A 72,089-nucleotide genomic window follows, 5' to 3' on the forward strand; every position below is an offset into this window, starting at 1 on the left:
ATGCGTACTAGTGGCCTGGTGCATGGATTCATGCACCAGTGGGATCCCTTGGCCTGGCCTGTGGGGATCAGGCCAAAATTGGCTCTCTGACATCCCCCGAGGGGTCTGGATTGCAAGAGGGCGCAGGCCAGGCTGAGGGACCCACCAGTGCACGAATCTGTGCACCAGGCCTCTAGTTAGATTATAAACTCCTTAAGAGCAGAGGCCTTGCCAGGTTTTCTTTTTCTTTTTAATTGAGTCATCTCCAGAGTCTAGAGCACAGATGCCTTGTTTAATTCACAGAAGAAATCACCTTGATGAGTATTTCTAGTGATAACTTTCACTGTTGTATACGAGTAATGTCAATGTTGGTTATCAAAAGGCTGTGGAGACTTCCCCTCTTAAGAGCCTCTAGTGCTGAGTTGTTCTATATGGTAGCCACCAGTGACATACACCTTCTACATTATAGGACATTTCCACCACCACGGGAAGTTCCATTAGACAGTGCCACTCTAGGCATTGGATTCAGTTGGATCAACTCCCTATATAGAAGAACAGACACGATGAACTGACTCCTCAGTTGCTTCCTAGTTCTAACAAGAGCTAGCCATAAGCTTGAGGCCTTGCATGGTTATCCTCCAAGACCAAGCTACCTTATTTACAATCCCCATCAGCTTAGTTTACTAGGCATGAAAAATGTGACTGACAGTGGGGAGCGAGCCTCTCACTGAGAAATATGAAAATCAGGAGGAACTCCTGCCACTCTATTCAAAGGGTTTCTTTTCACTTCAGCTACAAAAGCCCTGTGGAAAATGCTAGTCTTTTATTACCAGACTATTGTTTAATATTTATCCAGCATCAAAAACTATGCCGAGAGCATGATGAGCTGGAGCTCATGCTGGTCTCTGCCTTTTGGGACTCACCATTTAATTAGATGGATGGGGAAAAATACCCAAGTGTGGTTTCCAGTCACATTTGTGAATAATAAGCTGGATTGCTGCTTCTGGGAGAATGTCATGCTGACGGGAGGATGCAGCGTGTGGTGTCTCCTATTGTGTGGGCAATGAGTCCCCGCCACCTCTGCTCCAAGCTGCTACCAGGACTCCAACGCTGCTTGTAATACAACTGCCGCTGACTTGCACTCAATTTAGGCTCTGAACTCTTGCTGAGACCTTCTTGTCGTGGGACTGTACCACTCCCGATCCAGTTTTGCTTTCTTTTTGGTGGTCTTAATGCCTCCCCTACCCACCCTGGGAGGACTGGTGCAATCCAGATTTATTTTGCTCATTCCCCCTTGAGCTGGGGCATCTATCTCAGTGCATATACAGACACATTGTTTAATACCAGCTGGCCAACCCTGAGGAACACTGGCCACATCTTTGCCATGGGCTGAAGTGATGCTGCTGTAATCAGCAGGAACAGAGTCCATGGCTTACCAGGGGTGGGCAAACTTTTTGACTCGAGGGCCACAATGGGTTCTTAAACTGGACCGGAGGGCCGGAACAAAAGCATGGATGGAGTGTTTGTGTGAACTAATATAAATTCAAAGTAAAGGAGCGGATGGGAGAGCAAGAGAACCAGATAGAACAGTTGGATCCGGCCCGCGGGCCGTAGTTTGCCCAAGGCTGGCTTAGCCTGTAAGGCCCTGTGCCGGGTTATATCAGCCTTCTGGGAGGCTTCAAAATTTCTGTCCCTGCCTTTTCTCCAAAAAGAATCTAGCCAAAGTCATCCGTCCCCCCCACCCCCATTTTAACAGCTTTATTGAGATATGATGTACATACCATAGCAATCATCCATTTTCAGTGCAAAATTCAATAATCTTTTATTATATTCACAGAGCTATGCAACCATCACCACAATATGATTTTAGAGGGTTTCTACTCCAGAAAGAAATCTTAGTAATGCCATTAGCAGGCACTCCTCGTTCCCCTCCCCTGCCTTAGGAAACCACTAATCTACTACTTTCTGTCTCTACGGATTTGCCTATTCGACATTCTACTCAAATGGAATCATACAATGCATGTTCTTTTGTGCCTGGCTTCTTTCATTTAGCACGATGCTCCTGAGATTTACCCATGTATGAGTGCTGTGCTCCTTTTTGTCAGGAGGTGCTATTCCATTATGTGGATTTACCACATTGTGTGCATTTATTCATCCTCACACTGTTACACAAAAATCTAAATTACATCAAGGCCTTCATTAAGAACCTTATTGCTTTTTTATCTATTTGAATAAAGCTCATAAAATGATTTCCTTTCTAATATTTTCCACAAGTTTCTGCATCCTAAAAGATAAGGCCTCCCCTTAATACGTGTGCATAGTTGTACGTCTTTCAGAATCACTTAAAAGCAAATGCACCCATAGGTCTCCAGTGTTTGCAGTGGATAGAAATCATTTTCTTGGGAAATACTGTCAGGCCAGTTGCTACCAGGAATGATCACGGGTGATATAACTAAATACAGCTGGCCCTTGAACAACACAGGTTTGAATGGCACAGGTTCACTTATATGCAGATTTTTTTCAGTGAATATATAAGTGTACGATAACACTTTCTTTTCTTTGTAACACAGTATATAACACATACAACATACAAAGTATGTGTTAATTGAATGTTTACATTATCAGTAAGGCTGTCAGTAATTGTGTTTTTGGGAATCCAAAAGTTATATAGAGATTTTTGACTATATGGGTGGGTTGGCACCATAACTCCATGTTTTTCAAGGGCTGACTGTACTGTCAAGCTCAATAAATGACTCATTTGAGCTAAGGGCAATGGCAAAATCGGCAACAACATCTTTAGATTTACAGTGAGGGCATAAAATATGGCACCTTCCCTGTATGCAGCCATTTAAATATTTACCATGGGATGGGACATTTATATTTAATAGGCTGAGTGTTTCCCAAGCCTCTGCTTCCAGCACGAGCAGATGGAGGCTGCTTGGTTCCCTGTGTCGGCTCTTGTTTAAGTAGAGCTGGCACTCGTCATTCCAACTTCACAGGGGTCGTGCTCTGAAGCACCATGTGGAATCCTTGGGTGTCTCCAGAGACTCATTTCTACCTACATGATAGCCGCTATCTCTCAGATGCCCTCCACGTGGTGGTCTCTATTCTCCTCTGCCCCTCCTCTGCTGCCTAAGCTATTGGAATCCTTTCTTTCCAATTCCCACTCCCCATTTCTCCTCCGCCTCACTGATTTTATTTTCCAACCTATATTTTCAATTTGGCTTAAAAACATGTACCCATACTTACCTACACTCAGCTCTTCTTGGTGGCCCCCAAACTCCTACTTTCTCTCTTTTTCAATGTAATTGATTAATTGTAAATATTTGGGAGGTTATGCCATTTACTTCTAACACATTGCTCTAGAGTATTATCCACAATGTGTACTTCAAGAGCTGTGACATAATTTTTAATGCCATAAGACACAATCTATGAAACTATAAGTTCTTAACCAATTTCAGCTCACCTGTGGATTCTGACACAAATTTATTGTTGGTTTTTATTGTTATTAAGATAGATTGAAAGATAGAATTAACTGAATGGCAACTCTGCCAGATATTTTGCCAGGTGCTTGACACACATTTTCTCTTAAGCTTACAAAGCTGACATTGCTCCCCCCACATAATAGGCTCAGAGGCTGAGCAACTTTGCCCGGTTTACAGAGCTGGCAAACAGTGGATCTGGGGTTTCCCCTGGTCCCAAAAGCCATGTTATTCCACAGCTGCCTCCCCATGTTCGGGTGGCTCAATGTTTGGTTATGTCACTTCAGTGTCCAACACCTTTCATTCACAGCCACGAGAGTCACCCGGGTTCAGTCACACTGGCTACATCACATTCAACTTACAATTGAAGGTACACCTCACTGTGGGAGGAATGGTCATGGAATGGAAACCGTAAGAGGCTCAAAAAGAGGGGTTTCAGACATCAGGCTTCTGCTTCTGCAGCCCCGTCCTCAGCTGTGGAGAGCCCTTTCTGCACCATCTATCAGCTGGGCCTTCGTTCCCTGCAATGTCTGGAGTAGAAGCAGATAAACCCACTCTCCTCTTGGATGCCCCTGGGGCTCTGAAGATCCACACGGGATCCTCAACGTTTATGATGAAGGAATTCTACGTCCTTTGCCTGGGTGCTCTGTGAAGCCACTTGCATTCCCTGTGTCGGCTGTAAATAAACCAGCCAGGCAGGCAGCCTGCTGCCCAGTGGTGTGGCAGGTCTGAGAGCTGCAGCTACTCTTATCATTTCCCGAATTTATTGTCTTTTGTCTCTTTTGCCCTAAAGATCCTCAGGATCAGGCCCTCTGGTGACTGTCACATGCTCTGGTGCAACCAGGCTTACCTGAGTCCTGAAGACACACCTGATATGACATGATGTCACCACTGGGATTTACTATTTATCAAGGGCGCTCGCACACCTGGCACTCCTCAGGCAGTGTTCCCGGCCTCTCCGCCTCCCTTCCTTGCACAAAGAATAGGACCCCGAGGGACTTCACTTGCTCACAGATTCTGTGCTTGCTGACTTCCTTTACCTTGGAGCTCTGTACCTGCAAGTGCCTAGGGACTCTCTGGATGGCATCAGGCTTCTGACACTAACCATCACGATTATGGACATGACCTCAAGCACAGACCTCTCTCCACCCTGAATTAGCCTGAAGAGGTGCAAACCAGCAGGCCCTGGGGAGTGTCCCCAATGCTGGCTTTCTTTGCTGCGCCTGCCCCGGCATTTGCAGTCTAAGCTCAGGAGCCCAGCTCCTTGCTGTCTGTGAGAAGTCACACGTCCAGCGCAACCTCTGTACCCAGTGGCCTCACACTCTTGGGTTTTTCAAGCATCGTTTCTTCAAAGCTCCAGGCCAGCGTCACAGGGGTGTCTTTTAAAAGTTTGTTGGCCAACTTCGTGACACGCCACTGCAGCGACCTTGTGCCTGTGACTCCCGAGGTGAACCCTGCTCTCATCACCGTCTGGGCTGCAGGCTCCCGCCTTGCTTTCAGCACTTTCTTGCTTTTAACAGCTTGTTTAAGATCCTGGAACAAGCTGTCAGCCTCCGAGGAAGGATGGTGCTAGAAACAGTGTGGGAGCTAAAAATAAACACCTCTGCAGATAGGGACAGGCGTGCTGTATGGAGAGATTGTAGCCCCTCCAGACCCCACCGCTTTGAGGCCTAGTGGCTTCCTAGTGGCTTCCCACCGGCATGGCACAGCCTTGGAGGGGGGCACTCTGCCTTGCATGGTGCCAGGAACCATTTCTAAATGGCCCATGGGGGGCAGTGGCCGGCAGCGGCCATTGTTTGTAGAACAGGCATAAGCTGCCTAAATGGCCAGTTAGTCACCACCAAGGACAAGATCTCTGATTCTTAAGATAAGTGCCAGGTGTGACTTAAAAAATCAGACGGATTTGAAATTTGTATTTTGTATATTTATTTTTGCCTGTGCAGAACGAAGTGGCTTTAAATTCAGCAACGACAATTGTCTGCGGATACTAATAGGGTGATGAGGTAAACAGGGTGGTCTGCATGTTTTACCAGGTCCAAGTTTACAAACACAGCAGCTGTCATGACAGCACGCACATAAGCCCCCTCTGCTGCATGATGCGGTTCATTCGTTATTGCCGTGAGGGCGCATAACCCCCGGGCTGCCGTCGCCAGGCACACCTATGTCCTAGACGTCGTATCTGTTAGTTTGTTTCTAGAAAGAGTCTCAGAGTCGTTTTACAGGGAAATCAAGGTTTTGGAGCAGTAAGCCACCTGTCGCAGCCCAGTGGCAGAGTGATGCAGCCTGAAACAAAAGACTAACCACTTCTAGAAGGTCAGGTTTGTGCCAGGTGTGTGCTAAGGGCCACACCTATGTTATGATATAGCAAGAAGCCTTTTAGGCGTGGGCTTAGCCACCCTGGGAATTGTCAGCTCTGACCTCCTCCTTGTTGGTCAGTGCAGGAGGGGCACAGGGGTCAGGTGATCATCTGTCCATCAGCGCAGGGCCAGAGATCTGCTCAGGGTGGGGACTGGGTAAGGTCTCTGTGGCTTGACCAGGCCACACACTGGGCTATTTTGGGACACAGGTCATGGTTCACAGAACTCTGACAGGGGAACCATGTTAAGAATCCCAAGGGCTGATAAATAGATTCTGCTGTGGTTACAAAACGTTCCTTTCCAGCATAGATAGTCCTGAGTGCTGAGGGTCTAACCCGGGCGGGAAGGACGGCCACTAGCACCCACCCCGGGAAACACGGCTGGCTCGCTGCCTGTGCCTGGTTTCAGGCCTTCGCTGCAATTTCCCGGTGAAAACGGATGAACTCTGAGGTGCTTTCTATTCCGATTAAACACTCTCTCTGTGGTGCTGTCAAGATTGTAAAATACCTAATACAGCAGTTAATTATAATGGCATGAACTACTTTAACCTTTACAATTATCTGTGTTTTCAGAGGCTGACCCCTCCCAGCTCTCACTTAGAGGTTAGTCATGCTCAGAGCCAGTCGGGGATGGACCCATCAGCCATGAGACACGGGAAGACGAGGAGGTCAGACCAGAGGGAGCTCCAGAGCAGGCAAAGCACAGCCCACATGAACCATTCCTGCTTTCAGGACTGGCTGCAGCCACGAAATGCTTCTCCCGGGGTCAGCTCAGGCCTAAAGGGGAAATGGTTCTAGTAGAGGAACCTGTAGCATCAGAAAAACGTAGTTGCATTTCCGCTTCCCCATCACTGCCTTGCCCATGGAGGGAGGATACGGTAGCAGCAAGTAAAGCTACCACCAGGTGCTAAGGCTGAAGGACTCGCTGAACTTGAGTGGCTTAGACCTCAGGCGTCTATGAAGCTGGCCGCGGAATACCCACTTTACAGAAGAGGAACTGAGGCACAAAAGGGTGAAAAGGGCTTGTCTACAGTCATGCTAGTACGCTGTGAAGTGATGACCTTCCACAGCATATCTTCTTAACCAAAGCTCCAGGGAGGGAACGGACTAGTTTGCTCAATCCCTAAGGGTCCAACAGGAGTCTCTGAATAAGCCTTTCTCTGTACCTGCTCACCTGGAGAGGTTACTGCCTGCGGTAATGACCATGATAGCCTTTCTGTCCTTCCCTTTCTCTCCCAGTAACTACAAGGACAGAGCCTTAAAATAGCACCAGACCCTCTGCAAGCTGCCAGCAAAGGAGACAGACTCCCTCTGGAGCGGTAGGTTAAAGCCACCAGGGTGCTTCCCAAATAGGTCACTCGCTGCATTTGCTCTAATAAAGAGCTGTGATGAGATGCTAATGGCTATGGTCAGAGAGGGTACAGGGAGGGGGGTGGGGTCCCTGAAAGGTTTAAGTAGGAAAATAACAAGTGAAGAGTCTTCATTAGAAAGATGCCACCCAGTCTGGTTAATGAATGGCAATGAGGATGACAGAGACCATAGGCAAAATTTCTCCAGTGCTCCCTGAATGGCAAGCACCTTCATGCATGCTTTATACACATCACCTCATTGAATCCTCTCCAAAATGATTAGGCACTGATATTAGTATTCTTATCTTACAGGCAAAGAAGCTGAAGTACTATGTAGGGAACCTACTTGCCAAAAGCCACCTCCTGGCCCAGGTGGGGCTGAGAAGAGTGTGGTGTGCTGAGAAGTCTGACCGCTGGCTGGGGAGGGCAGGGAGGAGCAGCAGCCCTGGTGTATGGAGCTGGCCGATGTCCCAGGCATAAATACTCCTACTGTGACCAATTTCCAGCTCCAGAACAGCACTGTCAGGCCAAAGCTGTGCCCCCAAATGGAGGGAAAGGTAGAGGGCAGATATCACTGGGCCATTCCTGTAACAGATTTTCTACTAAATATAAACGGATAAATTCCTTTTATCCAGCTGATTTTATGAAAGGTTAGGTGCCAGCACCTTGCTGAGAGAGCCCACATCTCTAGTTAAAAGGCATAGAACCCCATCCCCTAGTGCCTGTGGGCTACTTTAGAACACCCAGCTGCTATGAAACAATAGACCAAATGAATTCTGCCAAGGCTGGCTACTTTAACCATTTTGTGAATCACTAGCCTAAGGCTCTTTCTTCTATTCTATCCTGCCTCTAAAAGCATTGGATACAAAAAGGTTGTCCGTTTTTATATGCCTCAGATAAACATATCACTAAGTAATGTAACTGGACATTGTGAGGTGATGCTACTAACACTTTTTCCCAAAGTGTCAGGTTACAGAAACATTTTTTTTTTTCCAATACTAGTTGGGATGAAATACCCCTTAGCAATGACATTTTCTAACTTGGTCGGTACTTCACGTCACCTCCTAATGTTGTTCTTTGGGGCCATCTTGCCCTGCCGTCTAAAAGCAGCAGGAGAGCTAAAGTCACAGGATGGCGCATCAGTGGCTATGACACTTTTGCTCATCCCTCTGATGGGCAGCTGAGAACCTGGCATAACCCTCGTGCCATTTCCTTTGAGTGGCAGGGAGGTCGGTTACTGAATGAGCTGCACACCCTCAGTTACTCCTCGGTCACCTTATCTTGACCTATTTTCAGGAAGTATCTAGTTGACAACCAATTCAATTAATTGTAGGCCCTCATTCAATTAGAGCAGGGGCACTCAGCCTTCTGATACTTGAGGATTATATTTTCTTAAACACTGATTTAAAAATAATTAATCAGAAATGGCTTTAAATAACATTTAATCTTGGAAGACACTAGGGTACAGAGGTGCATTCCCAGGCTCTGGTGTCAGCTGATCTGGGTTTGAGTCCTGCCTCCTTTATTTAACATCCATGTAATCTAAACCAGCTTCTTAATCTCACTGGGTCTCACCTCTTGATCTGTAAACTGGGGATAAACACCCAGATCACTGGATCATTTTAAGGATTAAATGAGTGAGTATAATTAAGAGCCTAATAGGGTGCCTCCTGCCATGTGTTACTACTATTTATTAAAGTATGTAGGCAAGACATATTTACTTCTTTGCATGTTAAGATAATGTTGGTGGGCACAAGTGTTTGTAAACCTTAATATCTCCAGGATCCTCCAGGATTTGGGGATCACTGATTCAGAGTAGGTATCCACCATCACACCCTCCTCTTAACACACCCCTTCACACACACTTCTAGACATCTGTTGGCCTACCAAGGGACATTTATAGAGTTTCAAGTAGTATTTGGGTGGCTGGTTTTTTAAAGAGCATTTTTTAAAAATGTAAGAGAACCCCCCTCACCTCCCATGACAAGAAAATAAATATTTAAAGGCCTCGCCTGAATATATATAAATCAGAAGATCAAAGGTGTTTCTTATTAGATGTGAGATCTTCAGTTAGTGGTTGAAATGGAGAATTTGCATTTAAATGGAAAGATTAATGACTAATACAGAAAGCCCATATTTAATCACCATTTCCTTAACACAAATAATTTATATTTTTATACAGATCATTCACCAAAAGTCAGCAATAGAAAATGATAGGTGTAGTATTTTAGAAAACAATTTCTGTGCCACCAATCATGCATCTCAGTTATAAATACTTCTGAGGCTGCGGGTTTCACACCGTCACTTGAGCATGATCTAAATGTTGGTACAGTAATTTGGGTGTAAATATATTTGAGAATGTGTGCCTCTCCCCTCTGAGAAAGATCTTAAGCAGAAAGGAAAAAATCATCCAGGGACGACTGACTCTTCCAGCGACGGTCTGCTCATTCGCTTTCCCCTTACAGCTGGTTAAGCATGGTTTGCACCCCCACTCCAATTTTAGACAAGTGTTACAAAAACAATCTTACCCCTCTTCCGGAATAGTCAGTACTGAAAACACAAAGGGGATATATTTTCCTTCAAACTAAAATGTGAAGGAATGTTCTTTAAAAAACATGTTCTTTCTCCTATCCCCAGAACCCCTTTATTGGTATATTTCACGCCAATGGTGCAATGCACTTAGTGCTCCCAACTGGCAGGTCAGGAATCATCTTGCTTATTCTAAGCTGCTCTCCTTCAGAATTAAATACCACCACCACCATTTTTTCCATGAGCAGGGCACATCATATGCATACAAAGGATGCTTAATGGATCCGGACTTCTCTCCTAACACTTAACCGGAAGAATAGCAAAACTGGACACCTTTGTCCTGGGAAAGAGACCTGATGGAGGAGAATTACCCCGGACATTGAACCATATCTGCTCTCTGTCTGTGGTTTTAGGTTCAGTGTTGAGCAAATGTTGAAACTGGATTTACACTCGCTGGAGAATTGTAATGAAATGACAAATTTGCATTAAGTAATTTTTCTCAGGGGGAACCAGCCAATCAGAGAGGCTGCAATGCAGACACTACCAGGCAATCTAATGTTGCTTGCTGGTATTAAGACGTCCTCTGGGCCCCGAGCATTTATGGAGCTTTTTCAATTCTTTCCTTCTCTACCCTGCACCCACTTCATCTTTGTTTTTCTTCCTTACTACCACCCCTCCCCTCAGAAGAAGCAAGAGAAAATTACATTTAGTAAACAAGACAATGATAACTTATTGGAAGCAGGAATGACTAACATTAATCTTTTCTCATAAAGGTTCAACTTGATTCTGAAGTTTGGCCTAGTGTTTAAAATTAACATCACCCCTACCTACAAATTGGCACCTCTGGACTCTATTGATCTCTTCCAATTGCTGACCAGTAAAATTGGCACCACTTCCTTTGCCATTAAGAGGACAGGATGAAATGCATGGGGAAAATATAAGCACTTTACTCAGAAAAGCATGCCAACCAACAGCCATCCTATTGGGTTTAGAATTTTTAGCTTCCAGGACTCCTAATCTGTGCCAATGATGAATGTATCAGCAACGGTGGTTGGACTGTGTGGGTGGTGGAGTTTGGCCCCAAACCTGAGCAGTGTTAGACAAGTCTAGCTCAGAAAACTCTGCAGTACTAACTAGTACCAAGTTACCTCTGAATGGAAAACGTAGTCACGTTACACTCATTGTGTCTGAACTGAGCTGGCACCCAGTCAAAGTCAATTAAAGATGCATATAATGACTCTCATTTCTGAAAAATATGACTTTACTTGGTTGGGGAGAAAAAAAAAGTGTAAGAACTGGTGTGTAATAGGCCTTCCAGACTCAGCTGCACTGCCACAGTGATCCCTGGTGTGCAATAGAAAAAGATGTGGTCCAGTGGCTAATGGAACCAGAACAGCACAGAGAACACATGCACTTTAATTTATTGTCCCTCTGCTGCATTTGGATTCTTTTCCCAAAGACCTTTTAATTAGAGCGTTCTCAGGTGGGAATGTGTTCGCCTTTTCAATATCACACGAATAATAGGAAAAAGGCAAACACTAATCATCTTCCCCAAATTCAGCTCAGGCTTTCACCCGAGTTCATTTCATCTTCATCAGCAGTGCCATTTTCTGTCTCATATTTCAAAGAGCAATTGGAAAGCAGATATTTAATCAGAAAAGTTTGGGATTCATTTTTCGGACACCCAATCTGTCTTTGGAGGCTTTGAGATAGACAATATTGCTTTGACTACAAAAACAACTGAACTCTGTGTCCTTGAGAAATGCTGAAGCCCAGTGAATATTCATAGGCTTTAGAAGTAGCCTGGTCTGGTTCAAATCTCAGGTCTACCATTCATTAGATGGTTGATCTTGGATGGCTTCCCAGACTCTCCAGAGCCTCAGTTTTCTCATCTGAAAATGGAGATATCTCTCTAAACATCTATCTGTTAAAGCTGTTCTATGCATTGGTCCTAATGGAAGTGAAAAAAAAAAAAAAAAAAAAAAAACAACTTGAGCTAACTTGGGCAAAAGGAGGGTTTTTTTTTTTTATAAGAATAAAATTCAAGTCCCATAGAAATAGATTGTCTGGACTTGATTGTCTCACCCTGTGAAAGGGAGGACTATTGTAATTGAACTAGAAAAACCAGATTGTCTTGTCTCCCTTTGTGAAAACCAAGACCAGGAATGCAGCCAGATCTCAGGAAAGGTTGACTCGTGGCACAGATGTTGCCAGGCACTGACACAATGCTCTTGTCTCTGTTTCTCTCTGTCAACAGAGAACCTCCCTCTCCCTATAGGTTCCTTCATTTTGCTCCATGCTTTTCAGCAGAAGAAAACTTCACCAGAGTTCCTGAGTACAGCAGCTATATGTCTAGCCACATGAAGACAATCTCCTTGACTTCTGTTGATGTCAATTCCAAATTTAGAAGGAAGGGATTCTGATTGGCCCAGGTTGGGTAGGATGATACCCAAGCTTGGTTTAACTTGATGTGGTTGGAGCATATGGTTACACTTTACAGGAGGCTGCTCTTCAGAGCGAAGTCAGTTAACGGGGAACTGGTGACATGGAAAGCTACCCCAAAGGTATTCCCTCCAGGAGTAAGAATATATGTCGGGAATTAATACAGTGTCTGGTAGGGAGTAGGCATTGAGTAAAATATACCTTGAATGTCCCAGTCACTGAGAGCATTTTATGAAATGGATTAAAATTGACCTTTCAGTTTTCATGCACGCAAGTCCCTTGTTTCATGAATGGGATAATACAGTTGGTAATTTGAATGCCAGAATTTTCTTCACTGAGATGGCGACACTCATAAAGAAAGTTTTCCACAGCCAAACCTAGAGATTTACAGTGTGAACTTCTGCCACGCTCTCCAGACGAGGCACAGCAGGGCTGCTCTGCCAGTGCTGGAGAGAGGACCATGGCTCCTCATCATCATCCTGGGTGACAGTGGGGGGCTTCGCGACCTTTTCTGGGACCACACTGCACTTATCCCAGGAGACATCTTATTTCAGACACAAGATGCTTTTGAATTAGGGGGGCCCCAACTCTCATGCATGGGAAGGGGAATAAACAAAAACCCAGAATCAACACTACATTGCTTTCTAGTTGTATATTTGATTTTTAAACCTAGAATAATAAGCCTTCTGCTCTTTAATGAGTTGGTTTAGGATATGCTACAAATAGAGGCATTTCAGGATGGAGGGAGCTAATGGTCTGACTGACCAGTAAGGAATCCTAAGTGAGGTTGTATTTTCACAAACCTAAAGGCTCTTTCATAAACTGTACATTCCCAAGAATCACTAGACTGCTTCTCTGAAACCAAATAAGCAGCTCTGGGTTGAAGTCTAGGACTCTCTATCTGGGCATATTTCTTTGATCAACTATTGCTTCCAACCAGAGCAATAATGCATCTTCTCAGGAAGCGTTGCTCATGTGCCCCATTGAAAGTCCACTTTTGTTATGACTCCTCCTTCCTCCATTTAATTTTTCTTCCTCCTTCAGGCTCTTTCTAACTTCTGCCCTGTATTTCCACAAATACCCATTTTTCATAAGCAAGGAGCATGGAGAACATCCCTTTCTTCTTTGGCCTGGTTCTCTCCAAAATGCAGTAATATGCGTACAAGTCTATGTAGCAGAGTGTTGCCTTAAAAGTTTTAACTGAGGCACCAAGATGTGAGAAAGAACAGATCCCGAAGAGGTGCTGGAAGCCCAACGTTCAAAAGAAAGGCCTGGAGAGTGAGTCCCTCAATTGGTAAGACTATACGAGGCCTGGGTAGTCAGGAAATATAGAGAGGGTATTTTAGGAGAGAACAGTTGATGTGCTTTAAGTCCCCACCCTACTCCTCTTCCCTGGAGAAGGAATGAGGCTCAAGCCTGGGAGAAGGGCTTCAGTGGAGAGCCCTTCAGTGTCCTTCACAGTGAAGGGCCAGGACACTGGATCTGACTCCTGCCTGAGCAAGAGAGTTGGTGGCAGTTCATAAAGAAGACCGCACTGGTATTGGCCACCAGGCCCAGAGGATATCAAGGCACAAGCGTGGCAGAAAAAGGGAGGAATGAAAATCCTGCTATCCCCATCCCCAGAATACAGTTTTGAATGGAGTGACAAGTTGTCCACCCAGTACTGAAACACTTCAATAACTTAGGTCATCTGTGTACTTTTAAAGTGACCACAGAGCTTAGAGCAATCAGGAAATTCTGAGACTGGCTGAATTTAACCAGGAACATTGGAAAACCTCTGCCACTGAACAAATGTTAAGTGGATAGTGTAAGACAATCACAGGTGCTCCAGGCTCTATGTCCCAGGATCCTGCCTGCTCAACTCTCTGACTGCCTCTCCAGATATTCCCATGGCAATGAAAATTTAGGGAAGAATTCATAGGACATAAATAATGTTACCGAGTCATCTGGTAAACTGAGGAAACCATACCGAAATAAAGGTACTTCTTCTTTTGATTTCTTGGGACTTCTGACTCTACTCTAGGGGTTAAAAACAAAAGTTCCTGCAACAAAGGCAAACATTTGCAAAGTCAAGTAAGACTGACTGGCCTGTGGCTGTGAACTGCTTAGGTCTCTGAAAAATTCAAATCAAAGCATGTGACTCTCCCTGACTAAAAAGCTCCCATTGCTGTCCAATCCCTTCCAGTTAAAAGCCCTTTAACAAGGATTATAAGGCCCTGCTTGTAAACAAGGGCAAGAGCCACAGGTGGGCTTTTTAATTAGCAGGACCGTACAAGCCTGGCCCGTCTCTCTATCTCCCTCTCCTGCTGCACTGAGGCTCCAGTTTGACCGAATGTTCAATTGGCAACACAACACACCTTGTGCTCCCTAGCTGTGGGCCTTTGTACAGGGAGGTCCGTCATCCTTGAATGTCAACCACCCACCTAGCCTTGATCCAACTCAATGCAACTCAGCTCTCAGGCCTCAGTATAGAAACAGCTTCTTATAGAGATCCTTCATGGACATTCTGTGCCTCTGATGGGTACCTTCCACTGTGCTCAGACAGCCCAATGTGGCAGCTGTCACTCTCTGTACTGTGGTTGTTTCCCTCTTTGTGTTTCCCACAGACCATCAACCCAACAAAGGCAAGGACCTATCCCCAGGTCTTACTCCAGCACCTCCATGGATGTTCTGGAATGTCTGTCAAGACCAGAAAGGGCCCAGTTCAGAGCATCATTATATCAAGAGCACAGTTAAAGAATTTTGGAAGAAAAAATTTTAAAACAACAAAACGTCAGAAATTCAAGTGGCTAAAGGCACAGGTAAAGTAGCAGAGGTTTACCAATTCAGGTGAGGCCATGGTGTGAGATCCCAGGTATGAAAGGAAAGGCAGTATTGAGAGTGACCAGCTTCATCATCACATGGGAATTTACACTTTCAAATCCACATTTCTCCTCATGGCTCTAAGCAATCTTGCACCTGTCTGTCTGTCTGTCTCTAAATGTATAGTTTCTCATCTTTACTTATCCCCTACTGATCTGCTAATCTCTCTCTCTTCTCTGTAGTCTGCCCGCCCCCTAGCCTCTATCTAAATGGCACAAAGACACTCTACTCTCTCCAAGTTCACATGATACATGCCAGCAACACACAAAGACTGATGAGCAAATTCTAAATTTCAATTCCATACTCACAGAAAAAAAGAACGTGATTGGCCCTACTTGGAATAGATGGTCAAACATGTGCTGTAGGCAACCCAGCTCAATGGTGTCAAAGAAGAGAATTGTGTAAGAAGGGCAGACCCTCTAAAATGTGTACTATGGCTAGGTACCTCCTAAAGGTGTGTTGAATGGAATGGAAGTCAGCTAATTAGGATGCATAATTTATATTCAATTTTAAATTGCACTTTCTTCTTGAGGGCACCTAAATTTAAAAAACAGAATAATTATAATAGCATTTTCATAAATTAAGTAGTATTAGGCTTAACCCAAGTCACAGCTAAGTGCCCAGCACAGCAGGGATTTAATAAAGACTTGTTAACTATCTATAACTCTGTTGAATTTAATTTAGCTTGATTTAACATTTCTTATATTCAAAGTACTTGACAACAATTGCATTTCCTAATCTTTGCAGTCTTCCTGGGAACCTGAAATGCTATAATGCTATATTACCATTTGATAAATTAGAAGGTACTGTTGCCCAGAGAGACTAATTTACTTGGGAGAGGAGGAAATTGGTAGTTAAAGACACCATATCAGGTCCAGAGTTTGGCTTCTTCACCCTCGAGCTCTGATCTTATTCAAGATGCATAATCTCTTTGAGCTTCACTTTCCTATCTCTTAAACCTGGTACATTATAATTTACCATACCAAGTTTTATGAGGATTAATTGAGAACTGGGACATATAAAGTGCTCAACATTTTAGCTTTTAATATAACGTAATAGCTATTATTGCACAATATTTTACAAGATGTTAGGAAACATTTCCTTTACTAAAGAGGAGTTCCAGGGATGCCATGACACAATGGCTTAAGAGGCTGTCTGCCTGATAGCTCCAAGGAATTGGTACTTTCTGGTCATAGGTTGATCCTTTCCCTTGGGTTTAGGCCTGCTGGGTCCTCCTCTCTAAGGAACAGTCTAGGCTCTGGAATGCTGACTTGAAAGGCTGGAGGTCAGTTAAGAAGCCATACAAGCTGTCAAGGTAGAGTATGGGAGCACTGTGTGAGCACTTGGAACAGATCCAAATAAAGGCAGGGGAAAAGGGCCATCTAAAATGACACTGGAGTACCTGTAACATGGTGTGTACACTCCATGAGGCAGCAGCTGGGGTGGGAGTTGGGGGGGGGGCGGGGAGCTAAGGGCACCATGGTGGGAATGAGTCCATTATTTGCTACTGATCTTAACAGTGACAGGGAACCATTTATATGCTAGTTATTCTAAATTGGACCACAGGATCTTTGTTGTTGCATTCACATTATGTAAAATCCTTAACTTAGTTATTAACCATGTGTGCAAAGGCATCTTTAATCCAGCTGAATATCTTTTATTCATTCATCTATCACTTTATTTATGTCACCAACATTGTTGAGCAGACCCTGAAACCCAAATCATTCTAAAAAGATAAATGGCTAAGTGCACCATGTAGGCACAGTGTGGATCTTTTATGCAGCTTAAACTTCTCAGTGATTTGGGAAGTAAAAGGAGTAAAAATATATAGAAAAAACATGCAAAAACTACAGGAAAGTTGGCAGATACAACCCATGTCTCTTTTATCTGTGCCGTCATTGCTAAAATCTCTTGACGCAGCTACAGAGGATCAACATATGGCCAACGCATCAACCAAAGAAGTAGGTTCAGCTCATTAGGATCCTAGATCAGCCTTCAGGCAGGACGCTGAACCCACAGGTCAGTGGAAACAGGCAGGGGTTGATGTGAGTGCCCTTCAATATTGGACCTAATTGCTCCTGTCATTGAGATTGGCCACAAGGAAGGGAAGGTCAGTGGTGCACCTTTGACCTGGAGATTATACAAAAGCAGCCTCCCAAGTCAGACGAGAACAAATGTGTTCTACAGGGCCTACTGCTCACAAAACATTGCTGTTTTGGGAGACAATTTCAAAGCTGAAGTTCTCAAATCTGCCAGAGTTTACATAGCTAAATCCCAGAGGAGAGTTCATGGTCAAAGACATTCTTTATAGTGTAAAACCATTTTATAAGAGGATTAACAAGACTGGACACTGGCCTTGTGATTGCCTGTCCTGGAAGAAATGATAATTGAAGCAAAACACTGCTCTTCTAAAAGTTCTTTATTCATTCATCCAATCTCAGGCGCCTACCACATTAGGGACCACTAAGATGCTCTGAATTACTGCAATGCAAGGTAGTGCCCCTCCTCAAGCAGGAAAGAAGCAAATGGTCAGCAAGAATATAGCAGAGGAGATGTACTCAGTGTGTACTGTGTTGGAAGGCATTAGCTGTATTGTTGGGGTACGATGTGGACTGAGAGATTTTCTCTCAAAAATTTTGAGAGAATGGTAAACAAGATGCCTTTAAAATTAGGAATTGACAATATATTATGAGGGATCAATCTGTACTTTATCATTTTTTTCTATTCTGGAAGAAGGCCTTATAATTTTAGACCATCCTATTGGAACAAATTTCCAGTTACTACTCAATTCTTATTTTGCAGAACCACTGCCAGTAGCATCCTAGATGTTGTTAATCACAACACATACACACAAATTTGCCTCTGTGGGTATAGCACACAGCACCTTATCTGCAAGCACTCTGTGAAGCAGACCATATTCTTCCCCTCAATCCAGACCTCAATGACACACATTCTATATTCTAAATCCTCAGGAAATATTTTAAAAGATAAAACTTAGAAAAATAAATAAATCAGCCCCAGTTTGCTTCATAGAAAGAATGAAGACTTAGCAGTTTGCACAATGGTGTTTCTTTTACATGGTGAAAGGATTTGTCATTCTCTGTTCAATTAATGATGGAACATTTAAAACACACTGCCAATAAAACAGTGTTGTATACTAGTGGGAAAGGAAATGAGACAAAAAATATGCCTGTCCCATTATTCATTTGTATCGATCTGGATGAACAACCCTATGCATCACAATTTGACAAAAGGTTAAATATTAACAGAGGAATCATTAATCTAACAACACAAATTAACACAACAATAGCTCTCCTGATTGGCTTTATGTATACCATGGGGCTCTAGACGGACTGAGGACCAAGTCAGAATAGTGTTTAGTTCCTCTCTTTACAGATCTAACAACAAACTGGACTGAATAATATGATAAACAGTAAGAAGTTGTTAATTGCAGATGAGGTGTAAGATAAAGGGCTCTTGCTATGAATTGTCTGACATATTAATTTCAGAGGCCTCTTACAAATGAAAACATGAAACATCTTGCATAGAGCTTGGCACACATTTTTCAAATAATTTAAAAAGTATTTTAGGTACTATAGTTTTTTGAGAGGGAATAAATTTTTCAATGAATTTTATTAGTTCTATCAATTTTATTCCATATATGTCTCTTCTATTAACTTTATTTTATTTTTATAAAAGTAATTTATTTTGTGTGTCCTTCTAACCTTCCTTTCCAACATCCTTTAATTCATGAATCCATCCATATACCCAACCATGCATTCATCTGTGTACCCTACCATGCATTCATCTATGTAACCAATCATGCATTCATTTATACATTCAACCATGCAGCCATCCATACACTTTAATGTACATCTGTCCATATACCAAACCATGCATCTGTCTATGCTTCCATTCATGCATGAGCTCATGCACCCCCTATTTGTTTATCTATCCGTTTACCTTCTGGGAGCATAAGTTTTAAGTGAAAGTTGTGTTGGATTTTAGAGAGATGGAGAGGCTGAAGCCTAAAGATGTTGAGAGACTTATCCAAGTCACTCAGTCTAAAATTAAAGCATTTGATTAAATCTTTTAGGCATTCCCATTATTTTCCTTACTTATAGCTTATAAATAAATGAACCATTCAGATTATGAGTATTTAGAGAAGATCACAAGATTTTAACAAATTACTAAATAAATCAAGTTCTAAGAATTGAAAGACAGAGAGTCAGAATTTCAAATAATATAAGTGAGACCTGACCACTATAAAAATTAGTCTTAAAGTTTATAGAAGAAAACATGATCATTTTCTGTAAAAATCTTTCATTGAGATAGCTAAACTCATTTGTCTGAAGAGAGATGACATCTCACCTTTACTAAGTCATACAAAACAGCTCTAATCAATTCCAAAGACATGTCACTGTGCAAATTTATTACATTTTTTTCAATGATCCTATGGATCTTATTTTATATTGTCTTTAAAACCATTGCCCATATCAACCAAAATTGGATACTCCACACATAAAAACACAAATACACAGACCAATATTCAGAAGAGGAGATTAGATTATCATAAAATAGATAATCAAATTTAAAGGGCCATTTCTAACCTAGATTTGGCTTTGCATTTTTGTAGCACTATTTTCATTTTATTCACCAAATACAGACTTCTTGTGAAGTTAGTTGTCTCTCATTCATCATTTAAACAGCTCCTAAAATCCCCTTCCTCCACAGTCTTCTAAGGGAGAGTGGATGGTTTTCTCAGGCATCATCTTTCCTGTGTCTGAAACATACCTATGATTAATTTCTTTTTTCTGTATTCATAAACATGCATGGACCTTCAATGTGAAAGCCCTCCATATACCTGGGCAGGGGTCCAAGTTCATTTAGATCAGTTCCATAGGACTCCAAAGCCTCCAGAATAAGGACTACATCAACAACATGTAGATGACGGGAAAACACAGAATTCTGGTACATCTGTAATGCAGCAAAAGTTACCACCTTTATTATTAAACTAGAGGTCTGATGCACGAAATTTGTGCAAGGGGCTCGGCCCTTGCAGCTGTGGCGGCTTGCCTCAGCCCTCACAGCCCCAGCTTCATCTGGAAGAACATCCGGCTGTCCGGTCTAATTAGCATATCATGCTTTTATTATTATAGAGAACAAATAAAGAAACTGAGATTGTGTGAGCAATAGATGCACAAGGAATCACAAACCACTACAAAGAAGATTTAAAATTTTTTGAGGCATTTCAGAGGAGAAAACCAGTTCAATTTTCAAGCCCTGTGTATTGGAGGGGAAAGTTTTGTCAGAATCTAGGTGTGCTAGTAGATACTTTTCCATCTCTAATTTATAGAGGCCTATTTTTGCTTGCCTTTTTATGCTATGCAGCCCTGGACAACTTCAAAGATTGATGAAATCTGAGAGTGGTATTAGATTTAACACCATTCCAATATGGGCTTTAAGCTGAGTGAGAATGAGTCAGACAGGAAAGGAAATAGAAAGGTAGGGAAAGATTCTACAGATGAAACTCTTGGCCTTATAGCAAACTGGATGATGATGATGATGATGATGATGATGATGATGATGATGATGATGATGATGATTTCCTACAGAAATTTCTGGGGTGGTCCATGATGCTCTAAGATCATGCTGCTTCCCTGGTGGCATCCAAATAAAGATATCATGAGGTGAAATGGATTGTAAATGTATGTGCCATCCAAACAGAATGAGAAATTCCCTAAAATCAGTGCTATTTAACAGACTGCTCCCTGTTTATCATTCCTGGAACATTAGGGCTGTGCTAAGGAGAGAACTCAGTTACACTGGGCCAGCATCTCAGCAGTTATTTTCCTCAAGAAGCTGAGCTGCATAGTACTAGCGACCAGTAATAGAATACTGACAACGGTTTAATGATTTTTCACTTCGCCTTCAGGGGCATCATCAAACTCTTCTTGTCCTGATTTTTTCAGGAACCAGCCTTTTAAGTAAGCAGCTAAACAAAATTCTTCATACAATAAGAGAGGCAAAATAAGATTGAAAGTGATAAAATGTTGAGAAGCAGAGGTTGGCAATCCTCAAAACAGCATAAGAGTTAAACATTATGACATCTCTAGTGAGCCAAAAATTAAGGTTCAGTATAAATTCTATCTGTTAGGCTGATGACTCAATGCCAATACCATTTGGTTAAAACTAAAGTAGTAATTCCCACACCATTCTTGATAGCTTTATGCCTGGACAGTAACAAAAGACATATTAACACTAATAGCCTTTATAAGTTCCTAAATGATAGCATTAAGTTTACAATGTAGGATTCTTAATTGACATTTGAAATATAATTTTAAAGCTAATTTAAAATTATGGGCTGTGGGGTTCATAGGCCTGGGTTAGCACATTGACTCAGCCATATATTAGTTAATCATCTTGTACAATTTATTTAACCTGTCAGTCAACTATAAAATGGGGATAACTGTTGCTATTTTACAGTCATTGTGAAGATTAGAGATAATAAATATATGTAAGGTTCCTATTACAGTCCCAGTCACATGTTAGACCTTCCATAAATAATAGTTATTCCTATCATTGTCTGAATCTTCGAATCTTTCCTAAATTTTCTTATAATGAAACCAAGATTTTTAAATAACTTCAGAAGTTTTAAATTAATTCTTAATTTTTCTAGTATTGTTCTAATATGCAAGCAAGATGAGAAAGGTCTTCTAGTTGAGATGTTCTCCACCCTGTACCCATTTATTGTCCTTATTATGTATCCATGGAAGAACCTGTGAGATTTGACATATGGAGCTTCCCCCGATCTGGGTTTTGTTTGTTACACACTCAGGGGCAATTAAACATGTTCCTCTGTCCTGAGTATTTCTCCCAAATTGATAGTCAAACCCAGAGACTTGATCAAATCAGTTTGATCCCTTTAGCAAGACTAATGGTGGTAGTGTGTTGTTTCACCTGGAGACATATCTTGTTCTATTCGTGTGTGTGTGTGTGTGTGTGTGTGTGTGTGTGTTTGTGTGTGATGCTAGTAGTCATTAATGCTCAAAGCCGGAATATCTTATTAATTTATGTTAATTAATTCAAACTTTGGGCTACAAGTTTGAATTAATTCAAACTTTGGGCTACAAGAATTTTACTTAATTTTCCCGGATTACATCTGTGTGTATCCATACCTCTGTTTCAGAATAAGAATACACCACACCAATTATTATCTGAAAATAAAATGTCCTCTAATTTCTCCTGATTTTGGTTGCATCATCAGATCATGTAGTCACTACTCATCATAATCTTCCCATTTTTACTCATAGATGTACAAATTGTAATACATTTAATGTCAATTGCCAGTTTATCCTGATGTCTCTAGTTATTTTGGTGATCAGAAGCTGATTCTCTAGCAGAACCCTTTTTTTAAAACCTCATGGAACCATATTCCTTGAGTCTTACATGTGGTAATTATCTGTGCCCTTTATATGGAAAGATCCTTTTAAGTAGACACTATGCCTTCCTCATGTCTTCTTTCTTCATTTTCTTCTGGACTAAAGTGCTGCTGTCAAAAAGCCTGATGAAATCTTATATTCCTTTTCTTTCCCTTGTAAGTCATGTGTTTCTTTTGCCTAGATGCCCAAAGGATTTTTTTCTTTTCCATTTTTTAAATTCCAGAGATTCTACTGAAATTTATCTTGCTGCTAGTAGATATTGAAAAGTGTGCCTTTTCAATATGTACTTTCAATTTTGTTTAAATTGTAGAACATTTTTCTTAATTACATGTTTTAATATTTGCTCTGGTCCCTTGCTTCAGTTTCCTTTTTCAGGAATTCTGATTATTCGTATACTTGATCTTTGCCTATCATAAATATTTATCAATTTCATTTGAATCCTTATTTCTTCATTTCTTTTTGATTTTTAAAAGTTCACTCTGTTTCATCTTCTATTTTTCTTAAGGCATCATTTATTATGTTTAGTTACTGTTTTGTTCTTCCTGGTTTGGCCAGTCTTTCTAAAGTCATTCTTTTTTCTTTTTCTAATTCTTCCTTGAGCTCTGCCATCTAATTTGCATTTTTCTAATTTTTATTTTTATTTTTTTCACATCTTGTGTGTAATTTTCTTAATGTCTTTTAGATTGTTTTCAAATAGAATGTCATAATTTTGATTTATGTTTTGAGCATTTATTCCTGGCATCCTTTCATCCTCTACATAAGGATATATTTTACTACTTATCTCTCTTTTTTCTTATAATAACTTCACATCAGATTTAACCTAGATACTTTATTTTGCTCATTTCTGTGTGAAATTAGTTTCCATGAAGTTTTAGAAGGAAGCTTGATTCGGGGAAGATTTTTTTTAAATTTAATTCCACAGGTACTTTTAACCACTACTGAATATAGTATTAAAATATGGTGGCCTGATTTTTTGAGATTCCTGTCTCTGTTCCTTGCTCACATGTGTGTCTGGACCTTCCCCTTCTTTTGTGTCTACCGATCCTGTCCTGTTTAATTTTGATTCCACTCCAGAAAGTGTGTCCTTGGTGCAGAGCCCTGACTCACAGCACAGTGGGCCCTGTGTGGAGAGTTCATACAGCCAAGGCCTCTCCAGCACCTTCACATGCACACTTTCCTGCTGTTAGGGATGCAGCAAAACCCCTCCCAGTGTAGCTGCCACGCTACAGCTGGCCTGCCACGCATGCCAACTAGCATACACTTTGCAGGCTGTTTGTTTTGTTCTCAGGTCTGTCAGCTCCCACTGCTCTTTCATCTACTTCCTCCCACACAGACTCCAACACCTGCTTGTCTTCTGAGGGTTGTGGTGAACCCTGTCACCTCCTTCCTTTCAAAGCCATGAATTTTTGTTTTGCTAACTAGATTCTCTGATTTTATGTGAAGATTTGCTGCCACTGCCCATCTTCCCCAAGTCTCCTGATTCAATAGTTTTAACAAGCAGAAATGATTATTTAATTTGACTTACCATAAAGTGTGTTTTGAAAGGAAGAGAGCAAATCTGAAGGAGTGAATCTGGGTTTTTGCCAGGACACTTTGTGTTTTCAGGAGGGCCAAGCTAGTCTGAGTTTTAATGTTATCAAAATGATTACATTGGGAGACCCCAGGTGTGGAAGCAGTAAAAAAAAGAAAAAAAAATGTTTTTGATTATGCAGTGATATTTGCAGTTGATCCCCTAGGCCAGTGGTCGGCAAACTCAGTCAACAGAGCCAAATATCAACAGTACAAAGATTGAAATTTCTTTTGAGAGCCAAATTTTTTAAACTTAAACTTCTTCTAACGCCACTTCTTCAAAATAGACTCGCCCAGGCCGTGGTATTTTGTGGAAGAGCCACACTCAAGGGGCCAAAGAGCCGCAAGTGGCTCGCGAGCCGCTGTTTGCCGACCACGGCCCTAGGCCTCTCTGTTGTCTTGATTTTATTTTCCAACTTAAACCTCAGTGGATGGTATGTTTGACACACTCAGAATGTTGAGTCTGGTCCCTGGTGATCTGATTCGAACTGAACCACAGCCAGGGAATCACCAAACCAGGGCACATCTGTTGGCAGTGTTTGTGTTCTGGGCACTCTACTGATGTTTACAACTAGGAGTATCTACAACTCTTCCTGTAACTCTGCATTAACTTACAAAGCACAGGTACAGTGAGTTACTTTATGGGAGAAAACAGTAATTTAGGAGAAAATAAATTCCACCAGATATTTCAGTCAGTCCTATTGTAGTACAAGACTAGGCGAACATGTGAAGGGCGGTCCAAAGATAAAAGCATGTTACTTCCTTCAAAGTAACAATTTATTAATTCAAGCTATTATTCTCAGGACTCCCAAATGAAAGATTTACAATACCTAGAGCAGTTAGTATTGACTAACTAAGATACCATCCATTTTCAACAGCTCTATGTGGCCAAATAGCATGAGTCCTCCCAGCAGATCTTCGGGCTGAACATCAGCTTCCAGGATTCACCATCTTTCCTGTCTCACCTGAGAGCTCTCACACCCTTGCACTGTCAGGGTGAAGGCACACGGCTTCTCCTTGCATGGACATGATTGCCAGTCCTGCCTGCCCTCCAGCCACCTTTCCATGCTGTCCCACAAGGAACAGAGTTTTGTTGGTGCCAAACAAAAGCAAACCCAAATTTTCCTGCCTTATTAAAAAAAAATTCAGTCATGTTAACAACTAAATCCCGATACTTTGGGATGATGATTTTTATTGTTATGGTCAGGTGCTTAAGTCTCCTTGGAGAGAGTTAAAGGTTGAAAAGATACACATATATGGAGAGAGATGGAGACAGAGAGAGAGCCATGTAGATACTGACATCTATGCCTAGGTCCTTACCTACAGCTCACATTCTCATGACCGAGCCTCACAGTTCATCTGGAGTTGTATCCAAAGTTCCCGAAGAGAGAAAATAATTCTAAAGCCCTTCTATTTGGGGGCCAGTTCCTATGAGAGATCTTTGGACATAAAGCACCCGGAGGACTCCTCTCTTTCCCAACCACCCTGTGAGGTCAGAGCACAGCGTGCTGGAAGATTTTGGAATTTAAGTGATCAAACCAGGTCAAATATGAGAGGACAAAGCCCAGCCAAACAGGTTTCTGTCCGCCTGTTAATTGCTAGATAATCCGACGTGAGCTCATTTAGACCTTTAAACAAGACCCTGCAAGCTTCCTCGTTTCACCTTCTACAAAAGTCACGGAAGCCACATTCACCTGCTCCCGCATCTACTTTGCTGCCACTCCTTTCCTCCCGAGGAGGGAAGGGGGCATGCCAAGGCACCAGGATGGAGAGGTCACTTAATTTTCATTTGTAAAGCCAAATCTCCTGTGCCCTCCATAATTACCAATCAACTGCATATAAACAGCAGAATTAAGCCCCGTTATTCTCATTTGCCACAAAATTAGAGGAATTAATTAAAAATGGGGAAAGTGCTGATGTCTGCCAAATCACTACTTCCAGTAGATGGAAACAAAAGCAGGAATACGTACAGGCCCGGATAAAAACCTTCGCAGTGAAGTGCTACACCCAGAAACACAGCGCAGTGATACACGGGAAAGGTTTGTGTAGGTAGAACGAGTCTGAAAGCACGGATGTGGTCCTCTGGACAAGGACAAACACACTTCCTCTCCTCGACCCGGGTCTGGCATCTAACACTGGGGTGGCTTCTGTTGGGGGTGTGGTACTGGGAAGCAGTGGTCTGTGATCAGTTTGAGTTTGAACAAAAACCCAGAAGAGAAGGCAAACTTAAGATGAGCTTTCAAATCTAGATTTGCCTGAGGGATTCCATTCATGTAACTGTTGCTAATGAGCTCAGCTCACCCCCAGAAGTCACGGGGCTGGAGCATCAGTACTTCTACATGAGAGGTCAAGCTGTGTGTAGCACCAAATCCCTGAAACAAACGAGAAGCAGAAGGGCATGCGTGGAAGGGTGGGAGTAGGACTCACAGACTTTGCTACTGGGCTCAACAATGCACCGATGTTAGAGAAGTTTAGAAATTAGGAGGCTGAGAATGGTTAAGTAGTTTCATAAACTGGAAAAGACAGATTCAAAAATAAAAGTGTTCTTCGAGGATTGCCTAAGAGTCCTTTGCAATTATCTTCATTATGAAACAATGAAATATATACTATTCCTGAAGTAAACCCACCAAAATGATACCCCTTCCCACTGCTGGGCTGCAGTAAGAAGGCCTCCTTATCTTCCTTAATGAGATTTTTATTGCGCGTGTAAATTTGCCGTGTGATGAATTTTTGTCTTGGGAACCCTGAGTCATGTTACCTTGAGCTGCTCCCGGTAAGCATGCAAGCCTTCACCCAATTTTTGCTCTGGAAATGGCTCCTTCTGGCAAAGGGAACACCATTGGAACTCAGTTTAATTTGCTGCCTCCTGTAAAGATGCCATTATTCTGCTAGTTCTTTGATGGAGTTACATTTACAAAGGGAACGGATAGCAATAACCTTTTGGGGTTGTGGTTAGTCAGTATTAGTTAATTCCTGAGCATCAGTGAGAGAAAATTAAGACAGGGACAGATCTGGGTGCAGAGCAGAGGAGAGGTGAGTGTCCACCAGAGGACAGGTGAGTGTCCATCAGAGCAGAAACGTTACCTATATCGTAGGCTTGGAGTGGGAGCTCAGCGGCCCAGGTCAGCAACACGCTTCTCACCTGGAACCTCACAGCGGAGAGCAGGTGCAAGCGACATGGTCCACCATGGACTAACCACGGGGTGGGTTTTCTAGGACAGATGTTCACTCCCACACCAGCTGCTCTTGGTGACTCAACATGTGTCTGAGCCATTCATGTTTCCTGGGCCTCAGTGGAACCAGGAAATAAGTAAATAATAATGAGTACAAAATGATAAGTTCAAAAGGCTTGGCAAAATTCTAGCTCAAAGCAGACTTACTGTTCCTTAGATAAACGGAGAGGCTCTGAGCTTGAGCTGGGTGGCCTGGAGGTGCACGTGACAAATAGGACAGGGTTGGGAAGGAGGCTCTTGCCACCAGTGCCTGGTGCCAGCCTCACCGTGTGCAGAGCTGCAGGGTCCTAACAGGCACGAGACACTCTTCATGGACTTACTCAGAGACAGCTGTCTTCTCCAGACAAATCTTTTCTAGGCCTGAAAATAAGCCCTTCTGACCCAAATCCACCCTGTATGCCAATGAGATGCTTTTTTGTTGTTGTTGTTAATCCTCACCAGGGCATATTTTTCCATTGATTTTTAGGGAGAGCAGAAGAGAGAGGGAAAGACCAAGAGAAACATCGATGTGAGAGAAACACATTGATTGGTTGCCTCCAACCAGGGCCAGGGCCGAGGAGCCTGCAATCAAGGTACCTGCACTTGACCGGAATCAAACCCGGGACCCTTTGGTCCACAGGCCGACACTCTATCCACTGACCCTAGGGCCCCAATGAGATGCTTTGGAAATCCATGTGCCAGTCAAAGTCTGATGGTGCACAGGGAACTGAAGCACACACCTAACCAGTCCCTTCTTGTCCAAACACGGTCCCAGATGTGTCAGTAAATGAAGAGGACGAGTGGTGAGGAAAAGTGGAGCACAAAGAAAGAAGACAAAGGAGAGCGGGGGTGGGGAGGGGAGAGAACCAGGGAGTCCTCAGTGAAGGCGGCAGGATGTCACCCCTCAGCCCTGCCCAGGGCTGGCTCCCCACGGAGAGCAGGTGCCCTTTGCCCCTGAGACAGAAGAGAGAGGCGCACAGACAGGATAGCTGCGGAGATGAGCATGGCACATGCCATTCAGAAGTATGGAGTTATCCTGGGATATCGAGTGTGTCCCACACACCAATCTGGACTAACCAACTGGGGCCATATTTTTGGTTAAGCAGCGTGTTTGGAAGCTAAGAGGCAAACTCCACCTCAAAAAATCCCGCAGAGGCAGAGAACAGAGCACGGGGAAAATGTTCTTACAAGTGAAGCCTCAGGCTAATGAAAAAGCTGCGTGAAACCAAGGAAAACAGGCAACCACTCAGGCAATTAAGATCTGAGGGCCATTAAGATGGCTGATGTAAGAGTGCCTGTTCTGGAGCTCAGTGTTGCCTGTAAGCTGTGTGACTTTAGTAGCATCACTAAACCTCTCTGGGCCTCATTTCCCTCATCAGTGGTGATTAAAGACAGCTCCCACCCAGCAATGCTGTAGCAGGGTTTTTAAAGATTCTCTTAGACTAAGACATGGCACACAGAAAGAGCTGAATACATGGAAGCTGGTATTGTTGATATGCCATTATTATTATTATTATTATTATTAATTATTAATTATTATTATTATTACTACAAAATCTGTCCTGTGTTGCCTTTGCCTCCATCAACTAACCAGAACATGGGGAATTAGTAGAAGAATTACCTCCTAAGCAAAAGGGGTGGGTTGCCTGTTTTTATTTGAGAGGGTGAGTTTTGCTGGGAGTTTACTGTCTGCTGACGCTGGTTTCCTCTGAGACAGGGAGCGCAGCTATAACACATTCCAAGATCTGTCAGCGGAGTCGCTGTGTGGTTCCTGCCTCATGTTGTTGCTTTATGGATTAAACAAGATAATGCATGTAAAAATCTTAGCCTGTAGTGGCATTTTAATAAATAGTAGCCATTATTTCTGTTATTCCCATTATCAATGTCATTACAGCTATAATATTACCATATAACCGAGGGTGGAATGATTCTATTTAAAATCTTACAATCAAATGCAGGTGAAGGACTCAGATGTAGCCTTCCTATTTTCCAAAACGGGGTTAAATCTATTTTGATGTTTTTCTTTCTTTTTGGAGGGAGGGGTAAGAGGGAGGAGATAAATGTAAAAATGTTTTATAAATTCTACTGTATATTTCACCTTGTGTGTGTAAATTTTTAAAAAAAGTTAAAGCTTTCCAAACCTATGCCTCAAATGTATTTTGCTACATTTTATGTTCCGAATGTTAAGGGTATTTATTATCCCTGGTTCTGGGCAGTGAAAACTGCCTGTTGAGAACCTAACTGGAACACAGGAGAAATTGCGCCATCTGCTGGCCTCTTTGGAGAACTGCTTAGGGGAAGCTGCCCACAGCCAAGCAGCAATGGGGCCGAGAGTCGTCGGTCCAATGGTTTGAGATCCAAAGGGCATGTAGGGCTCAGTCATCATCGAGAGCCTCTGACCAGTCACTACTTAAGTCTCACTGCTGTGCTGCTGGGCACGTGGCAGCTGGTCCTGGCCCATCTCTCAGGACAGCACCTGCCTCTGCCATTCCCGAAGCAGATGATGTGTCAGCAGGGGGCACGCCTGATGTACTAATCTTGCTGCTCTTGGCATTTGCCCCATTCCTGGCCTGTGGCTCATCAGAGCCTGATGCTTCCTGGCCTTGGCTGGGGCTCAGGCTACTGCAGGCTTCTGGCCTTCTCTGCTGTTTTCCCAAGGGCCTCAGTCACCTGCCAGGCAAGCTGAGCATCACGGCCAGTGCCCCACCTTCGAGCTGGGTGGAGACAGATGCTGACCAGCCCAAAGCTCGCTGCTATTACTATAAGAAGCTAGGTCATACCCTCCTCCACAGGGAAGCTCTGGCCACGTCCCCATTTAAACAAATCTTTACAGTCAGACAGATGGCCTCACACAGAATAGAAGGCTCCCAGCACCAGGACAGAGGGCCCTATAGGAGACTGTTCCTGAGCCAAATGCACAAAAACATGAATGTAAAGAAGCTGATCTGTATTGAGCACCTACTATATGCCAGGTATTGTCATATGTGCACTCACATATTATTGTATTTCATCCTCACAACAACTCTGTGAGGAAGACACTATTATTGCCCTTAATTGAGGTGAGGAAATGGAGGCACAGAAAGGTCAAGCAGCTTGCACAGGACTCACAGCTTCTGATGGTGGCACTGGGGTTCAAACCCAGGTTGCCTGGCTCCAGAACTCATACTTCTGTTCTGTAGGTTTGCTTTCAATATTTAACTAACACTGAAAGACCAGATGAGGTAGTCGGATGGAGAGGTCGGGGCTTGATGGAGCCTCAGGTCAGTAGCAGGGGAGGCCCAGATGACAGAGACTCAGCTTCAGAGATGGTGGACCAGTGGCGGCTGGAGTAAAGGAAGAGGCATTCTGGAAAGTGGGAAGATGTCAGAACCAGGGAGAATGAAAGGTAAGTCACTGCAATACAGTGAAGAACATGAACAAGAGAAAGAACAATAGGAAAACAAAGATGTGGAGAGAGAAGACAGAGTTATTCACACTCAAAAAATCTGGAAGCCCTAACTGGTTTGGCTCAGTGGATAGAGCGTTGGCCTGTGGACTGAAGGGTCCCAGGTTCGATTCTGATCAAGGGCATGTACCTTGGTTGCGGGAATATCCCCAGTAGGGGTTGTGCAGGAGGCAGCTGATCGATGTTTCGCTCTCATCGCTCTCATCGATGTTTCTAACTCTCTATACCTCTCCCTTCCTCTCTGTAAAAAAATCAATAAAAAGTATATTTAAAAAAATATGGAAACCAAATAAGCTTAGCGCCACCTTGGGCCCCAGCAGACAAGAGTTGCTGAGCAAATGCATGAGGAGAATCATGTAGGTTTAATTACCAGACAAGCGGTTGGCTTTGGTGTGAGCACTGCCCACGCTGGTATGGATGACTCACAGATATCGATCCATACCTCTGGGCAGGACTGTCACTCACTCCCGGGGTCTACTAGAGACTAGGTACTAGGGGTACTGGGGTGACCAGCACTACATGTGCCCCACTCTCAGGGAGTTTGCATTCTAGTGGGATAGACAGAACACAATCAGGTAAATTAAATAAGATAGTTACACATCAGAAAATGTGCTCTAACCGAAATAAACAGGACACGGCGCTGAGGAACCGTGGAGAAGACAGAGATCTATTGGCCACAGAGAAGGGTCAGGGGCAGTTGGCCAGGCCCCTCATTCCAAAGGGCCTCACATATCCAGTGCTGATGGCTCCTCCGGATGAGGATCCTGGGAAGGCACAGAGTGGAACTGACAGGGCTGGCGGATGATCTCATCCTACAACTCTCGCCGATTGCTGTGCCAGGACTCACCTCCAAACCACAGGACTCATTACACCACATGCTCTTTTTACAAAACAAATTGGCCATCATCTTGTGAAGAAGTGAATTTGAGTTTCATTGTATTTGACATTGTTATGCATAAATAATATAATTTTAAATATTTTAAATATTCTGAAATCTGGGCACTTGATTTGTTGTTTCACTGGGGGAGAGGGAGGAGGGAGTGTTGGCTGGGAGCCTCAAAGAACAGGCGTGCCCAGCATCCCATGCTGAACAAAGGCCCAGGATGGGGGCATGACTGATGCTGAGACTTCGGGCAGCAGGGAGGGAGGAAGAGCATCGCCAGCTGTATAATGAAGCTGTTGCACATCTGGAGGACAAAAGCACCTCTCCAGGACTTAGGATAAAAGGAAAATTTAAATAGCATTAGGGAATAAAAGATCCTGGTAAGTTCTGGTAGGGAGGCTTAGCGTTAAGTCCCACATACTGATTCTAATTTAGCCAAAAGTGGGGAGAACAAAGGCCTCCTATCTGGCTTGATGCCACCCTGAAGCCTGGTTCCTTGAGGCTCACCCAGAGAAATGCTCAAATGAGTCACTGAATTATAAGATGCTCAGTCAACCAGCAGATTGTACATCTCAGATTCACCCTGGGTCTGAAAATAGGCGTTAAAACGGCAATAACCTGGAAAAAAAATACAAGCTGAGGCAGAATTTCAACTGACAACCTTAATGACATGCCTTGTAGCGATAGGTGGTGGCTGGTGGCTGACCAGGGGCCCAGCCCTCTGTGTACTGTTGGCTGCACAAGACAATCAACTTTCTTGCTGAGCATGGAGTTGAGGATGTGAAACGTTTCATTTTGTCCATTTCAGCTGGACCTAGAGGACAAGAAACCCAGGATTGACCTCTGAGAGAAGGTCCTGTTTGGGCCAGAGGCAAAGCAAAGCAACACTAGGTCCATTGGGGCAGTCCTGCCTGTGACTAGGAAAGGTATCGGTGTGCTGAGAAAATAATATTAGAGCAAATTTCCTTTCTTTACCTCCTCTCCCCCACCACAGAGGAGGCGCTGAACTTCTACCAATCTCTGTTCAATTTCTCACCGTGTTAAAAAATGTCTCCCTGGTTAAAACCTTGCTCACACTCTCTATCTCTTCCCCCTGGTTGAGATTCCCAAGGGAAGCATTCTGTCAGTCTCCTTTCCAGGTGCTTAGCCCATTGTCTAAAACATCACTGGCCCCACTAAGTATTTGTAAAATGACTGAATTGCTAGATTATCACAATCTCTATCTACTCCCACAGAATTCCCTCTGGAAGTTATTAAAAGACTGGTTTCTCTGAGCTCAACCAACAGCCACTGGGAATCAACCATCACTGAATAATTCATTTCTTTTACTACCTTATATCTGCTGGGGGATTCCTAGGTGTCAGGCACCGTGTAAGGTTTTCCAGATCCAGCAGTGAATCAAACAGGCATGATCCTGGCTCACAGGGAGCTGAGAGTGGACAAGACCAGGGCCCACAGACTTTCTCTAAAGAGCCAGCGAGGAAACACCTGGGCGTGGCAGGCCACACGTGGTCTCTGTAGCACAGTTTTCTTTACCTATTTTTTTTCCAGTCCTTAAAACTTATAAAAAGTATTCTGATCTCAAAGGTCTTTCAAAATAGGTCCTACATTTAGCCCATTTTCCATAGTTTGCCAACCCGTGTGAGGCACAGGCCAAAGGGGCCTTGATAATGACTCAAGCACAGATGTGAGGAGCAGCAGCAGAGGGAGGGAGGCGGGCTGCCCTGGGGATGGTTTTGGATAGAAGGTCTCTGGGGAGAAGAAACATCTCAAGTGTAACCTGATGGAGGAGGCAGGCGAAACATAGGCTGAGATTGGGGAGCGCCAGGTGGGACAGGAGAACCTTCAGTACAGTGGCCACAGGTAACAGCTTTGGGCGGCAGGGCTGGTGGCATCCTGACCACATGGACCTCAGGGAGCTTGGGTTTTGCTTTAGGTCTAGTGGGAGCCTTTCTGGGGTGGGAAGGGGAAGAGCTGGGCCCTGGGAGAACCATTCTGGCTGCGGTGCAGGAGTGAGAGGACAGGTGGGGGCCTGGCAACTGGATCCTCATGCTAGAGGTAGAATTGTCTCCCCTCCACCAAAAATATGGTGAAGTTCTAACTCAAGTACTTTAGAATATTCTGGGGGTGCGGGGGGTGGGGATGGGTGTGGATCTGAGTGTGAGTGTGAGCTGGGGATAGACCAAGATTTTGGTTTGGGGAACAAGGTTGAGAAGGCAGGATGATGTGAGATGTGAGGGTCTCCATGAATTCCAAGCAAAAGAAAGCAGACAAGGGTCTGATGAGCAGATGTAGAGATATGGGGAGTGGGGAGCAGGAGCATGTGGCTTAAAAAAGCAGCTTCCTAGTTTCCCCTGGTGAGCACAGCTCGGCTGTGATCTGGCTGGAGGAGGGCGCCTTTCACAGCGAGGTGTTAGCTCTGGGTCCCTTCTTCAGAGGAATCACACCAGGGGAGAAATAAAAAGGTTGAGTGTTATTTTAATTGAATTTGTTTTCAATTTATTTTCAGCTGTCAGGGAAAAACCTTTTACACTCACATCATTTGATTCCCCTTTACTTCGTGTCCATTATCCTCATAATGAGCTTTTAACGCATTAATGCAGCCATTTGCCAAATGATGATTCACGTTGGACAAATCAATAAATAGCAAAAGCATAAAAATACACCAAACTAAGACACTGAACCAGAATATAAATGGAAAATGTGGGCTCTCACTTCCCTAAGCATGAACTGTGTTCTGACACTCCACCCCAGGGTATCGGGCGAGGGTCACAGAAATTCCAGCTTTCCACACTTCACTTCCTGAGTGTCCTGGAGCACCAGAGCTAAGCTCTGGAGCAAGCGGGAAGCTCCTCTGCCTGCCACTGGCGTTGAGCCTCAGTCTTTCCACCCGCATTCCTCTCCAGCCATGTGCTGTTTGAACAATCACCTTTTCTAAATGTTTATGAGGAAAAGGGAAAAATCAATATGTAAGATCCTACGGATAGCTTTTTAAGGTTCAAAGGAAGCCAAGAGGAATGAGAACTTTTGCCGTCTACACCGCCAGTTCATGCATCTAGCGTGTACCTAAACGCCATCCATCCATGGCCTGTTTTGTAGTGCCACCTTGGGCTTATAGAAAGTAAAACAGTTTTCAATTTGTAACATTGGAATTCCTTTTGAGGGCTTTGCGTGTTTCTTGATTCCAACATAAAGGAGAATTTTCTCTAGCCCCCACCCCACAATGGTGGCAGAGAGAGGAACATGCCTTGGTACTCAATGAATGAAGATTGAGTTAATGCAGACGTTCTCCCTTGCCATCTGTGCCAGGATCTTAACCTAAAACAATTGGGAAGCTCATAATAATCTAGTGTGGGAGTTTCCCAACTGTCTTCCAAGGAACTCGGGTCCTCTGAAATGTAATCAAACATACCAAGAAAAATAATCTTTGGTTAAGGAACTGAGGAATCCTTGTATACTCAATTACTCTCTCAGATACTCCAAAGCACTAGCCTTCCAGGCTCTGAGAAGTCCTGCAGCACATTTTGTTTAGCTTGGTATTCCCCATACTTGTTAGACTACGAAAACTTTAAAAGTGATGAAAAATATTGAAATTAAAATACCAATTCATGCTGAGGAATACAAGGACAATACTTAACTTAAAAATCATTTTAGGAAAACTCACCATATTACAGCCTGAACTGGGTTTTCGTATTTTGACAAATGTTTTTACAATCCATGAAATACCTACCACTGTCCTAAACAAATTGGGTCACCATTGCCTCTTTCTATCTCCCGCGTGGAGCATGAGGTTCTTTAGGGCAAACTTTGGGCATTAGTCACCCATAATGTACTCAATAACTGGTGGTGGTGAAAGAAAAGAAGTTATTCAGGACTCATTTCACTACAAACAACACAAACCGAGTAGATCAAACTAGCTTAAGAAATGGGTATTTATCGAAAGTACATTAAAGGAAGCTTATAGCTCCGGTCATGCTAAACAGCCAGGTCTCAGGAAGGCAAAAATCGGAAATTAGGGGAGAATTTCAGGCACTCAATTATCTTCTGGCTCCTGGCCCTCCTTGTCTGGGTGGTTCTTATTTCTTTTCCTTTTCGCATGTTGCTTTTGTTTTCCCAAATGTCCAATCCTCATAGCTTTACAACTAGAAAAGATAGGTGGCTATCCCCTTAGAAAAAGCCAAGGAAGAATTCTTATTGGCTTGACCCCTGCCCTGGGTCTACCCTGATTGGTTCAACCAATCTTGTGCCCACTTCTGAGTCTGGGTCCTGTGATGAGCAGCCCTTATTAGAACCACGACGCTAATTCAATCATAATTCTAATGATTGAAATGGCTCCCTAGAGAGAAAGAGGAGCTGGGTTCTGATGAAGGGGAAGGTATGGGGGCTCACATGCATGTCCACTGCAAATGGAAAGAGAGGATTGCTGGTTCTGGGGAAAAACCATATCCAATTCACCCCTTTCCTCATGCTCTTTGAAATCAGCCAAATGGCAGATATGTTGTTGAGGAAAAAGCATGCCGGTCAGCTGGGGTGCTGCCCTTGCACTCTTCATGTAACCTGGGTCTGCTTCTCTAAGGAGGAAAGCACACAGGCTCACTGCTGTAGCAGGTCCATTACCTTGTTGCACCTACTCTGTTCATTTTTATAAGGGGGGAGAAACTATGTTATCACAGAAGAAATGAGCTTTCTTGTTTCTTGAGAAATTCTCATACCTGGACATTTATCAACTTCCCCCTTGTGATACCCTATTCTAAATGATGTATTAATCATGTTTTGATTATACAAATCAATTAAAGATGTAAGGGTTGGGTTAATTTAATTAGATCTTTGGTAGGACTTCATATTTATTTAGACTTACTGTGTTGACTTTTAATAACTCGCAAATAAGTGTCATAAAGGACATATTTTCTTAGCTATGCTTCTCATAAAATCTTTATCTATCTGCGTATATTCCTGCATAGTTCCATCCATCCGTCAATCAAGCTGTCTGCTGACTACCCACATACCTACCTACTGACCAAATCTTTTTATCTGGTAGCTTTGCCTAACTGGATTCATATAGTCCATACACATAAGGGACTGTGATCATTCAGAGTAAGGAGGTGGCCAGCACACCTCATGTGGGTGGACCTGGCTCAGTGTCCCCAAGCTGCCTTACATTAAGGACTGACCACAAGTGGGGACACTCTAGTGGAAGAAACAGACCCACAGATCAAGTGTGTATCAATGTGCCTGGGGAATGGTTCCCTAAGAATCACTGAAATAAAGTCCATTATCCAATCTGAGTTCCTCTGCCCGGAGAACCCACCACAACCATGGGACGCACTCAGCCACAAGGTCTGCAGGAAGCTTTGGCACCCCAGTTCTTTCCTCACCAACTCTGCTGATCCTCATTTCTTAACGTCTCTTCCAGCTCAGTTTCCTGAATGGGGTGGTGTTTGCAGCACAGAACAAGAAGGGAAAGGTTGGACTCTCTGATGAACAATCTCTTGAGGAAATATTTTTAACACTAAAACACTGTTCTCATGCACACAAGCTCCCCCATTGAACCCACCTGGACCCACAGAACCATGCATGTTCTTATTCAGCCCTGCCCCTTCCCCATCCTGCACCCCTAGCCAAGCTCTCCCAGAAGGCAGGGTGCTTTTCTGGGTTGTTTTTAAATATTATGTCTTGATGAAAATTTTATTTTTTATTTTTTTTGCACTCTCAGAACAGACATAACTATGACCCATATTTTACAATATATGTAGCTCATTCTATGAATACTTCAGTGATCAGGGAAGGCTTCTCAGAGGAGGTGACCTCAAGCTGAGGTTCAAAAAGTAAAGAGGAGTTAGTCATGTAAATAGGGGCCAACAAGAAGGCAGAGGCATAAAGATGACTGGTGGCTGAGTGGCGTAGGTGGGAGGTTGGGCTTCCAAGCAGAAAGACAGTCTGATTAAAACAATAAAACAAACAAAAAACCAGAAGGAGAAATTGGCCGAGAGTAACCAGAAGGGTTCCAGTAGGAACACATTTCTAGGAGGACTTTGTAGGCCACATTAAGTCTGCTCTCGCAGCAAACTTTACAATAGTTCCCAAAGGGGGTTGCTCCTCTGGCTGCATATGGAGAATGGATGGGGGAAGAGAAGACAAGGATAAAGCAGCCACCTTGGCAGCCTGCACAAGGGCAGAAGCTTCGAGGACGGGGAGGTGTTAGGCTTGGGAAGTAGACACGCAGCCTTTGGTGACTGGTAGGAGGAAGGAGACAAGGATGACCCCAGGTTCCTTAAATAGAACGATGTCATTCACTGAGGTGATGGCACGGGAAGAAGAAGCAACCTAGAGAAAGACCATGTACTTGGGGAAGGTGAGTCCACACATGTGTGTGAGGGATGTTGCCCGCACACCATATCGAGTCAGAGAGGATGGGCCAGATCATGCAATGGTGGCAGCCTGAACAAGCCCAATAACAAAGGTGGCTCACATGGCTGTCCGTCACCAGGGAGCCATGGCTCTGTCCCCCACTGTCCTCACTCAGAGGTTCAGGCCAACATGGCAGCCTCTGCCTAGAGTATCGCCCAACTCGTGGCAGAGCAAAAGAAAAAGCGAACCTTAAGCTGACTCAAGTGACACATTTCACTGTTACTCATTGCATTAACCCAAACCAGTCATGTGATTAGCAGAGTTAAATGGGACAGCGATGTACAAACCTCTCACTGGGCTGGTCACTGGGAGAGATGATGGGACAGTTATAGAATCTATGACACCCAGGAGAAGTGGCTAGAGACCCACTCCCAATACCAGCTAAGATGACAAAGCAACATAAAAACTAGCTTCTGTCATGCCAAGTTGGTGAAGCTTTTGAGGTGCCAGCATTTGGGGATGCTTGCTTCAAAGGGGCAAGTGAAAGTGTGAAAAGGACATGAAACACCCAGGTTCTGGCCTACATCTGTGCAGCCTAAGCAGGTCCATTGCATCTCTGCTTTGGCGCTTCCCTATCTGACAAATGAAGGCGTTAGCTATATGGGTTCAATCCAGTTCTAGGATATAATGGTTCTGACCTCTGCTTTACCCTTGAGATCTGAACATCTGATTATCAGGCTTTTTACCTTGTCAGCTTTGAGGACAAGGCGCTCTTTCATTGCCACATAGTCACACTGCAGTAATCAAGATTCAAGTGGGGGCCTCGGGCCTCTGTGGCTCTTGGGATGTACTTTCCTAATTTATCACTGCCTTGAAAGGTCTGCCTTTACTACCTGGTCCTGCCTGCTGCATCACTTAGGAACTAACCCATTGTGCTTGGCCTACTTCTTAACCCTGCCCTGTGGGAAGGACCTATAGTGCCTTGGCTATGGCTTGTTAGTTTGTGCACTCATGAGGAGCCAGAGGGTAGGCACTTGGACCCTACTCCACCAATCCTAATCTACCTTTATCTTGGCTGATTTAAGAGCCATGACTACCATTGTGGCCCCTTCTGCTCTAATTTCTCTCCCTTAATGCTCATCTAGTGAAAAATAATGCATTCCAATTTTCAGGTGCCTAGGATTGCCAATCCTTTCAAGATATAATCAGTTAAATATAAGAATTTTTTGTATCTAAGGCTGATGTCAACATTACTACACATCTATTACCCAAACTATATAATTAAAAATGAACGTATCAAAGACATTCACACATATCATCATCCTGATGCAGGAAAATTTGCAATAAAAAATTCAAGAAGGCATTGGGAAAGGAGATGGGGATGGCAGGTAGACTTCCCCCTAAGGATTACACTGAGTTAGCATAATGCAACCTGGTTTACTATTAATCTGTTTAATTAAGGAAATGGCATTACACTAGATTCATGGGGCCTGGGTTTATGGCCCAAATAAATGTAGAAGTACTTCCAACAGCAGCCACTCAAAGCCTATTCCAAAACTCCCCTCTGGTGGAAGGTGTCGTGAAGGGTTCCACACTCCCAAGCACTGGCATGAAGCTAAATAACTCAGTCTTGGCCCTTGTGATGGGAAGACTCTATGATGTCTCCAAATACCCCTGCCTGCTGGGGTTCAGCACTTGCGTTATCCCCTCCCACTGAGTCGTGGACAGGACTTGTTTCTAATAAAGAGTATGGCAAAGGTGATGGATGTTGCTTCCATAATTGTTACTTTGTACTGTAACTCCCATGTTGCTAGTAAACACTCTGTTGTCTGCATTGATGAAGTAAGCTCCACTGTTTTGAGCTGCTCTACAAAGAGAACCTCATGTCAAGGAACTGAGGGCAGCCTCTGGCTGGCAGCCAGCAAGGAACTGAGGCCAACTGTCCAACAGCGAGTGTAAACCCTGCCAACAGCCTGAATGAACTTAAAAGTGGACCTTTCCCCAGTGGAGCTTTCAGATGAGACTCCAGCCCTGGCTGACACCTTGATTGTAGCATGTGAGAGACTCAGTTAAGCCATGTCAGATGTCTGACCTATAGAAATTGTTTGATAAAGTTGTATTGTTTTAAGTTCATGGTAACTTGTGATGCATCAATGGATCTCATACTGGGTTTAGAAAACCTGAAAGTGTGCTGGAAAAAAAGAACAAACTTCTTGCACTTACCTATTAGATGCATTCCTGGAAGGGGGAGTACATTTGAAAACCTTAGGGAGAATATTTTACACTTTATATGCAAATTAGAGTCAAGTTCGAGGTGTGGGTAGGTATAAATGGTGTTTGCAGTTGCATGAAGTTCTGAGTGACAACTGGAAGTCTTGTAGGAACTGGGACTTTTTAGTGCATGAGACTGTTTGTGGTGTTCAGGACGTCTAGCATTCTTGACCTTCACTATATGGAGGTCACTTCACCCTGTAACAATCAACAACAGCCACATGGGTTTCCAACACTGTCTTGGGAGCAGTCAAACCCTGCTGGGAACCCTAAAGGAGCACCTTGTTCTGGGAGAAAACAAAGTTCTCCTCCATGAAAGGGTCTGAGCACAGGCAACTTGAATGACACAGGCAGGAGGCAGCTCATGTGAGGGGTGTGAGCAAGGATCACAAAAACCCAGTCCCCTTTCAGGAGTTCTAATCCCAAGAGTCACAGACTCCAGAGTCAGACAGACCTGTGCATGACCTGCCCTGATTCTCACTCACAGTGGGGATGCACAAGGGCTGCCCAAGCTTTAGATTCCTCATGTGCAGGAAGAGGGCTTCCACACTCCCATCACAGGCTTGTGGGAGATAGGTGTGCTACAGAGCCAAGCACCGTGCCCTACAGGGGAGTACCTGCTTCCATACATCTGCCTTTATTTCTCTGGCTCAAGGTTTTGTCTGAGGGGCTCAGAAATCGCATTCTCTTTTCAAACAGGCCCCCGTGGCTCCTGGACTCAGTGCTTGCCCAAACGGAGAAGGCCAACCTAACTGGATCTGATATCTGACTTGTTTGTGTCATGACAGGGTTCAAATGTCCCATGTCCAGTGTTTGGTCCTCCCATGATGTTAACAGAACTGACATCTCCTTTCCCCTTTTCTCTAGAGAGGCGGGCCAGGATAATAGTTACAAATATAAAGTCTGACTCTTAGGTTGAAATCCAACTCAATCACCTAATATCTCTTACTTGCAAATCTCCTGATTTCCAATCTTCAATTTCCTCTTTTGCAAAATGGGGATAACAGCATTCATCTCATAGGACTATTTTGAGAATAAAAAAGGTAATCCATGGAAATTCTTAGTACAGTATCTCAATACCTGGTTCATACTAAGAACTCAATAAGAAATGGCTGCCATTGCTATTCTTACTGCTATTATTGTCATCTCTATGTGGCCATTGCTATTGGCGGCCTACGGTGGACAGGCTGCAGAGTGTGGGGATTTCAAGGGTCAGCTCTGAAGTCTGTTTCTGGGTTTGCCACTCATTAGCTGTGTGCTCCTGGAGCCATTGTAACTGCCTGGTATGAATCCCTCCCCCCATCCCCAACTAACCTCCCTCCAAATTTGACATTTTTTGGACATTCCAGTTATTGGGAAATGTTGCTTTGATAGGTACCAAGTAACTGCTTTCACTCTTTGTTAAAGTAAGACTTTCTCACTAAGATAATTATGGAAAAATGAAAAAAAATATCTCTAAATATTTGAAGAGTAATCATAGAAATGTAAAGTGATGCTGATGTCTCTTATGTGAGGAGAGAGACAGCCTTGCTTTGAAAGTGAGTTGTATCCTGGCCTGCATTAGATGGGAGGCTTGATTTCAGTCCTTGCCTGAACTCATGGGCCATGCACAAGTCCAAGGAGACACTGTTCTAATCTGGATTATTTTCTTAGCCAGGCTCCTTATCTGGGAAATGCACACTCATCTTCCTTTTGGGAGTGAAAGCATTAATGATTAAGTTCGGGTAGAAATTTCTATTTTTTGGTAACATTTGCTGAAAATTAACATGGTTTTCTACTTGCAACATACAGTCTCTCCCCAGGATCTGCCTTCCTGGGGAAAACAGTTAATATTTTCAGCAGCTACTGAAAGGAAGAACCAAGCAGGTATAAAATGTGTGTGCTTCTGCATTCCTGTTTCCCTTTGAGCAAAAAGCACAGCACCAATTGGATGAAATAATAGCTATTCAGTTGGTCATTCCCTTATGACTGCAAGCCATTTGGAGCTCAGTCACGCTTATGAAAGCTGATATTGACTATGTGTAGAAATATCTGGAATGAGATGCTTCACCACTGACATCTTTCATTCATAATTACTGCAAAGTGTGTCTGCTGGGGCCTAGTCAATGACCAGTCAATATTCCCATTATAGCTGGAGCAGGGTGAGTGGCTAGGGCAGAAACACAGAGCAGATGTATACTCAACGGTTCCTGGGGCCCAGACATCAGAGTTGGCCCAGAGGGCCGTGGGACCCACTGATGTCCGTGGGATGGGTGGGCATGCGTGGATGCTTTTTGCATTCTACTCCATGGGGCTGGAAGTAAGTCTCTTCACAGTGGCAGGTGTGTGGGAACCCCTCTGTGAAGCGGGAACTTCTGTACAGAAGGAATGGTTCTTCTCTGAAGAGATGCGGTGCTGAGCTTACTGCAGTTACTTTTGGATGTTGGTGGCACTGCTCATCTCATCGAAGAACACATTTTAAGTGGCTACCCCCGGCTAGTAATCAATTCAAGTTAGAAAGTATGTGCAAGTACTACTCACCCCAAAGAAGATGTCCCAGCATTGGCCTTGGTGCTGAAATGCTGCTGTGTCATGGAGAGGCACTGATGATGGCGAATTATCACAAAATGGCTTATGGATGTCAGAGGACGGTCTGGCTTCCCATGGGCTGCTGGGATAGGATTCACTGGCATTAAATTCAATTTGGCAGTGTCAATTTTGACAGCATGAGCCCATTCTAAGCTTGAATTCTGAGTTGTCCACAAACCCTAAAAGCCAGCCAATGTCCAAGTATTGTATGCACTTGGCACACGCAACTGTGGGGAATTTTCTTTTAAATTACCATTTAAGACTCATCTACTCAAGTAACTAAAGGACCCCAGAGTTTGGGATTTAGGATATCACTCACTTCCAGTGTTACACAGAAAATCCTTTTAGAGCCCATTATTCTGGGCCATGATGACTGTAACTACCCGAGTCTAATTTAGGTAACTTTCCTGACACTCTAGTATATGAGCACAGAAACGAATATTAGTTTACTGCTAATTTAGGGTGCCAACCCTTAATTAGCAACATGCCTTGTTTGAAATAGATTATATTGAAAGCTCAGCAGACTTTTATCCAAAATAAAGCCACACGTATGCAGACGTGTACAATACACACCTTCATCTCTCCATCTAATACATTTTGGAAGTATGCTACCTGGATGTTTGCTTAAAACACACATTAATATTAAACTTAAATGGCACTATGATAGTGCAGCCTATCTAAAAAGCCCACAGACTTGCAGATGAACAGCTGGCTGAGTATATCCTCAGAAAAAGCCCACAATGCTTTTCAGGTTCAGCAAAACTTGGGGAGCTCCAAGTGGAAATGCATTTCTCTAACAATGGAGTCAAGAGTCTCCTATAAAACATATATTCTTTTATTTAATCCTCATGATGGCCTCTAAAAGTTATCTTCATTAATCCCTTCCATTGCTGAAGAATCTAGGGTTCAGAGAAGTCCATCCATCCATCCATCCATCCATCCATCCATCCATCCATCCATCCAACAATTATCTGAGTGCTTACTGTGGGGAAGCTCTCTGAGGGGAATGGAGATACAGTGGTGACAAAGCCACTGCCCTCAAGGAACTTACATCCTAGAGAGATTAAATAACTTGCCGAAAGTTATACACTTGAGCTGTGACGTGGCCAGAATCCCAAGTTATGGCTGCCTGATTCCTAAGCCTTGTTCTTAACCAATACATCATGCTGGCCTCTGTGACAGGGGATGATTTAGGAGGAGATAAAATTCTTGCTTAGCATTAAATGTTTGCTTTCTTCTAAAGAGACACTGGGTTTTACCATGGCACAGTCTAGCTCTTCAATTAAACCGGGCTCTCCTCTCTCTCTCCATCCTTCCCTCTTCTGCCACATCTCTCTCATTACTAAGGCCTTAAACATATGGAGGGGCAGGCAGCAGGTATTTCTTAATCCCAAACTATGGCAGACATTGCCTACTCGATATCTATCCTTTCATTACTACAGAACCACACCTTTGCTTGGGGCAGCAAATGTTTCTAAGGAAAAAAGACAGTTTCCTAGGCTTGCATGTTCCAATGATGCTCATGTGGCTGAATTCCAGCCAATGAGGTATAAGAGTGAGTCCACTGGATAGAGTTTCTAGAAAAGTTTTGTTTTCCTGATAAAAAAAGCAAGGGCCAGGTTCACCTGGTCCACATTTCTGCCCCTTCTCTTCTTTCTACTGGAGCACGGGAAAGACTCCTGAGGGGCAGGAGGATCTTGCCACTGTGCAGGTTAGCTTTTGTGCTCAGAGTGACAGAGCAGGGATGTGGAAGGAGGGCTTGCGGGTCGACTCCATCAGCCATTTGGACCATGTGGGGTCTCTCCTTGTACATGAGAAACCTACACTACAATTTGTTAAGCCATTGAAGTTGGGTCTTTGTACACGCAACTGACTACAATACCACTATCACATAAACACAACACATAGTATTTATTTTAAATTCAATGTTGAGCTATCACTACCTCCACACCACCGTTTATACAATTTAAAGCACTACAGCCAAGTTTTATTACATTGTGTCACTTAGTCCCCATAGGAAACCTATGAGGGAGGGATAACCGCTTCATTTATAGGTGCGGAAACTGAGTACAGCGCGGTTAGGCAAGTTGCCCAAGGTCATCAGACAGAATACAGTGACGCTTGTGTTCAGACCTGCTCTAAAGCCTAATCCTTAAGTAGCTGATCTGCTGGTGTGTATGGCTTTTTGGAACCACATAAAGTAACCATTGCTGGTCTTTGAAAAATACTATTGTATTGATGTTTAGTATAATAAAGATCCCCAGTCAAAAATTAAGATGAATCTGTATCTCTAATAACTTCAAACTCACTGTTTCAATAAAACATTCTTCACAATGTTTTTCAAGCCTAACAATTCCAATTCATTTTCCTTCTGCTTGTAACCTCAAATAGTATGACTGTGAAAACCAACCACCAAGCTCTGTGCATGTCCCAAACACACACAAAGTTTATCTGTCCAACATCCTCCCATCTGACCGTGGCATTCAGAGCTACTAAGTGCCTGGCCATGGAGCTCTCTCTCCCCTGAACTTATTTTGACCACATCAGGATGGAGACTGGAGTCAGAACACATCACAAAGGACAAGGATTTTAGAAGCATGAGCAAGTTCGTGGAAGGACATCAGTGTGGTTGTCAGATAAGAAAGACTCCGAGCAGATGCCACCCATGTATTCTTCCTACCTTTGCCCATCTCTCTGCCTAGATGTCTCTCTCATAGCAGCCAGTACATCCCCACATCCCCATATGCTCACACTCTATAGCTTTTTTCCCTCCTTCGCAGGCTAATCCTCTACAACCATTTTGGAATTTTTTTTCTTTGCAGCCATTTGACATTTAGTCAGAGATGATTTGATTATTTTTTTTTTACCTTGTTCAAGATTAAACCCATATTTTTACACACACTTCTTTAGGTGTGTCCCATTCAGTCTTCACGCTGTGCATGTTATGCCTGGTTCAGCTTCCAGGCCTTCTGCGGGTGCCTGGGTTACCTGCCTGGCACAAAGTCTCTTCTTCGTTTTTCTCATTAGGAAATGTGTTCATAGGGCCAGGTTTAAATGCTTAGCTATTCAAAGTACTGGAAGGATTTGTGGCACTTATTCCCCCTTACATACCCTCCTTAGATGTAGTTAGAAACTAAGTCAATATCACAGCATAAAGCAAAGCATGAGTCCAATGTATTTTTCTGATTATGATGGCTTTCACTCTTTTATTTGAAATATGTTTAAAGAATTATGCATATATACATACACACATATGTATGTATGTATATATGCATACATATATGTGTATGTATATATGCACACATATATGTGTATGTATATATGCATACAGAATTATGCATATATACATACATACATATGTATGTGTGTATGTATATATGCATATTATGTGTATCTATCTATCCATCAGGTTGTACTGGCACACCGAGCCCATATTCAAGCTGTCAATCTACCACCTGGACAACCCAGCACTGGGTCTCACATTCTTACACCGGGACATTTTACTTCATACATGAGGGAAAAGTTCATTTTCAAGTTCCTGGGTCCCAAAGAGAGAAAAACATAAAAGCTACAGGGAAAGAGACCTTTCCAGAGAGAAGTATACTGCTTAATAATATAAAGGGAATAGGTATTAGGTGCCTGAATATTGTTACACCCAACCAAGAAGCACCATTACTATTGGTTGTATGTGATAGCAATATATCACTTTCAATTCATGTTTGCTTCTTTGAAAACCCTGTCTATATTTTCTATTAAATTAGATGACAGAGCTATATAATTATCTTGCCCAATCCATACTCTATTAAGTACTTAAATACATGAATAATTAATTGATTGATGATATGCATGAAGAAACACACTTTCAACTTTCTAATTCCAAATATTAAGACCAAATTTGATTGTGAACAGTTTATATCCTATATCACCCATAATCAAAATAAATAATACTTTCTAACTAGATTTTTTTGTTGTTCTTTTAAGTTAGAAAATTATAGAAAACACAAAGAGTAGCATTCAACCATATTTCTGTGACTCAAAATTTATCATTTGAAATTGGATGCACCTCCTCTTTTGTATACATATTGTTAAAACAATTATGACAGTTAGATATTAAACACATTCCCTTTTAAAAGAAATATTAGAACATTACAGATAAAACTAATGGCTCTTTTCTACCATCCCCAATACTATTTCCACCCATCTTCTTTCAATTTCTTTCTCTCCTTCTGTCCCAAAGTACCAATTATAATTATTTTTGTATGTAGTCTTAAAGTCTTTTTGTTTAAAATATTTTTATTGATTTCAGACAGAGGAAGGAAGAGAGAGAAACATCAATGATGAGAATCATTGATTGGCCACCTCCTGCATGCCCTCTATTGGGGATTGAGCCCACAACCTGGGCATGAGCCCTGACCAGGAATCAAGCCCTGACCTGTAATTGAACCCTAACCTCTTGGTTCCTGGGTCAACGCTCAACCACTAAGCCATACTGGCCAGGCTTAAAGTCGTTTTAAAAATTCTTTTACATTTACCTTTGTGCATAGGAAGTAGACAGTGCTAAATTTTGCATTCTTCAAGTTCTGATTTTACTCAGGTAGAGAACTAGTTTTCAAGAAACTCCTCAGAGAAGCCATGTGATCATCTCAACAGTGCAGGAAGAGTATCTGATTCAATTCCATGTGTGTTATTTAATTTAAAAAAATCTTTTTGCAAACTAGGAAGAAAAATGATTTTCTTTACCCCGAAAAGAGGAATCAATAAAAATCCCAGAGTGAAAAGCATATTTGATGGTGAGACATTAGAATACCTTTCAAAGCTGAGGGCAAGCAGCTGTCACCAGGTCTGTTCAATAAAACTGAGTCAGTGACTCAAGAGCATCTATAGACACAGAACTAAGAAAACAGTTTACCAAGTTTTCTGGATCTAAGTTGGGTATATAAGAATTGTTTATGTTCTTTTGTGCTAGAAGGAATGAATTTAAAATGCTATTTTTAAAATGCCACTTCAAATGACAATCCAGACTATACCATGTCAAGAAGCAAATTAACCAAAAGTGTGTAATAAGTTTATGAAGGAAATTATAAAACATATATAAACTGCTCATATAAAAAAAGAATATGTAAAATATGACATAAATAGGAGACATGTATCCTCATCTTAATGAATGTGAAGAGAATAATAAAAGTAACCATTTTGCTCAAATTAATCTATAAATTCAGCTTCTGCTCTGGTAACACCAACTTCATCATTTTTACTTCCAAACCTAGGGTTGACAGTGACCTCTTACTATTGCCAATTTTGCATCACCATCCTATTTAGCTTCTCGGCTGTTCCATTATCTGTCCAGTCAATTATTTGCATTAAATTTCCTCTGTTAAAACACCCAGAGTGTTCCTAGCTGGACTCTGATTAAAACACCATTTCACACTCATTAGGTTGACACAAATTTAAATGTCTGACAATACCATGTGCTGACAAAGATATAGGGCAATGTAAACTTCCACACCCAACTGGTGGGAGTGTAAACAATAAGACCATTTGGGAAAGCAGGTGGCAATATTTAGTAAAATTGGAGATGGGTGCTGCCTGTGACTTAGCAAAACCACATCTAGGTATGCATACCCAACTGATAGTTCAAAAGAAAAAAAATAAAATAATACTCACTACAGCAATATTTATAATAGCAGAAATTTGTAAGACAATGTAAATATCTATTAATAGAAAAAATTATCATTGAAATATAGTATGCTAATAGAAATACTATTGAGTAGTTTAAAAGTATCAACTATAGCTGCCTGTATAAACATGGATAAATCTCAAAAAGCATAATGCTGAGTGAAAAATGTCAATTCTGTGTATTATTTAATGATAGATAAAAATGGAGTAAAATTACTAAAAACAAACAAACAGAGGAGTAATAAACACCAAATTCAGGATAAGTGTTCCCCCTGGAAGGAGGGATGGAAATGGGATTGAGTGGTCTGCATGTAAATTCAACATATCTACATTTTATTTCTTAAAAATATCTTATGCAACTTGGTAAAGGTCATATCTTATAAAGCCAGGTAAAAGGTACATCCATGTGTGCTATGTGATGCTACACATTCTTTTGTATCATCAAATAATTTCATTTAATTTAAAAAAAATAACCAATATTTCTAAAAATAAGTAGCCATTATTAATGTAGAAGAACCAATAATGGGTACCTAATAAGGACCCCCAAATTTATTTGTAGAAACTGTTGAGAACTGACAAGAGATTCTGTATGAAACTTACCTAAATTCATCCAAAAAGAAAGCTGTATTTTATACACACTCATCCCCATCCATCTTCAAAACAATACACTTTCTCCATGTTCATCATCATCAACCATGTCAGCCTGCAGAGACCTGCTCCTGAATGAATGCTGCTTCAAAACACTCTCAAGCATTTTCCCAAGCACTGTCTATCACTGCTGGCCTACCTATGTCCATTATAGTAAATCCATCTCCGTGATGTGCTGTTCGTCCGCCTCAGGGGAAGTTTCTAGCCTCAGCATTGACGCTGAGTTTCTCACTTGGTCTTGAGATCTAGCTGCTTGGCTCCATGTCACTTATTGCCCCCTCCCCCATATTGGTTATTAAAGCCACTAGTTTATGGGCCCAGGCTCAGTGGGTTTTCGCAGTTCTCATCACTCCATGTAATACGTGTCTAGCTTATGAATCTTGGACCAGCTGCATTTGAACTGCTTTATACCTTCAGGCATCCCAGGCTCTGACCTCTGAGCACTTGCACATGCTCTGTCTTGATGTAGAACACTCTCGCCCCAACGCTTACATTTCCTGCTGACTTCTTATTCCCTTCAACTCCAGCTTAATCCCCTCCTCCTGGAAAGCTGCTCAGATCCTAGAGCAGCCTTGGGCAAACTATGGCCCGCGGGCCGGATCCGGCTGTTCTATCCGGTTCTCTTGCTCTCCCCTCCGCTCCTTTACTTTGAATTTATATTAGTTCACACAAACACTCCATCCATGCTTTTGTTCCGGCCTTCCAGTCCAGTTTAAGAACCCATTGTGGCCCTCGAGTCAAAAAGTTTGCCCACCCCTGTCTAGAGACTGACATCCCCATACTCACCTGCTATTATATTCAGAACACAATATCATAATCACTCTCACCCACCCAATGTCAGCTTCATTCAGCCAGGCAAGTGGTATGTCATTCATCACACACTGTCAAGCACAAAGCCCAGGATATAGTAGATATTCAATAAATATTTCATGAATAAATGAAGGAAAATTAAGTCAGACTAATGGTCTACCCAGCAAGTGATTTCTTTTTTGGTGAGGGGTATAATTTGCATCCATGAAGTCAAACATCTCCCAGACGCTAAAGTTGCTTGGTAACTCACTGTTGGTCAAGCATGTCAAACTCAAAGGCTAACACAGGCCAAATAAACGAGGCATGTGGCCCATGGGCCGTGAGTTTGACATGCTTGCTATAGATCAATCTTCCCAGTATCTATCTAATTTTCTGCAGGACTTTCTCTTTAATACAAAAAATTAGCATTTCTGGGATAACACATTTCATAAGATTACATCATACTATGTAAAGTTTGAGTTCTTTCATTTGTGTTTAACATTCTCCTTTCAAGCATAATGTCTTTAAAGCTAAAATACTTGCCATGATAATTCTTTAGCTTCTTTCTTTCAGCTAAAAGTCATACAGAAAGCTTTTTTAAAAAATTTCCACAGCACAATGAAGGGAGAAATAATAGAGACCAAGGATGAAATACACAACTAAAGTGATAGCACTCACAGGGGGGCAACCAGACACAACTAGTTGGCACACACAGATTCTGGCATTTGTGTGTCAGTGATGACCACGGGTTACTGCCCGTTCTATGGCTAGGGATTTTGCCTTTGCTAACTCTAAAACAATGGGTAACTATGCATGCAGAAAAGGAAATTCTTATTAACACAGCTTGTTTGATAGTTGTTCTTATGCCAGTTTAAACTCTCTCTTTAGTTTGCTTCAGCAGCAGCAGCTGGGAGCAATACTTCTTTTGAATTATCATAAGATTTAATGGTATATTGTGATCCAAGGGAAGGCAGACTAGCTACAACAAGAGAAAAACAACAAACAAATATAAACCAGTTCTAATCTATTATAATTGCAGCAATTTAAACTTTGAATATTTTATAGAATATATATGTATTTGCACATTAAGTGTGTGTATAGATATATTTCATTTTTATAGGTTTCATATGTTATATATGATTGTACTCTCAATACCTGTATATCATATATTTCAGAGGTGAGTATATTTTGCAATGACTTTGTTAGAATACAAGCTTTTTTTTCCCCCCTGGGAAACTTTTCTTGACATTTTTTTATAATAAACTTGTTTTTAAATATTTTTAAGGAAACTTGTAAAAACACTTTTGCTTAGCTGAGGATAGAAAATCTTCAAGGGTTCAATGTTTTAATTCTCTAAAATGTTTAAAATTGTAAAAGTAAACCAAGTAGCATTTTCCTAAACAAGCATTAGGAGATTCTTTGACAATGCCCATCAGAGCATGCCTCCTAATCTGTTTCAGCATACTTATTCCTGATTTAAGCACTGTTAATCCTTACATCTTCCTTCCAAAGAGCTTTTAAATTATACTCTTAAGCGGGGCTTATTAGTCTGAATTTCAAGTGCATGAATTAATGTTTCTCTGTAAATGTCTCCTGTAAGTGCAGCTGCTCGGGCATGTGGCGAATGCTGGAGAGGGTGTGCTGAGCACTGGAGGCTGTGTTCTGCAAGTTAGACTTGAGCAGACTGTACCAGGCAAATAGCTCCAGTTGTCTTTTTTTTTTTTTTTCCCTGAAACCAATGCACTGATCTCAGAAAATAGTGTTCAGAGCAGGACTCTAGCTGGCTTCAGATACACCTTTGGGCAATGACAGCTACTGTACTTTGTAGACCTGAATGTTTAAAAACTGTAAACCACATCCCCTGTTTCCGAACACTGCTCCCACCCACCTTCCCAAAGACCACGCCCATCTTTTTTATCATAGAGAACAACAAGCCAGCATGTCTCATTTTCAAAAGCATGTTTCAATTAATGAATTTATGACCTGTTTCTGGGACTGTCTTACCCGTAATCCATTAACAGAAACTTGCAGACCTATTTTTTCTGAAGGTCTCAGGATTATTTTGAAATGTATGGCTTTTAAAAAGTCAGAAGTAGAATAATTAAGTTAGGGTCCCAAGTTATAAGTCAGACAGCTCTTTGATTCAAACACCTATTTTATATTTCCTCGGCAAGTTACATAAACTTTTGTGACTCAGTTTCCACATAAATAGGATGGTAATAATAACAGTACCTAGGATTAGTTGGAATAATTCAACTAATTATTTATATTTTATATAAAGTATGGGCTTAGCACAATGTCTGGCACACCCTGATACCTCAATAAAAGTTAGCTGTTACTGCTATTATCAATATTCATTTGGTATTATAGGAAATAAACTTTTCTTTTTCTCCAGTGTTGACTGAGCACAGTGAGGTAACAGAACTTGACACAGAGATAAACCACCAAATACCACTGTATGTTCACATAGAAGGCTTCGGTTAGCATTGATCTAGCCTGACCACCTTTTGAGCCTCCTGAGATTTTGCAAGAAAAATAAAGTCACAATATTTCATTAGTCAGATTTTTAGTTGCAAGGAAAACAGAACAAAACAAAAAATAGATTCCAGCTGATAGAAACAGAAGAGCAATTATTCTAAGTATCTTGGGAAACGCCTAGAGAATTGTGGACAAGGTCTGAAGAAGTCGGCTCAGAAAAACGGGAGGCGGGGCGAGCAGGATCCAGGCTCATACCATGCCTCAGGACCCTGGCAAGAACCCAGCGACCTGCACCTCTGGACTGCACGCCCGGATCATGTCACTGGCCCTGATTCAGGGGGACACCCCTTCTAATGCCACTGCCAGCGAGAATTCTGCTTCATTCATCATTTTTTGTGGCTCCAGTAAACTTCGTCACGGGTTCTACTCTTTTCTGGGGTACCAGACAACCAGAGAATGATGGTCAGAAATGCACAAGCTACTCAATGAAAAACTCCCATGATCAACAGCGACTGGCCAGCGGCACTTAGGAGCCATGGCCTTCCCTGATGACTTGAAAACTCCAGGGCACCAAAGTACCTCTTACCAAGAAATCGGAAGAAGTTAACAGTTTAAAAATAAGTTCTTAACTTGTTCTTTTGTTTTGTTTTGAAGGGAGAGAGGGATGTTTTAAAAAACAGTTTCATGCAAAACTCCAATGAAAAGTGTCTTGGAGTCTAATAGATATTTCACATTCATGGAAAAATGTCTTGCAGTCTAATAGGTATTTCCCTTTCCTGCCTTTATCATTATCCCCTATGAAGCCATATTTAACTATGCTTCCAAGAATACGCTGCTGATGCAGTGTGTACATTTTTTTCTTAATATGCCTATTTAGAGAGTGACAGGTGTCACCAGTTGCTACGCTGACTCTACAATTCCAACAACTGCACTGGCTTTCCTTATTGAAAATAATCAATGGCTTTGACAGAGAGAGGAGGGGATATCGTGGCATATTCTGATGCATCTTGACAGCATGTGTCAGAGTGGCTGTCCCTGTCAGTTTCTGCTCTTTGATATTTTTCTAACTAGAACCAGGGGAAAGTTCTCAGGGTTTTTAACACTGACAATCCCAAACATAAAGGGCAATGGGTACCTAGAACTTGCATGGTTTTTATTAACTGCTGCATTTTATATTTTAACCCTTCATTTGAACCTGGTATAGTATCCACAGATTTATAACACTTAGGAAGACTCATTTGGGTTTGCATGCATGCTTCCTTGGCAATGGAAAAGGCCTGGATTGACAACTAGCCACACTTTAGTCTTAGCTCTTTTTTATCATTCCAATTAATTTTAAAACTTTATTAGTAGACTAGAGGCCCAGTGCACAAAATTTGTGCAAGGTGGGGGGGGGTGGTTGTCCCTCAGCCAAGCCTGCACCCTCTCCAATCTGGGACATCCCTCTCACAATCCAGGACTGCTGCCTCCCAACTGCTCGCCGGCCTGCCTGCCTGATTGCCCCTAACCGCTTCTGCCTGCCAGCCTGATCACCCCCTAACCACTCCCCTGCCAGCCTGATTGATGCCTAACTGCTCCCCTGCCAGCCTGTTTGCCCCTAACTGCCCTCCCCTGCAGGCCTGGTCACAACTAACTGCCCTCCCCTGCAGGCCTGGTCACCCCCAACTGCTCTCCCCTGCAGGCCTGAGTCCCTCCCAACTGCCTTTCCCTGCAGGCCTGGTCGCCCCCAACTTCCCTCCTCTGCCAGCTTGGTCACCCCTAACTGCCCTCCCCTACAGGCTTGATCGCCCCCAACTGCCCTCCCTTGCAGGCCTGGTCCCTCCCACCTGCCCTCCCCTGCTGGCCATCTTGTGGTGGCCATCTTGTGTCCACATGGGGGCAGGATCTTTGACCACATGGGGGCAGCCATCTTGTGTGTTGGAGTGATGGTCAATCTGCATATTACTCTTTTATTAGATAGGATAGAGGCCTGGTGCACGGGTGGGGACCAGCTGGTTTGCCCTGAAGGGTGTCCCAGATCAGGGTGGGGGTGCCCTTGGGGCATGGGGCAGCCTGGGCAAGAGGCCTGTGGTGGTTTGCAGGCTGGCCATGCCCCCCGGTGACCAAATAGAGGCCCTGGTATCTGGGGTTTATTTATCTTCTACAATTGAAACTTTGTAGCCTGGAGCGGAGCCAAGCCTTCTGCTTGCTCTGTGGTGGCAGCCATTTCTGTTGGGATTTATGTATCTTCTATGATTGAAACTTTGTAGCCTTAAGCAGAGGCCTGAGCTGGCCAGGGTGTGCAGAAAGCTTGGCTTCCTCCATCACCCTAGCCTCCTGCTCTTTCCAGCTCCGTGGCTGCCGCCATTTCTGTTTGGATTTATGTATCTTCTATCACTGAAACTTTGTAGCCTTGATTGGAGGCGTAGGCCAGCAAGGGCAGGTGGAAAGCTTGGCTTCCTCCATTGCCGGGGAAACCCAAGCCTCCTTCCTGCTCTCTATGGCTGTAGCCATCTTGGTTGGGTTTTGCATATTTGCTCCTGATTGGCATGTGGGCTTGCCTTGTGGGCGTGGCTTGTGGGTGTAGCGGAGTGATGGTTAATTTGTGTATTACTCTTTTATTAGATAGGATAGCTAATTCTTACATACTAGAGGCCCAGTGCATGAATTCGTGTATGGGTGGGGTTCAGCTGGCCCACCCCTGATCAGGGTAGGAGGGCCGATCGGGGGTGGGACCAGTCAGGGGGAGAGGCTGTGGGCATCTGTCAGGCCAGCCCATCCCCTGGTCGAACGCCTGTCGAACTCCCGGTAGAGGGGACAATTTGCATATTACCCTTTTATTATATAGGATATTATGAAATATTAAAATTCTATGGCCATAATAAAGAGATAAAGGACATAGGGCATTTTCATTATAATTCATTAGGTGTACTGATAATTCCCATCATTGTGGCTGCTGCATCAATGCAAACATTCTTTATTAGAATCTGTTCTATAAAAGACTTCCTTTTATATAAAGGTGAGAGTCACACTGGCAACTTAAGCTGCTCTCTCTCTCCTCATAGCAGAAAATAATCTGTTGTGCTAAATAACTTGAAATACCACTTTGTTAACAGGTAATTAAAATGTGTAGCTAATGGGCCTCCTGAGACTTTAAGCTAAAGCTACATACTGTCACTTAAATGACTCCCTCGACTCACGCAGTTAGTTGCCAATCCAGGGGAAAGATCTCAAACATGGGTGCATGGGCAGGTAGAAGTCCAAGGACCATGATTATCCTCTGAGTGGGGTTAGCGTGGATCCCAGGTGAGACCCAGGGAACCTGAGCCATAGTAAGAACCCCTACTTCTCTGACTTGTGATGGTGCGTGCCAGTCTATCCAAAATACGAGATGAGGAGAAAGGAGGCTAAGACCATGGGCACTGCTTCCAGCCTTTGCAAGGGGTCTACTGCCCAGCGGGGTTGATGTAGGACCTCAGCTTCCTTGCTTAGCGCCTCCTGATAACTTGCCTGACATCTCAAAGAGTTTCTTAAAATATTCTTAAACCTCTGGCATTGCTTCCTGCCCTGGGCCTCATGAATAAAACATTTACCCAGTCAGCAGCTTTGGCAGAAAGGAAAAGCCAAGGGCCATCCATCAACATCAGGAGCTGAAGTACTAGAGACTGCAGATCCTTTCATAACGCCGCTGCTTTATGGTGTTAGTAAATAGTCAAATCTTGCCAGCCCCCGATTTTTCGGTGTTTTCTTTTCCAGTCTGGAGAGTGCTCCTTCTCTAGCCCGGTGATATACCACCACCACTACCACCACCACCACCACCACCACCACCACCACGGGGAATCAAGGAGTGGCATGATGACCCCAAGGGTTTTTGTGTTTTTCCATTTGTAATCTATATTTGTTTCCTAGGGCTATCCAAACAAAGTGCTATAAACTGAGTAGCTTGGACAACAGAAAAAAAGTGTGTTGTCTCGGTTCTAGAAGCTACAAGTCCTAGATCAAAGTACCAGCAGGGTTGGTTCCTGCTGAGGCTGTACAGGAGCATCTGATCCTGCCTCTCTCCCAGCTGCTGGCAGTTTGCTGGCAAACTCTGGGATTCCGTGGCTTGTAGAGGCATCCCCCAATTCCTGCCTTTACTTTCACAAGGCGCTCTCCTGTGTGCATGTCTGTGTGCAAATACCCCCTTCTTATTAGTCACCAGTCATATCAGGTTAGGCCATAATCAAGTGCATCCAGTACGGCCATAATCAAGTGCATCCACAATGACCTGGTTTCCAAATAAGGTAGCATTCTGAGGATGGAGGGCTAATGCAGGAAGTTTGGAAGGACACAATTCAACCTGTAACAATCTTTTCTACCTTTTTCAAGGTGCATTTCTTCTTCCTATTGGTTACATGAACATATCAACCCAACTACTCATAAATCACTAATAAGAATTTTTTTCCTTAAATAAGCCCAAAAAAGTCTGGAATCTATATGCAATCTGATTCATTTACCATAAGAATCAATTTAATATTATGCTATTTTGTGAGGTTAATGAGTAAAGCAATTTTGATAGGAAGTATAAAGTCAATGTTATTGGCATTTCATGAATAGGGTATTCTAAATCCCTTTAAATTGTGAATAAAGTAAAATGAAGTCAAATAAAAATGTATCATGTAACATTTCAAAATTTATATTTGAATAGATAGAAAATGTAATTTCTTCTGAGATTTCTATAGGAGAATTACTTAAAACTAAAAAAAGTTGCCAGGATTGGGATTGAAGTGAAAGGGAAACATTATTTTTTAAAATAGTCTTAGAACCCATAAAATTATTAATAATCCCAAATGTTTTTGCTAGCTACTAAAAATGTTAGTATCATATTTTCAGATTTTTTATGGACCAGATCCCCTGCAAATACTCAGGTACATATGAAAAGGGGATATATGCTCAGTGAACACAGAGAATCCATCTATAAGGGATAAAGTTGATTCATAGTGAAGACAGTTTCACTCATCACCTTTTCATTTTATATTGCCTCTGAAAATAAATTTCCTAGCTTATCTAGAATAAAACCACACTGCTTCTAGACTCATTCATGAGATTAGTCTCATTATATATGTGGATTTTGTCACATACCCACACAGTAAATATATGTGGTGAGTATATCACTATAGACTTGAGATGCAGTATCATGAGCTTCTATGTATAAACACAAAGACAATATAATTCAGTCCAGTAAAAAGGGTACCACATTGAAGGGAAGAAATTATTAGTGTCATATAGACACAACTGACCTCAGAGCTCACGTCTCCTGGGGCCATGCTGCCTCAGTCTATAGGTAGCCAGGAGTCACCACATTATTCACACCCTTCAATTCTCAGGCAATGAGCACCTCCCCTCACAAACATACATGCATACACATCCACACACATGTATACACACACACACACACACATATACACACACACACACAGAGCCACAGGTTTTCCTATAAACCATAACCAAATCCAAACAAATTGTTTTGAGGAGCCTTCCTTTCCATCACTTTTTCATTCCAATAAAGCTACCAGGAAAATAAAACCCTTTTATGACATACGTCCTTCCTATACCCGTCTGCCCTGGATCCTATTAATGAAACATGTTGAGAATTTGTATGATAGTTAATTCTGCCCTGAAGACATGTCAGATTGTCAACATGATGAAAGTCTCCTCAGGGTAACTGACACCCCGCCTCATCCCCAGTGCTGTCCCTGTGAGCCCTGAGGGGAAGCTTCCGCAACTGCTTTTGCTATATTACTTTAAGAATACTCATCTCCTTAAATTACATTTGTTTTTAGTTCTGCAAAACACCATTTCAAGTACATTTGACCACCACTCCCCTTTGATATAGACAATGGTATAAACCTAAACACAAATGTTGTGCTTGGCTATTAGAGATGTATAACACAAAGGAGAGTACATACTGTCTATTACTTGCAAAGATACTTTTTGCTTTTCTACACCCATACTTTGTAGTTAACTTCAAATTTGCATCTTGGAAGCGAACAAGACACTGACTAAGAATCATCTTTGCCGACTGCTCAGGGGTATTTCCTTGCTCTGCTGGGGTTTCATTCCCAGGTAAATTTTCTGATTAAGTGGGGAACTTGCTCAGAAGTCTTCAACATTGGGATATTTTATGTACTTGTTTTAATGCATTATTAATTTAATATCACACGATTTCCTCAGGAAGCAACACGGCAGCCCCAGCTCACAGAGTGTCCTACTGAAAAGAAAAAGGCTTCATTGCTTAAGCCCCATTTTCCGGATCACTCTTATTTTTGGTCTACAGGAGATGGTGCAGTAGGGATTTTGCTGAGTCTGGTTATTAGGCTAACTGCATATTGTTCCCCTTCTCCAAGAGCTGGGCCAGGATTTCAGAGATCACAGATGGTTGTAAATATGTGCCACTAGCCAGTGTGAGCTGTGGCCTGTTGTATGTGTCAGAGTGAAGGGGCTCTCCATGGCGAGTTCTCATGATTCTCAAAGGAAGCCTGTGAGGAGGTGTGAATCAGCCCTGCTTCACAGACACCCATGCCCTGAACTTGGAAGGTGTATTCAACCAAGCTGGGTACCCAAAGCTCTGCTCTGAGAACAGGAAGCTCCTCACAGACACCCACCTTCCTAGAGAGGCTTCAATAAAGTCTGAATTGGGAAGAAATTTTACAGATAAATAACCAACATTAGCACATAGCAGCCTCCACAGCTCATTGTTAGCTACAATCAAAGGATGTCGGGTCCCTGCACCAGAAGTATTTTCAATAAAAGCTAAGTGCTCTCTTCAGCTCCTCCCAGCTTCATCACGAGGCCAGAGGGAATAGGCCTACTGACCTAGTTGAGAAAATGTTATAATATGACTTGGAAAAGAGCCCAGATGCAAAGAAAGGAAAGCACCCTGATGAAGGTACCTGGGTAGTGACCAGGGTGAGGGAATGTCAGTCTGAGTCCCCACCACTCTGCCACTTTGCTCAAATCCGGTACATGCGGAGTGGCCACAGATAGCTTAGTTCCTTTCCTCCCCACTGGCTTTGCTGGTGCTGACTCTAATGCCCACTCTTGTTATGGCTTTCGCAGGCCTGGCTCCTTCTCATACATCAGATATCAGCTCCTTAAGGTCTTTCCTCCTGTCCTACCAAAGTGATTTATTTCTCCTATCACATATCTCAGAAATCCTGTTCTTAATCTCGATGTCATCCCATCCTCTGCTCGTCTTATTTACAATCTGCTTCTACACGGGGCAGAATGCCCCTGAGCTCAGGGACGGGTTCTTGCTTTCACTGGTACAGTGTCTAGCACATACTAGATGCCCAAGGAAAGTTGACTGAATGAATGTATTCCAGAGCAGCACTATCCCACAGAACTTTGTGGAATGATGGAGATGATCTATATTATGCTGTGTCCAATATGGTGCCCACTAGCCACATAATATTAGTAAGCATTTGAAGTGTGGTTAGTACGAATGAAGAGCCAAATTTTCAATTTCATTTAACATAATTTTAATTAAGTTTAAATATAAATAGCCACATGTAGCTGCTGGCTGCCATATTGGAGAGTGCTGTTTTAGGACAATTCCCTCGGTGCTCAGAAAGGCACACAATTATTCCCAAAGAGCTAATCTGACCCAAAGAGGAGGTGCTGCAAGAGCCTGAGTTTGGTGTTTTTGTGAGCTACTTGGCCATACCTATACAGCCTGGAAATTACTGTTTTAACCTGCATGATACTTTCCTTGGGCATGGAATATGGTATATGTTATAAAACCAGATAACTTGGACCAAATTTCTAAAAAAAACCACAAGTTAACATTTTTCTAATTCATTTTGTTGATGTTGTCTGCATATGCACAAAAGTCTTTAAAAGGAAAAAGCAGGCAATAACTCAAGCTAATTCCCCAGTATCTGTTTACCCCAAACAACAAATGAAGCAGAAGAGGTTCTTCTCATTGATTCAATGGGCCGTGGCCTTCGAGGGCTGAGGCTGCGGCTGTGGTTTCTGCGATAGGTTTATCTCCAGGGGCCTGACACAGTGGAGAAGGCACTTAGTAAAAATGTTTTGAATGCACAAATTAATCCCAGAGAGTATTCTGTTCAGTTACTTGGGTTTATTTCCTTCCTCGTTTGCTTTTCCCATTCATTGTACTTATTTTCTCAAGTGAAGAAATAAAAGGGCATATGGGGAAAGACAGGTTGTAGAATAAAAAGGGCCTTTATTCCCATATTCTCAAGTTTCTCAGATAGTGCCCCAAGTGATGGTTCAGTGTCAGGAGACTAGGGGAGCCACGGGGCCAGGCAAGGTTCAATTTCTCACCACGCGCAAACACCAGAGGATGGTTCGAGTGAGGGCCAGAGTAACTTTCACCATCTACCATGAATGGGCTGGCCCCCAAGGCTGGTTCTCAGAACAATACTACAGAAATGCCAAGGAAGGAAAAATAGAACAGGATGTAAAAAACCAAGTGTGTTCTTCATAAACCTGATCTGAATTCAGTTATGCTTGAGGTTTGCACTTCTCTCTCTCTCAAAATGCAGACCCCCGCCCCCCTCACTTCTATAGCAGAGAATCACACCCCTCTTCCCTTTAGGCTTCTGTGTACCAAATGGATCCAGGTACAGTTTTCTCCTCTAATTAGAAAGCGGCAGCTCTAGCAAGTAATTTCCACGAGAATTAGCAATCACCCTTTTCTTTATCCCTCTCTTTGCCCTTCCTCCTCCGCCTGCTCTCCCTCCCCTCCTTCTCCTTGCTCTCTTTCTGATATAGTGTATCACAGTCAGAATTTCCTCTTTTTGATCTATTAGAAAAATAGTCCCATTGTCTTAATATTGACAGCAGCTGGACTGCCCCTGGCCAGAAATCCTTTGTGTGAAATAAACCAACAAAAATTCTGTCCCTCCTCATTTCCCCACCGAAGCCTGTTGTTGCCTGCCTCTCAACTGGAAATCTAACCCACAGGCATTTACATCATGAGGTTTGTTTTCATAAGTTATAGCAAAAAGCAAAAATGAGCATGGTTCTCTGGCTACAGGGCAGATTTCCCAGTGCCTGATTTGTTAGGGATGACATTTCTGTTAATGCCCTTGTATTAAAACTGCATGCCCATATTTTAATTTCACCATAATATCACATCATGGCACTTAATAAGAGAGAGCCATCAAGAACTATTACCAAAAAGACATTATGAAACTTTATATGACTAAGTTGTATATTGACTTTGGGTGAGTGTTTCAAAATAGTTTCATGAAGTTTATGTCAAAGAAAGAAAGGGGTAAAAAGGAAGGGAAGAAGAAAGGGAGGGTGGGAGCAAGAGAGAAAGGGAGGGAGGGAGGAAGGAAAGAAAGAATGAAGGAAAAAGGAAATGGAATCTCAGACTGGGAACTCCTAAAAAGGAGAGAGTAATAAGATTTTTGTTCTGCATTTTGTAACTTAATATCCATTCCATTATGCCCTGTGTGGATCATTGTTTTCCTATAAATGGTTTTAATATGAAATGTATTGTTATACTGGGCCAGATATTATTATGTACCTACCAGCACAGTGAATGGCTATGCCTGAGAAGCATGTTTGGGAAAATAGATGTTAACACTGTGACTCCTTTTCTATGAAATGACAAACTTCCCTGAAGCACAAAGTAAAGTTTAAGCCAATCTCTTCGATATCCATGATGGGGTGTCAGAGAATGTGTGACAGCACATCTAGGGAAATATTAATTTCAGATGGAACTAGACAATAGTGAAAATCATACAGAAATCCTCTGTCTGCTTTTACGGCTAACCATAAACAGACGGCAAAGATCAAACACGCCAGCTTTAAGTCAGAGGTCAGACACCCATTTACAGGAAACAGTATGCATGAGAAACACATCTTCGTACTCTGATTTTAGAGAGGACAATCGGTGCATCCTAAGAAAATGCAGAGATCAACCGCTTGCCTTTTACAGGGGCAGGGCCTGACCCAGCACCATGGACAAGGCTTTCTCCTAGACTTGGCTAGGATTTTACAATAGGCATTACAAACCCTTCAGAAGCCTTTTGGTTAAAAAGATCGTTGGTTCTCTCTCTTCCCAATTCTCTGACCCAGCAAAAATTACTGTCAACTCTCTGCCCAGTGGAGGGATATTGACTCTCCTGTTACCATGGCAACACATTAGTTGTCAGGACTGTGTGTCTCTCACACACAGCGCCTAATCTGTTCCTCCTGTTTTTTGGGAGTTGACACTTTCTAAGCCTTAATTAGATTATTTGATGGGACCTGCATATTTTATTTTTATACTAAGTAGCTACTGAAAACAGAGTCATCCAGAGAACAGATCACAGCAGTAGGAGTCGTGTGCTGTCAGGCTGACCAGGAATGACAAAGAGCAGGAGTAAAGTGGGAGGCACGGGCTCCACTTGCAGCTCCTCAGATATTGAGGAAAATCAAAACAGTTTTGCCATCTGTCACAGAGCACAGTGTGACAATTACAGAGCTGTTTGCTTCGATGTTTGAGGAACATGCTGCCACTGTGATTAGATCACAATACTATTACCTAGTAACTAGAGGTTTGGATCAATGCCCTTTAATATTTTTCTTCTCAGAGAATCCCTGTCTTAACTTATTTTTCAGTGGGAATGTCTGCTAAGCAACTCACTCGGAGATAAATATTTCACACAGGTAAAGCACTTAGCATAGGAGTCGCAGCACAGCTGATGACTTAATTTCAGAGCTAATAACCAAAGAAAACAAGGGGAGAATTCATAAAGGATTACAGTCAATCTAGAGCAGCAGTTCTTCCAAGGGGTCCACAGAACCCCTGGATTGGGGGGAAGGGAGAGAGGTTTGGGTCAAAACTACTGTCCTGATAAACCTAAGACATTATTGCCTTTTTCACTCTTTTAACTTTAACACTGATGATGCAGAAGTAGTAGCATGAAACTGTTAAGTGGTTTACTACAAATCATGGCTCTCTCTCCCGTTCCCTTTCTCTCTCTCTCTCTTCCCCGCCGCTCCCTTGTTGTAGGAGAAGGAAGAAGAGGAGGCAATTACATTTTAAATTCTTTTTTTTTATTATTGATATTCTACAGAGAGGAAGGAAGAGGGATAGAGAGTTAGAAACATCGATGAGAGAGAAACATCAATCAGCTGCCTCCTGCACGCATCCCACATGCCCTTGACTGGAATTGAACCCGGGACCTTCAGTCCACAGGCGAATGCTCTATCCACAGAGCCAAACTGGCCAGGGCGTAGTTACATTTTAAAATGTCCTTGATAAGGGAGTTTTAAAAAAATTAACTCTTAAATCTTGGCCCTTAAGTACAGGTCTTATTAATCTTCTGTATGACAAAAAAGGAGACAATGCATAAAACACTTGTCATTGAAGTTTAATGGTTGTCTCAAGGAAAAGCTTCATGTGATTGAGCGGAGAGCCAAACTAACCACTTTTTTAATGGAGCACAGTTTTTACTTGAAAGAACAATGGACAAACAATGGTTTTAACACAGGGATTTGGCAGATATTTTTTCCAAATTAAAGGAAACTGTCATTTCAAAGAGAACAACCTATAGTATTTGTTGCCATTGACAAAATGTGAGCTTTCAAGCAAAAGTTAGATATATTTGATAAATTATACCGGTGAGCTTAAAATCTTGTCAATACATAAAGATTTTTCTGATGATATAGATATTAATGAATGTAATTTTTATACTGTACATTGAAATGTGTCAACATTTGGAAGGTGTGCACCAAAATTTTCCAAATAATCAATGCATGCATGATATTACAAAATCTTTCTTCGGTAAAAGGCCAATTCAAAATAAAAGAAAGGCCAATGGATTTTAATGTAACATTATAAAACATTAATTCATAAGGTTTCAGATTTCATACTGCAAATAGCCATGGGAAAACTACCACTTGTCAAGTTTGGATGTATTATCAAAGAATACTCTCAATGACCAAAAGAGGACATTAAAACAGTCCTTTCTTTTACAGCTACACATCTCTGTGAGACCAGATTTGTATTTACCCCTCAACCAAAATAAACATATCACAACAAATTGAATGCAGAAGCAGGTAAGAGAATTCATCTGTCTTCTGTTAACCATACTTTAAAAAGTTTGACAAAACTGTAAAACAATGCCACCCTTCTAGCTAATTTCTGTTTTGGAAAGTATTACTATTCATAAAGCTATTTTAGTTTTTACACAATGGGTTTATTATTGTTATTTTAGAAATAAACATATAAATTTAATTTTTACCTCTATTTTATAATCTAGTAAATACAAAAGCTGAGCCAAACCATTGGAGTCCTCAATAATTTATGTGTAAGGGATCCAAGATGACAAAATTTGAGACCACAACATAGAAGGCCAAGGGGAAATTGTTTAAGACACTGGGACCACAACAAAAGGACCTAGGACACACAGAAAGGTATGTTCTTAGAAATACATTTAATCCAGAAGACAACTAAACAAATGCTTCATGACCAGGCTCTAACTTCTTATCCAAGTACAGACAACAAAATCCCAGAGCAAGGAAAAGACAGCCCAAGCTTAGCCTCAGGACATAGTTCTATTTTTGGGGGGTAAAACAAGCTCCTCTCTCTTTTTTCATCTTACAAGTTTTTTGTCTTGTATGTCTTTCCACCCTACCCTAAACAAACAACAATTCATTCCAGATGTACACACAGGATTCTTGGGGATCACCAGAGAGTCTATAGCACCACATGTTTATAAAAACAGAAAGCAAGATCAGAGGTTACCGTTTCACCTTTTAAAAAGCACCATTCCCAATATCTATAATAAAAGATAACAGTAACATTCTGCTGCTGATATGTCTTATGCTATTTAAATAAAAATCACAAATTTTAATTCACTAATGCATGCCTAATAGATTAGAGAATGTGATACTGTGTTCCCAACAGAGATTGGCATCTTGGACCAAGGTAACCATTCCAGGCCGTAGTTTAAAATCCAGATCACACTAATATAAGAGAAATTCTGAGAGGTAATATGTTTTGCAACACTTAGTAGAATTCAATGATTCAAACCTTCAAAAGCATAAAATATTATCCCATAAGAAGAACATTTATCAACCTGGAATAAGTGAAACCAAGTCAGTCAAAATAAGTACTCTGCTCCCCATGCATGTTTTTAAGAATAAGTCATAGTAACAACTTCTAACATAGACTATTTTGTAGTCTCTGTCATCAAGCTTGGAAGGACTGGGTTCTTGATTTCCCCATCAGTAAATGTAAATAAATGTCATTCACTTACCTGAGTCCAAGACCCTCCAAGCAGCTTGACCACTGGAGCTGCCATCTTGTCTTCCCATCGTAGAACTAGGAAACAAAATAAAACGATGATCATCACCCAGCCTGGAACACCTCTGTACATCCCCGTATACCTGCTCTTTCATCTCTGAAATGAACCTGAGGGATGAGATCACCTGCTGGGGCTCATCTCTCCACGTAGAAAATCAGCTTTTCTTTGCCCCACACACACTTTTTTTTTGCACAGGTTTCTTTTCTCTTTTACAAGCTACAAAAACAGGAATGCAGGCTTTATTATGGCATTGCCAAGCTATGTGTTTTTAAATACAAATCAATTTTATTGTACAAAATTAAGACTTCCATATTTCTAAGTCTACTGAGGCTAAAAGTAACAGCAGCAACAACAAAAATCTTTAAAAAATCTTGATTTTAAATCTTTCACAAAAATTGTTAAATGTTTAGTTTCCCAATATCCTTACCCCTCAAAAATTAGCAAAGTGACCTGCGCCAATATTTGAAGAATAAACACTATAAGTAACACAAAGTATTTAAAAGGAGTACAGCAGCAGGGGTTGTTTTCCATTATCCCCCCGTGGATGGATACCTGTGAGTAGTACAGAACCCTGTATGCACTATGCCTTTTCCTCTACACACATACATACATATAGACATACATATGGCAAAGTTTCATTTGTAAATTAGGCACAGTAAGGGATTAACAAGAATAATAAAAAAGAACAATTATAACAATATACTGTAATAAAAATTATGTGAATGTGGTCTCTCAGCAAACCAGAATAAATTTCTTTTTCTTCTTCATAATTTCACGGGTAGAAGACTTGTCCTTACCATAGATCTGAGCAACCTCAGCTTACAATTTCTTTCTTTCCATATTAAATTGAGACATTTCACCCTCTCACTTAAAGGACGCACTTTATGACTTCTCTTTAGCTTCTCTTTGTACTTGAGAAACATCCGAATTGCTAGAATCACTACTCTTGCACTTGGGGACATTATTAAGTACAATAAGGGTGACTTGAACACAACCACTTCGATACCACACAGTTGATCTGATAACCACAATGGCTAGAGGTCTGGTAGGGTATAGTGTGGAGATACCAAATACAAGCATGACTCATGACCCAGACGGGATAGGGTGGGGTGGCGAGAGATTCATCATGCTACTCAAAAAAGCACCCGATTTACAGCTTACAAATTATTTCTGGAATTTTCCACTTAATATTTTTGGACCAAGGTTGACCAAGGATAACAAACTGTAGAAAGTGAAACTGCATATAAGAGGGGACCACTGGAACAGTATTTCCTGGTTTGATGATCTCTTTGGCATGAGACAGTGGGCCCCAAATCCCTTGGAAGATTTGAGCCAGACCACCTGGCATCTCCACCAAACTCACCATTTTCAAATTCAACAAAGTAACAGCATGTTTCTCAAGTACAAAACATGTCCTTGAAACCAGAGGGCTGAGAAGCAGACAGCATCATCTGAGGAGTCTCCTCTGGTTCATTATTCAGGGAGGGTAATGGGAGGACCAGTGCTGGACTTCCTGGGTGTTCTGAGTCTGGGCTCTCAGGACCAGGCTTTGGTTTGCAGTAACAACACTCTGTTCCATTGTTTGGGCCTCTTCTCTTGTTTGTTAGGGAAAGTGTGACACAGTTCAGGCTTGTATCAGAATCTGTTTTCCCACACTGCATTTATCACAAGATAAAAACTCTTTCAACTGTCTCAAGGTAGTGGCTAATGAGACCAAGTCTTTAAGTAAAACAGAGGCCTTCTCCCTCATTTTCATGGCCAAAATAAATAAAACAGAACAGAGCACAATTTTATGATTCATGTTGTAGGTATAAATATTATGACTTAGTCTGATAGCCCTGTTTTCGGTTAAATATAATAAACAAAAAATGATAAACTAGCTGTTAAAGAGTTCACCCCAGCCAAGCTCCCCCTAGAAGTTCCCTTATAGTATCAATTAATAAAGTGGTCAACATTTAGTTCTATGTAAAAGTAAAGTAAATGACCCCAACATGTTGTCAATTGTTAGGCTTTCTTTACAAAAGGATGGAAATCTTCAAAAGTGTTAGTGCTAAGCAACTATGAAGAATTTCAAAAATAGAGTTATGGGAGGAGGAAAAATGGTGGCGGAATAGACAGACGTGTTCCGAGCCTTGTCCCGGAGCAGAAAGAAAGAACAGCTGAGGGTCGCACGAGGAGTGTTTGTTGGCAAGTTAAGGGACAGCTAAACTCCAGAAGAAGGTGGGGGACTGCTGGACGAGGTTCCCCTGACCTGGCAGCCCCCACTGCGGCTGGGTCCCCTCCTGAAGCTACGGGCTCTGACTAGGAGTTTGCGCCATCTTGAACGGGAAAGTGGAGCTTATCAGAAGCCTGAGAATCCACAACTGCGGCACCCACAGAACAGCTGCGAGCCCCAGAACACCGGTCCCCAATTGGCGCAAACACAAGGATTCAGAGGAGCTCTACACTCCACCACGGAAAGGTCAGATTTCGCCTGGGATAAGGTGAGGTCTCTGGTCCTGGCAGGAGAGAGGAACGCGCGTTTTGCGGGAGCTGGAGGACCAGGGAAGTCTGTGCCTAGAAAAATCCATGGCTGCCGAAACCAGTTTGGCTCAGTGGATAGAGCGTCAGCCTGCGGACTGAAAGGTCCCAGGTTCGATTCCGGTCAAGGGCATGTACCTTGGTTGCGGGCACATCCCCAGTGGGAGGTGTGCAGGAGGCAGCTGATCGATGTTTCTCTCTCATCGATGTTTCTAACTCTCTATCCCTCTCTCTTCCTCTCTGTAAAAATCAATAAAAATATATTTAAAAAAAAAAAATCCATGGCTGTTGGGGCTGGCATGATCCGTGAATGTAGAAGGGGGTCCTCAGAGCTGCTAACAGAAGGGCTCTCTAAAAAGCAACCCATTTTGATCTGACGTGCAGGGACAGCCTAAGAATTTCAAAGGTGTGCGGGCTGCCTAGACTTGCACGCAGCCCCGGAGTTCGCACACTTGGGCTTTTTCCTCTTCAAATCCTTGCTTCTGATTACTAAGCCCAATACATAGGATCATCCAGTTGGGGACACCCTGAGAGACTGCAGGAGAAAGTGTTTTTCTGGAACCTGGGGATCGAAGCAGGGAGTGACCATAGGAGAGCCAGCTCTGAGGCAGCCCACTCCCACAAACCGGTAGTGAGTGCCACAGGGAAAGAAGGCTCTAACACTGCCTAGAGAGGCCATAGATAAACCCGGAAGTCAATCCAGAAACACTGCCACCCAGGAGCTGAATCACAAATTGACTCTTGTGTAATCAAAAATAAAGGAATACGAGAAATTAAGACACACCACCTGCTTAAAATCAGGACTGGCTTACAACACTGAAGAGCAGTGGAACGCAGGGAACTGCAATACTGTCCAGACTGAGAAACAGGCGTACCAAACAGAACAACAGAGGAAGTGAATGACCTTCACTACTCCACATTTTATTTTTTTATTTATTTTCATTTTTTGCATCTTTTACTCAAGAAACTAATTTTTTTTCTTTTTTCCTCACTTGATTTTACCTTTTTAATTATTACATTTTTATTTTCAATCCGTATTATTACTATTGCTATTTTATCTTTTTTTTTTTAAAGTGTCATTTTATTTTCTCTTCATTTTATTTTGGGATGAGTGTTCTACATTCTATTTTCATCTTTCCTTTAGCATCATTTTACTATATCTCAACTCTACCTTTATGCCATCACTCTCTTCCTAACCTTCCCCTTTTCGGTGTCCTGTTTATCTTATCCCTTTCCTGCTTTAGATTTTCCCTATTCTTTCTGTTTACCCCTTGTTAAAATTTCACCCTACTTACATATCTAATCTCCAATCCCCTGGTCCAAGTCCATACACACCTCTCTCTTCGCTGTCTTAACTACCCAAAAAATTGTTTTTCTCTCTGTCCTTTTGTTGTTGTTCGCTTGAATGTAGATTATATCGAATTTTTATGCTTTTTTGTGAGATTATTTTGCTTATTCTTATTTTGTTTATTTTTTTTTGTTTGTTTTGTGCTTCTGTTTTCCCTTGCCTCGCTCAATATTAGTTGGTGTTGTAGTTTGTATTAATCCCCAGGTACTTGTTGCTGGCATTTGCTGGGATTAGTGATTGTTCTATTGGAGTTTTATCCCCATATATATAGTTTGTTCCCTTTTCTCTCTTAGTCTCTTTCTTATCTCTCTTACTTTTTTTTTCCTTTTACCAATTTCATTTTGACACTCCTGTCTTTTTTTTTCCTTTCTTTCTTTTTCCTCTACTTCTTTCTCTCCTATCCCCTAATTTGCCTTTCTCTGGTGGTCACCTTTATTGGAGGTTATTAATATCATGAATACATTTCTGTTCAGTGCCTTGTGAGTTGTACCTGGTAGTGCTGTATTTTGTGCCTTTAAATCAACACAGGAGAGAGAGAACTACATAACCAGACACCCAGAGAAGAGAGACCATGGGGAGACAAAGACACAGCCCGCATATGAAAGAAAAGCAGGCATCACCAGAAAAGGAAGTAAACGAAATGGAGGCAAGCAACCTTCCAGAAAAAGAATTCAGAGAAATGGTCATAAGGTGGCTGAAAAGAATGGAAGACAAATTCGACAATATGAGCAAGAACCAAGAGGAAATGAAGAAGAACCAAGAAGAAATGAAAAATGACATCGCTGCTGTAAAGAACTCAATAGAAAGTATCAAGAGTAGACTAGAAGAAGCAGAGGACCGCATCAGTGGGCTAGAGGAAAAGATGGGAAAAAATACCCAAGTAGAGCAACTTCTAGAAAAAAAAAAATAAAAGGCAGGAGGAGAGCCTAAGGGAACTTTGGGACAACACGAAACAAAACAACATCCGCATAATAGGAGTTCCAGAAGTAAAGGAAGCTGAGCAAGAAATAGAAAACCTCTTTGAAGAAATAATGACAGAAAATTTCCCTGATATAGAGAAGAAAAAACCCACACAAATCCAAGAAGGTCACAGAGTCCCAAGCAAAATGAACCCCAAAAGACCGACGCCAAGGCACATTATAATTAAATTGGCAAACACAAACGACAAAGTAAGAATCTTAAAAGCGGCAAGAGAGAGACAGAAAGTTACATACAAAAAAACCCCCATCAGACTAGCAACTGATTTCTCAACAGAAACTCATCAGGCCAGAAGGGAATGGAATGAAATATACAAAGTCATGCAAAGGAAGGGTCTGAATCCAAGAACACTGTACCCAGCAAGGCTGTCAATCAAAATTGAAGGAGAAATCAGGAGCTTCACAGACAAAAAAGGACTAAGGGAATTTATTACCACCAAACCAGCAATGCAAGAAATGTTAAAGGGTCTGCTGTAAAAAAAAAAAAAAAAAATAGGAAGCGAAGAAGGAACACAGGTGTAAAGAATAGGAATGGCGACAAATAAGTACCTATCAATAATAACTTTAAATGTAAATGGATTAAATGCCCCAATCAAAAGACTTTGGGTAACAGATTGGATAAGAAAACACGACCCATATATCTGCTGTCTACAAGAAACCCACCTCAGACAAAAAGACGCACACAGACTGAGGGTGAAGGGATGGAAAAAGGTTTTCCAGGCAAATGGAACTGAAAAAAAAGCTGGGGTAGCAATACTTATATCTGAAAAATTAGATCTCAAACTGAAGGACATAACAAGAGATAAGGAAGGCCACTTCATAATACTAAAGGGAGCAATCCAACAAGAATAAATAACTCTGGTAAACATAAATAAATAACTCTGCACCCAATACAGGAGCACCCAAATACATAAAAAAACTCCTGGAGTATATAAAGGGAGACATTGACAGCAATACAATCATATTAGGAGACTTTAATACCCCACTATCACCAATGGATAAATCCTCTAAACAAAAAATCAGCAAAGAAACATCAATCCTAAATGACTCACTAGACCAGATGGAATTAATTGACATCTTCAGAACATTTCATCATAAGCCACAGAATATACATTCTTCTCAAGTGCACATGGGTCATTTTCAAAGATAGACCATATGTTGGGACATAGGCAAAGTCTCTTCAAATTCAAGAAGATAGAAATCATATCAAGCATCTTCTCAGACCACAGTGGCATAAAACTGGAAATCAACTACAATAAAAACAACCCAAAGAAATCAAACACAAGGAGGCTAAACAGCATGCTATTAAACCATGACTGGGTTACTAGAGAGATCAAAGAAGAAATAAAAAACAACATGGCAACAAATGACAATGAAAACACTACAATCCAAACTCTATGGGACACAGCGAAAGCAGTCTTGAGAGGGAAGTTCATAGCTCTACAAGTCTACTGCAAAAAACAAGAAACAATGGTAATAAATTACCTAACCCTACAACTCAAAGAGTCAGAAAGAGAGCAACAAGAAAATCCCAGTGTAAGCAGAAGGAAGGAAATAATAAAGATCAGGGCAGAGATAAACGACATAGAGACCAAAGAAACAATACAAAAGATCAACAAAACCA

The sequence above is a fragment of the Plecotus auritus genome (assembly GCF_963455305.1).
Source record: "Plecotus auritus genome assembly, chromosome: 6".
Lineage (NCBI taxonomy): Eukaryota > Metazoa > Chordata > Mammalia > Chiroptera > Vespertilionidae > Plecotus > Plecotus auritus.